This window comes from Cyprinodon tularosa, unplaced genomic scaffold (assembly GCF_016077235.1).
Source record: "Cyprinodon tularosa strain WSP-4 unplaced genomic scaffold, ASM1607723v1 ctg10, whole genome shotgun sequence".
NCBI lineage: Eukaryota > Metazoa > Chordata > Actinopteri > Cyprinodontiformes > Cyprinodontidae > Cyprinodon > Cyprinodon tularosa.
Window position 1 is genome coordinate 88126 of NW_024037782.1, and position 72089 is coordinate 160214.

The 72089-nt window shown below is 37.6% G+C and overlaps 1 protein-coding gene across 1 annotated transcript; it reads right to left on the minus strand.

The window, feature by feature from the left end:
• Nucleotides 1-17101: 17101 nt before the first annotated feature.
• slc6a11b (solute carrier family 6 member 11b) lies at nucleotides 17102-58774 on the minus strand. The gene is made up of 15 exons (XM_038289802.1): nucleotides 58455-58774; nucleotides 57784-58011; nucleotides 56754-56888; nucleotides 56520-56660; nucleotides 56275-56356; nucleotides 52541-52673; nucleotides 44256-44390; nucleotides 36441-36544; nucleotides 36177-36301; nucleotides 33893-34005; nucleotides 29863-30000; nucleotides 25826-25928; nucleotides 25112-25212; nucleotides 20923-21093; nucleotides 17102-19109 (listed from the first exon to the last, which is right to left on the minus strand). Exons 2-15 carry the CDS (start codon nucleotides 57992-57994, stop codon nucleotides 18966-18968), a joined length of 1836 nt encoding a protein of 611 aa, XP_038145730.1. The 5' UTR covers nucleotides 57995-58011; nucleotides 58455-58774; the 3' UTR covers nucleotides 17102-18965.
• Nucleotides 58775-72089: the final 13315 nt, after the last annotated feature.

The window sequence follows — 72089 nt, forward strand, 5'->3', positions numbered from 1 at the left end:
ACCTTTTCCTCCATTTGGCTCCTTCTTTTTGACTATTGAGCTGATGTGACAAGTGAATTTCTCCACTTTGAGGTGAATGAAGTCAATCAATCAATCTAAGGATACTTAGAGTATTAATTGTTATTCTTAAAGCAGCCATAGCAAAGGAAAATCCTTTGCTAAGGTCAAACTAACAATCCTACTGTACCAAAAAAGACTTGGAGGACCAAAAACAAAATGAATAAATAAATAAAAAAGAAAGACTTATACAAGCAAAATACTGCCTCAGATTGAAGTAAGGGGAATAAACATGTCAGGAATAAACATGTGGAACAACTGGACAGTTAGAAAGAAATAAAGGAAATGAGGCACAAAAGATGAAGGCAAGATGGCTCAGAGCAGGATGAGGGTTAGAAGGAGATGAGCCAGTTTAGAAATCATCAAGAGTCAGGCATTGCTGCTGGCTTATCTATTGCAGTCTTCATCAGAGAAAGGTTACCATGACCAGTACTGACAGATGTGCCTACCAGCCCCTCGCTAGCATGCACTACTCATCAGACAGGAAGAAGGAGGAGAGGCACCAGGAAAAGGAACATCTAACTAAATAAAACAACTCCCCCAATAAAGCATACATAGCAGAGCAGGAAAATTGAAGGTAGAGAATGAAGGAAAAAAAAGAGTTGGGGATTCATGCAGAGAGATGAGAGGAAGGGAAAAACGTGAAAGAGTAAGAAATGCCAGAAAGTCCATAAAAAAGCAAAGATGGATGAGTCATGCTGAATCATTGGTCCTGAAGTAAAATCTGTCTTCAAGGCAACTTTGGGGGAAATGATGGCAATATGCCCATCTTAAAAACAAAATATTCTTCTGGAAAATAAATATATAAATTTAGTAAATGCTTATCCCCTTAATGCACAAGCTTTACTGCTCTGTCACATCTCTCTCTACACTGATCTGTGTTGTATCATGGCTGCCATGCCTACACTCCCTCCATGAATGAATTGCACAGATTATCTTCTTGTAAATCACATCCTATTCATTATTTTGTTTTCATTTCTATCTATTATAAATTTGTACACAATCTTTACAATTATTAGAGGTATGTATAAGTTGTTTTAAAAAGAGCAGGGTAGAATTATTCACAGTGCAAAGTCTAGTCAGAGAAACATTTTGTTTTGGTGAGAGGCAATGAGAAAACATTAAACAGAAGGATAATTCATGACCTTTTGTTGTTAAAATCTGATGCTTTTTTAATAGCTTAAGAGTTATTGTGGGGTTTTTTTTTTTGTGTGAGTGTGTGTGGCAAGTATATTGTAGCAATTACCCAATTTTGCCTAAAATGTGTTTTGGTCACAATACTTGTGTCAGTGTTATGCCCTCTGTTTAAGTTTATTTTTAGTTTCTTTGTATCTGTAGTTGTTTTCTTGCAGTGTTTTGTTCTTGAGTTACTCTCTGTTCCCCCCTTGTGTTTGTTTCCTTTCCCTTTGGCTTCCTTCTAGATCAGGGATCCTGGAACTTTTAAAAGTGTCCTTGACTTAACATACCTGAATAGAGTAAATAGAATTAAAAGGACCCCGGAGAAATTGATTGCATACCCGGGAGGTAATTCAACCATTTGATTCAGGTGTGTTGGACAAAGGATGAATCAAAATGTTGCAGGAAACCAGCCCTCAAGCACTGGAGTTGCCCACTCCTGTTCTAGATGCTTCCACCCACACCTGTTCCTTGTCAGCACATTGGTCCAGTCTTTGTTCTTTCTCCTATATATAGCCTTCCTGTGCAGTTCCTAAGGGCTCATGGTTCCTCATCTTCTCCTGGCTCCTCACACGAGTTTTCCCCTCAAGTTTTCTGGTTTTTGGTTCCTTGTATTTTTGTACTTTGTTTTTTTTTTTTTGATTTCTTGCCTCAGTTGCCCATGAATACTTAATTAAATCAGCAAAACTCATCGTGACAACTGGAGCTTCAAGATATGTGATAACGGAGAAAAAAAAAAAAAAAAAGCTTTGTCGCTTTATCATTAATTTCTTTTTACATGTTTTTGTTGATTAAAATTGAATTGCCAATAATTGTTCTTAATACTGGGAGGGATTTACTTCTCTTTTCATTATGAATAAATCAGTGTATTCAGAATATAAAACTGAAAATTGATTTAATGCTTCAGGAATTAATTTCTGTTTTAATAGAATAAAACAACAAACTATGGAAAAACATAATTGATTCTATCGTTTTTTTTCTCCCCTGGGACTACATTTTGTGATGAGGTAAGAGAGCTAAAAACTGTTTATTCAGAATTAGATCACGTTTTTTTAAAAAATCCAGCCATTTTGTATGCTGTATGTTTCTAAAACACATATAAAGTAATAAAACTATTGACCCTCCTTACATGTCTCAAATGCAGTTCATAAAAGGTATTTAAACAGCAGCAATTATTCATAGACCTTTAAAATACAGTACTACCATGGCAATACTGTACTTGATACTACCCCTCCTGACGGTAGTACATTTCTCCACTGTGAGAAAGTCAATCAAAGATATTGAACTTGCTCACAAACCATAATGTTTCATGTTGTAAGGGTTTCATGGCATGTAATATAAACTGCTAAATTGAAAATATGTTACTGACTGAACACATACATATTTTAATGATAAATGAAGATTAAGGTGATAAAATGCAACCATGAGTGCCTCAAACTGAACAAACATATACTGCAGACACTCACTTTTTACTTATAGGAGTATAAAAAAGGGGCACATTCCATAATATAGATATAGGAACCACCTGCTAAAATTGTGCTTTTTAACAGCAACATTTTTTTTTACTAGGTGAGTGAATCTGATATAAAGTGATGCTCACACTTTGTCCATGTAATCTAACATAGCTTACCAGCATATGCACTTAATATAGATGAGATGCACTTCATAGATACGGTATGGAGAAAAAAAATAGGACTGCCTTGGGCACTGAAGAATTGGACCAAATCAACCTCCTCCTCTCTCACCTCATTTCTGTGCAGCCACTCATGGAATGGTAAACCAAATAATCCACTTGGTGTTGCACGACCCATCATTAAATGATAATAGCACACGCCATCAGGCATAAGGAGCTTGGTTAATGTGCTTTCAGATCATTTGTGGATTTATAGAGTGTCTTTTCATCTGCCTGTATGTTCTATTAAGTTTATAGTGAGATAATGAAGACTGATATGACTAAAAAAGTGTCATGCTTCTTTTCATTAAAAAAGTCATGGAGGCAATGTTGAAGTCACCATTGCTTAATCACGGATGAGACGTTATTATCATCGAGCCATATTTGGATCATTGAATTCACTGGTTAAGAGTGTGCTTCTAAAAAGAGGTTGGGGTGATTAAAAAAAGTTGCTATATGGTCGAGAGCGAGAAGTAAGACCGATGAAAGGCAAAAATGAAAAACTTGAAACCAACTCTGAGTCTTCCAAAAAGGAGGAAAAAGGGAGATGGATTAAAAGCAAAACCAACCGGTAGAGATATAATAAAAGGTTTAAGCTTTCATTTCTCCGAAGCAGACCATTCAAAGAAATTTCTGTACTCACTGCTGAGATTGGTTTTACATTCAGCCTAGGTTTCCTCAAGCTGCATTAATGCAGCAAAACACTATTTTTAGAAGGTTGAGAAAAATAATTTAAATTTAAATCCGAAGTTCAAAAGGTTCAAGAAAGTTATTGAAGATTGTGATAGGTTTAAATGCTATTGGCTCTATACTAATGTGACAAACAATGAATCCCTATTGAAAAAGAAAAGTGTTACAATGATATTTGTAACTGTTCTTATATTTGTTATTGGCTACCATTTAAGTAGAGTTCTAATCTGATGTAATGGTTACAACACCATTCGTGAGGTTTCATCAGCAGGTTTATAAATCATTGCTGTTCAATATAGAGGGGCATGCCTTCTGGGGTCATGTAGTTTATGGGGCACGAAGGTAGCCATTACGCTCATTCTTCAGACTGTTTATTGCTATAGTGATCCACTTTCCTCTTAAGATAAGATCCGCATCAAATGGACCTACAGGACTTAATGTGTGTAATGGACCTAGTGAATGATTTTTTTTTTAATGCACAGATCTTTGACAAAAATATGACTATATCAGGAAATAAAATACTGGATTTGCTCTAAGGAGAGCAGAGAAAAAGGACACTCTGATTTTACTGAACAAAACCTGCTCATGACCAGGTTAGCTCTGAGGAGAATGTTAATATGGTGACTGAAACAGAGGTTGAGTAAACTCAGAGTTTATATTTCAGGTTTAGAAGACTTGAGTTTTCAGTAAATCTGGTTTGTGAAGCTGACCCCAGCTACACTATCTAGCTACAGAACTGCAAGCGAAGCTTTCTGGAGACACAGCAGCTTTCCAAAATGGACATCAACCGAGGTTATGAGTCCTTAAAAGTCAGGGAGAGCCACTGAAAGTAAAAAGGAATGCACAGTGTTATATTTCATTAAATTTGGTTCTCAAGCATAAGATCAGTATTGAACTGTCATATCTGTGATCGGACTACAATGGTGTTGGATGCAGGAGTTTGCCCTGAAATTGAAGGGCTGAGGGTTCAAGCCCTGGTTACGGCTTTCAATATTGTTGTGTCCTTGAGCAAGACACTTCACCAGCATTGTCTACTTATGGTGGTATGAGGGTCTGGTGGTGCCAGTGTACGGAAACCTTCCTCCTGTCAGTAAAACCCAGAGCAGCTGTGGCTAAATTGTAGCTGCCATCATTAGTGTGTGAGTGTGTGTGAATGGGTGAATAACTGATTGATTGTACAGCTCTTAAGTCAATCTCCTGACTTGAAAAAAGCACTATATAAGCACAGGCCATTTATTGGTTATGACATTCAACCATTTTTATTTTGTTTCTTAATTATTTTAGCTGAGTTTTAAGTTTAGTCAAGAGTTTTTTAACTAATTATGTTTGACCTGGAGTTGAAGGATTTCTATTTATTCAAAATCTTTTACAACTTTCATTTTGAAAGTTGTAAAATTCCACATATGTGCATAGTGTAACTGACCTAATTTGGACTTGAATCAAACTTCCACTTGTTGTTTTAACACAGCCAGTCGGATGTGTGTTCAAAGAACAACACATAAGAATATAAAAGCTATTTATAAAAAATTAGCAGATTACAAATGCATTTAATTGCATAAAAGATAAGAGGAAGCATCAAAGTCAAAACTTAGAGATTTGTAACAAAAGAGTTTTGAGATGTAGTAACAAATATTTTTCTTTTGCAAAAACTCTTTCTTTACTTTATTAGAAAAAAAATGTAATTTCAATGAAAAGAAATCTGCTCAGAAACAACAGAAACAGAATACAATAGATAATTTTTTTATTACTGTATTAATTGTCCTGTAAAAATGCTCTTCAGTCTGCAGACCATCTATCTCAGCTACCACTACTGAGCGCAGAACTAGCTTGGAGGACATAGAGGTAGCATATACATTTACACTGGGTGCCATCACCGACAATGATCTAAAAGATGCGTATTTCATGTCCTGTACAGACTCAGGTTGCTCAGAACTGCAAAAACAATCTTTGTTGTGTTTTTCTCAAAGCAACACAGTTCAAATCATAGAAAACTTATGGTGTTGCATTTCTCAAAAAAGGAACTCACAATAAACCTTTGATTTCAGAGAGAGGGTATGGTTGAACTGTTATTTCATGCAAATATTGTTGAACCCTTTTATTACCCGATTTGGATCCATTGAGAAATTGTTTCTCAGATAGTGTACACAAAGACGTTTCTCAGATAGAGTACGCAAACATGTTTGCCGCATGATTTGAATAGCCATCCTGCTGGATTCTACTCTTTCTTCTGGGCACAGACTGAGCTCAAAAAGCAGATTATTGACTTACATGCTCGTAATAGTCCGTAAATGTCAGATTTACGTGGTCACTAACCTGAGTTTTCCCTGTACAGAGATTCCAGCTTTTGACCCCCTTGCTGCTGAGTCCAGATGCAGCATATATCAAGGTAGCTTCTGTAACGAGCTAAACTGTTTTCAGATGTGTGAACATGATTGCACAAGGGTTTTCTAATCATCAATTAGCTTTCTGAACCAATGAGCAAACACATTGTACCATTAGAACATTGAAGTGGTAGTTGCTGGAAATGGGCCTCTATACACCTATGTAGATATTGCACCAAAAACCAGACATTTGCAGCTAGAATAGTCATTTACCTCATTAGCAATGTATAGAGTGTATTTATTTAAAGTTAAGACTAGTTTAAAGTTATCTTCATTGAAAAGTACAGTGCTTTTCTTTCAAAAATAAGGACATTTCAATGTGACCCCAAACTTTTGAACGGTAGTGTAATGTGATAGAGAGATGATACTATATTGTTTATTATGTATGTATTAGTGAATAATTCTAAATAACTTAACAGACATGTTTTAAGCAATATGCTATGTGAAATTAGTCAGTCTATATCATCAAAGGATACTTCAACCTCCAGCTTTACTACTTTTTGGTCCTTCAATTTCAAACCTCCCAAGTTTTAACAAATAACAGCCAGTAGGACATTTTTTAAAGTAAAACATATACAGCTGTTTACTATAAATCAGATACTGACTACTTGCTACACAGACTCATCAAAAATTTATTTAAGAGACCAGCCATGCAATTGTCATCTGACTACTTCTGTGTTTTGTCTTTGTAAATACTTCAAAGCTGGTGTCCTAACTAACCAGTGACCCTTTACACCACATTACACAGCAGTGAAATTGGGAGCAATGCTTTTTTTTCTGGTCTCTGCATGGTGATGCGATCCAGCTCTTTGTAATTGTGCATGCATGTGTCTGTATGGATCAAGGATGGTGGGGTGTTGCTTTATAAATCTTCCGTGTAGCTTAAATGTTTATGGTTGCAAATGTGAAATAAATACTGGAGTTCTGTTCCTAGCTATTCTATTTTGTTTTTGTCTTGGTGTGTATTACAATGGCTCCTGTGTTGAAGATGAGGATTTTTTCCAAGGTCAGTAGGAAATAAGTAAAAATTACACAGCTGCCACAATCTATTAAAGGGAATCATAGAGTGCAGGGTCTGTCCAATGAAATACACAACCCACAAAATCTGCTAAGTAACTCTCACATGAAAGCTACACATAGACAGCAGCATGCACAAAATGCTCTCATATAAATACCCATGATCATATAATAACATACATAGAGAGGAAAGAAAAATTTTCTAACCCACAAGTTCTACATTGTATTTGTGTGAATTTCATTTTTTATGAATTTCATAAATTAACTGAAGTTTTTGATACTGCAGTTAATTACCTCTACCAAGGAGATTATGTTTGAGTCGAGTTTGTGTCTATGTTTGTTTGTCTGTCTATCCATCTTTGTACAGGATGACTTGAAAAGTTATGAACAGATTTTAAAAAAATTTTTTCTAAATGTGCACCTTAGTCCTAGGAACAATCAATTTTGGTAATGATCCACATCATAATCTGGGTACAGGGATTTTTCTTTTATAGGATTCTTTAACATTGATGGAACAAGCACTTCCCCTCCTGAACTAGAGAGTGACAGCAGTGCCTTTTGCCAGCTTCAGCATCTACATGTCTCTCAGAAAAGTCCAGAATTATTAAATTGAAAACAAAAACAGGAAAGGTTAACAATGCCTTGTTCATAGTCTAGATCTGCTAATTAAATAAGAAAGCAGAATGAATGAAGAAGGTGAGAAGGTGAAATCCTTCTCACAATAAAAGCCTTAAATGGCCAAGCTCCATCTTATATCAGAGATATGATTGTTCCTTATGTTCCTAACAGAGCACTTTGCTGTAAGATGGAGCTTGGCCATTTAAGGCTTTATATGTGAGAAGGACAATTTTAAATTCTATTCTTGATTTAACAGGAAGCCAATGAACATAAGCTAGGATAGGAGAGGTATGATCTCTCTTTTTCATTTTCATCAGAACTCTGGCTGCAGCATTTTGGATCAGCTAAAGCTTTTTAACTAGATTTTTTGGACTTCCTGATAGTAAAGAATTCCAATATTTCAGCCTTGAAGTAACAGATGCTGAGCCTCCTGTTCCTGCATTAAATAGTGCGGAGCCTCTTCCCAGAGGGCAGCAGAGAGAGCAGTCCATGGTGGGGGTGTGAGGGGTCGATGATGATGTTACAGGCTGAGGAAACGCAGTGCTGGGATGGTATTTTACTGAGAGGAGAGAAGCCCCTACGATCTTCTCTGCTGTTCTTACTACTCTTCTTATGTTTTTCCAGTCTGAGACGCTGCAACCACACCACATAGTGAGACAGCCGGTCAGATCGCTCTCTATGGTGCTTCTGTCGAAGGTTATGAGGATTGGTGGGGGCAGGTGGGCTCTCCTCATCGCCCCCACCAAGTACAAGCACTTTTGTGCCCTTTTGACCAGTGAGGTGGTGTTTACAGTCCAGGTGAGGTTGTCTGTGAGGTGCACCCCAAGGAATTTGGTGTTGGTGACCACCTCTACAGCTGAGCTGTTGATGAGCAGTGGAATGTGGTTAGGTCGGTTCTTTCTGAAGTCGACGATGATCTCCTTCGTTTTCTCCACATTCAGGATTAGACTGTTGTCTCTGCACCAGTCCACCAGCTGCTTCACCTCTTCTTTGTAATCATGCTTTTGAAAAGAGAAAACAATGTAATAGCATCACAGGGAAATAGATGCTTATCAGGGTAGAGGGATGAAAACTGGACACGATTTTTTAGGTTAGTATGGTATCTGTATGCTTTCCCATGTTGCTATCCTGAGGCTGAACTGTTGTGAAAACTCTTATTATTGACACTGACTCCACCTCACTCCGATAACACCATTCCAAAACTCTGCATATTTGCACCATACGGATCTAATTCTCTGAACTTCCATATCAGTGCATTTTTTTGCACAATGTTTTTTTTTTCTTCCACACTGCTAAAATTTGATCACTGCTGCACTTTAATGAATGGAAATAATATGGAAGCAGTACAAAACTAAATTTCTTTTTGCATACAAAATGAAAATAAATGGTGTCTAAGTCTAAGTCAGATCATCAATGTCACTAAGCTTAAAATAATTTGATCTGATGTAATATGCAAACTTGACTTTAACTCTTGCAGAAATAGAAAAACCACATTTAGCACAGCATGCTTAAAACATGTTTGTTTATTTATCATATGGCGTTGTATTGTATCTTTTATTTTTTTATCAATTATTTTTGTTAGGAAATGATTGTGCATTTAGGAGTTAAGCATACAATATCAAATTCCATTATCGCTCTTCGATCTTAAAATGTTTTTTTTTTGGTTTTTTTTGGTCAACAATGGAGCAGTTCTAATACAATGATAGGAATCTTTCACAGATTTTACAAAGTACAGAATGTACAATAATTTTTACCTGAGGCTGTAGCTTCTACAGACAGGTATTTTGGAATTTGCTTCCCCCTACTGAAAAATAAGGTCAGGTGTTAGCAACAACTTGGAAGCAAAAACTTGCATTTCCTGGTTTTTCCAGTTTTTTTTCTACACCAAGCAAGAAAACAATTCTACTGAGCCACGAAGGCATTTTTTAGAATATTCTCATGTTTTATTTTTTTTATTTTGCCCTCTTAGAAGTTTGATTAAATCAAAACATCTATTTAATGAGGTTACTAATCATGGTGTCTTTTTGTGAGCTGTGGATTTAACAATATTATGATTTAATGGTAATGTGAAACAGAAACAGTTTTTTTGGTGTGCACTTTTAATATTCTTTCTTATTCTTAATTTAAAGACCAGAATGAAAATATTGGCTTGCTAGGATCTTTGAGCAAGAGTGACTTTGGCCACTGCATGTTGGATTTTTCTGTGGCAGCTTTGTCTTGAAGCGCTGCCCCAGAACACTGTGTATGACTCAACTAATTTGTTCACTGCATAGGAATCATAAGAGCAAGAAATCCAGTCTCTGTCTGATTGTTATCATCTTTAGGCTTCATCTGGTCTATGAAATTGTATTTTTTATTACAATGTCAATGGTGTATTTACCTTATGGAATTATCTTGTCTTTCATTATATTTCCTTTCATTCTACCCGCCTGTTTTGCATCCAAAGGCTAATTAAAACACATCGTTCTTGTCATCCACATACAACAGTATCTGTGGTAGCCTATCTTTATGAGACCTTTTGTAAAAATCACAAGAAGAAACAACTTTTTTTCAATTCCCTTCAACCTATAGCTTTATGGATATGTTTAATTAGTTAACATTTTATTTAGATTTTGTTGAAGAGAGAAAGGCACTTAAAGGTTAGCATGTATATTCTAAAATGGTTCTTACTTCAGCTTTGATTTAAAGTTGAAAGCAAAAATTTATGAAAATGTATGTAATAGGCCTTTTTTATTATTCTTATCTCAACCGTCGTTAGGGATGGGAATTGAAAACCGGTTCCTGTTAAGAACCGGTTCCGGGTGTTCCAACTCCATGGCAGCTTTTTGCAGCTCGCTTAACAGTTCCAGGCAGCACCAGAGCCAAGCGCTGGGCAGCAGGACTTATATCACGTTTTACGCACACAGCATTCAGTAAGCAAGTACGACGTGACCAGGCATAAGCCTAGAAAAGCAAAAAAAAAAAAAAAAAAAAAATGCCATCCCATCAGTTAAACCGCACAAAAGTTTGGCTTAATTTTAAGAAAGAAAAATATGGGAACAAGGTGCTTTGCAATCATTGCAAAGTGGCAATTATTGTACATCCGCAGGAGGAAATACATCCAACATGCAGAAACACCTGCGCACACAACATGGCATACATTTTAACGAATGCCGTGTGTTTGATGCTTCCAGACAGAAGCTAAAGTTACAACCAGTATAGAAGGCAACTCTGGTGGCAAGTAGCTAGTTTTATATCACTGGCTGTGCTTAATGTGGTTCCTAGTAAATCATATACCATTTCTGGAAATAAGCCAGTTTTCTACCTCCCTTTGGGGTTATTAAACATGCTACAAAGTTGCCCTTTGGGCAAGTGGCTTTCACATTTCATTTGCCCAGAAACAATTTTTACTTGCCCAGTATAATGTTTGATAAATATAGTTCCTAATATTCATTTTTGTATATATATCAATGAAACATGTTTATTTTTTAAATGTTTTTTTTGTAATTCAGTAAGTTTACAGGTTCCTGGTGTGTATATGCATGCATCAGATAATGAACTCAAGCCTACATTACCGTGTTAACATGCTTTTCAATCTTTCCTGCACATTCTTTTCAAACTAAACTTTGCTTTAAACTTTTGTGTGCTTGGAAAAATATAATTTGGAATGTTAAAAATCTAAAAAAGACTTGACAGGTAAAAAAATGACACTACTACTACTCACCAATTTAACATGTTTAGCTCTATAACATTTAAATGCACCACTCCAATGTTTAAGAGAAAAAAATGTAATGACATTTTTTTAATGTATGGCCACTGTACAGAAGACTGCCATATGATAGAAATATTTACACTGTGCGCATACAATTATTATTATTATTTTCCGAATCCCTGACTGATCATTTTTAATCTAGCGCGTATTATAGTATAGATTAAATTCACCATCCAGCTGCTGCTCTGCAGAATTCTCTCCCCAAGAGCTGAATCACGCCATCTAGCAAAATATCACGTGGCTTTTTCAAATCACGCAAGAATGTGTACAAAACAACAAAGATGGCGCCGGCAACGCTTGTGGGTCGTTTTCAGCGAATGTCTGTGATTTTAAAGTAATTTTAAGTGATAAATATATATTTTTTTGCGATCATTGCCCTTGCCCCGCGGGCAAATGCAATTAAATTTGAACTCTCCCGACAATAAAAACTACTTGCCCCGGGCAATCGGGCAATGGTTAACATCGAGCTTTTTCATTAAACGGATGCCTTCTCCTTTAGATGTGATGAGACGTGTGGCCTGGCTGGCTCAGAGGCTGGCAGCTCCCGTTCACAGCCTTTTGTTTTCGCTGAGGCAGGAATAAATAGAATGTCCGAGGCGAGGGTAGACAAATGTCCCCATGCAATTAAGTTCTTTGTTTCACAGAATCGATAAGGGAATTGGAATCGTGAAAATCTTATCAATTCCAATCCCTTTTTATTGTCCCTTGTAGTTTTATTTTTTTCTAGTTTTGCTTTGTGTGCTTGCAAGAAAGTTACATTTTGAACTAGACATTCTTTTTCTGCATGCTTTTTATCAAATGTTTCGGGAAAAATGATACAGCTTCTAGTGGTTTCTTACACTTCAATCTTGCTGTTTTTCTAAAAAGACTTTATTCTTAGAGGCCATGACAAAGTTTTTTCTGAGAAGAATAAATAAGGCTTCTTGGCAGATAAATTCTCTCCTTACCGCAGAGGGTGGATGAATTATTCTTTGATTGTTTAAATTTGTGCCATATGCCTTACAAACAAAGACAGCCTCAGTCTAAATAGATAATGGTTAGTTTCTATCTATTAGAACAACGTTTTTATACTTCATCTTCACCTTTCTATCAGGTGGTCTTTACCTAAATCAATACAATGATCCACTGCCATTCAAGAAATACACTCGTAGCCTAATGTTATGGTCATGGTCACAAGCTTAGTGGGGCAGTGGGTAGCACTGGTAGCATGCGTAGGTTCTCTCCAGGTACTCCAGCCAACGGTCCAAAAACATGACTGTTAGGTTAATAGGCTTCTCTAAGGTGTGAGTGGTTGTTTGTCACTGTGTTGCCCTGCGATGGACTGGCGACCTATCCAGAGTGTAGCCTGCCTCTTGCCCATAGACAGCTGGAGATAGGCACCAGCACCCCTTGCAACCCCTCTTGAGATTAAGAGTGTCAGAAAATGGATGGATGTATATCGTCATTTAAAACAAAACGACACTCTTCACATCTAGAATAAATATTCTGGATGTCTAGAAATTAACTTCAGATCTTCATAGTTAGTTATGGGTTATCATTTTTTATTATTTTGATAATAAAGAAATATATTTCAGATATCATAAATACATATTCAGTCAAGTTGATAAATTTCATATTGGCCACTTAAAATGTATAAACATGTCTAGGTATATAAGGATTAATTCTTACTATGTTTATTTTTGTTTTGCTTTAGTTTCTGAAATTCATTTTCTGCTGCAAAAATGTAATTTAGAAAATATATTATTACAGTTTAGTATGGGAATGTGATTTTGATCAAGAAGAATCTTATTTTATTGATCTAAAAATAGAACAACAGAGTGCTTTTAATAAATGTAAAAACAACCTGCCATAGGGACTTCATATAAACATGTGTATTAATTCGAGCAACAATATTCTCCTTCACCATCTTTCTCTACACACTCTGTGTATACAAAATGACAATAAAAGTTGTTTAAGTCTAAGTCTCGCCTCGTTAGGCTGGAGTGAACTGTTAAGTGACTCTCATGGATAATCATCTTCCGTCAGATTATAGTGGTCACTTAGCTGTGTTTCTCTCTAATCTGCGGAGACTTCCAGACTAAACTTTCCCCAGACACTTACTCTAGCTCTGTTGAGTGAAGCCCAAGGTGCTCCCAGGCCATTCGACAGACATAGTACTTCCATTGTATCCTGCTGGGAAATGACTGGAACAACTGCTGAGGGATCCATCCTGGGGACATCTTAGAAAGATTTCTAAGCCACCTCAGCTGACTTCGCTCATTGTGCATGAAAGTGTCTCTACTCGGGGCTGTTATGGTTGGTAGAGCTCATTCTCTACTCCTAGATGACCAAGCTCCTCACCCTGTCTCTTAGGGAATGCGCAGCCACAAAGATAATTTCAGACCCTTCTTTTCTGGATCTCGTTTTTGATCTATACTTCACGACCGTAGTTGAGGGTAGTAATTCCATCCAATCATTTTCTTTTGGTTTATCTGGGGCTGGGTCGCAGAGGCAGCAGTCTAAGCACAGATGCCCAGACTTCCCGATCCACACACACCTCCTCCAGCTGCTTTGGGGGGACCCCAAGGTGACACCGGGCCAGCTCAGAGACATAGTCCCTTAGGCGTGTCCTGGGCCTTCTACGACGCCTCCTCCCAATAGGACATGCCTAGAACACCTCCCGAGGGAGGCGACCAGGAGGCATACGGAACAGATACTCCAGCAACCTCAGCTGGCTCCTTTAAACAGGAAGGACCTCTCTTTTTTATCAACCTCCCGGGTAACTTAGTCCCTCACCAGACCTCAAAGGGTGCACCCAGCCACCCTGTGAAGGAAACTAATTTCAGCTGCCTGTATTTGCAATCTTTTAGAGATGTAGAGATGATATCCTGAGGTTCCCAAACAGGACACCCACCTGTCCCTGGCTGAGCCTAGAAATTCCTGCCGGCAATGCGAACCAAGCTCCTGCTGCGGTCATACAGAGAACGGACATCCCCTAACAGAGGGCTCCACACCCCTTACTCCCGGAGTACCCCCCACAGGGCAACACAAGGGACACGGTCGAATACCATCTCCAGATCCACAAAACACATGTGCACTGGTTGGGCTAACTCCCACAAACCCTCGAGCACCCGATGAAGGGTATAGAGCTGGTCCAATGTGCCACGAGGTTTGACTATTAGCCGGATCGTCCTCTCCAGCACCCTGGAGTAGACCGGGGAGGCTTAGGAGTGTGATCCCTCAGTAACTGGAGCAAATCCTCTGATCCCCCTCTTTAAAGAGAGGGACCACCATCCCGGTCTGCCAATCCAGGTCTACTGTCCCAGACAGTCACATTTTGCTGCAGAGACTTGTCAGCCAAGACAGTCCTACAACATCCAGAGACTGGGGCCTTGCCACAGAGAGGCTTTCTAACTACCTCTTTGACTTTGGCCTGGCTAATGGGATGAAGAAGTGGAAGACGTGACAAGGGGATTGAGGAGATCCTCAAAGTACTCCTTCCACCACTCAACAACATCCCAGTCAAGGTCAGCGGCTCCCCACCTGCACTATAAACAGTGTTGGTGAAACACTGCTTCTATATCCTAAAGCAGCAGACAGTTTGCCAGAGAGACCAGTTGCTAGAAATGTATAAAAAAAAAAAAAAATTAAAAGATAATTGATCCCAAACAAGGTGGACTTGTAGACCAAACATTTCACTCAGTTATAATATCAGTTGGGTACAGCACATTATAGCGGCAGCTACATCAAGTCTGTTGATATCTTGCTCCATACTCCAAGACACTTCCACCAGTGGCACGGGAAGGGGGGTGCTGCGGGGGCTGCAGCCTCCCTCGTCATAGCATCAGCCCCCCATGGTGGGGGGCTGTGGAGTAACATAATATTGTACTTAAAAACATGAAATTATTTATGTATTTATTTTAAGACTGTGTTTGATATGGGATTAAAAGGATGGGCTGTGTATAAGATATAAACTAATGATACATTATTATAATATTTCATAAAAAACTAGGCTACTCCCCCGGAAGTGCTTGCACCACCTCACATTCATTTAGGCATGGCAAGCAATAGGCAGCAGAAACGTATTTCTGACTATTGCGAGGTAAGAAATGGTTTTAATTCCCCTATACTGCCGCCGAGCATTTATTTAGCGTTATTTATTTCTTAATTATTTCTATATGCTGTGCCTATTCGTCGTAGTCCTGTGGCTGAAGAAGTCTACGCTAGAATAAGGCTGCATATCACTAAATATTATGTCTGTATTAAGCTAATTAGTGATAAAATATGAAATTAGTTATTTTTTTGTGTGTTTTTTGTTTCAGATACGAAATCATTCCCCATATCCATAGTCGAAAGGACTTTCAAGACATTCAATGCTCAGTTTAGGCTATATTTAGGCCATGTTTCATTCAAGTATTCCTGATCCTGTTGATTGGGAGCTGTTGTTTGTTTTGAATGATTAAAAGAGAAGAAATCAAGTTTAAAATGTTCATGCTTTGTTCCGATGCATTTTAAATGGCAATTTTGGCGACAAATGTAGGCCTACAATATTATGTTAAAAACATCAGCCACAGCCCTCAACATAATGACGCCATGTGTTTTCCAACCCAGCCATCAGCCCCCCTCGCTTGAAACAGCTTCCAGCGCACCTGACTTCCACTCCTCCACTTGAGGTCCACTCCAACAAAAAGTGGACAAGCCATCTTTTTTCAGTCGAGAACCAGCATCTTAGACTTGGAGGAACTGTTTCTCATGTTGGAGACTTAGCACCTGGCTGCCAACTCCCATTGTGTATGCTATAGACATTGGCAGAAAGGAGCCAGCAGAATCACATCATATGTAAAAGCAGAAATACGGTCCCCAAATCAGACTGCCCCGGCCCTATGGCTGCGCCTACAAATCCTGTCCATAAAGGTTATAAACAGGACCAGTGGCAGAGAGCAGCTATGCCTGGTTTCAACATATACCAGGAACAGCTCTGACCTAATGCTAGAAATATGCACTACACTTCTGCCCAACCTTTACAGGGACTGGATGGTCCCTGGTAAGGGGTGCCGGATTCTGTACGCCGATTTCTGTAGTCCTTGAACAGCCCCCACTAACACCCGCACACACCCACCCCCACATTTGAACGGGTAGGGAAAACTCCATTGAACCACTGAACATCCTGAAAAATGTTCAGGAAAAATGTGCTTGAAATATATGAGATAGAAGAAGGGCAGTAAATATCAATGGGTGTCCTAGTCACTATACAGTGGTTAATACATATTTAACTGCATATGGGTACATTTACATTCTTAGTGAATAACTGTAAAACTAAATATTTTTTTAGGCACATGTGGAGCGATATATTAATGTTCACATGTACAGAATTTAATTAATTTGCTCACTTAATTGACTTTAGAGTACCATGTACTCAAAAGTAAAATAGCAATCAGGAAGATTGTTGGGGTTAACAACTATAGGAAGGAGAGGGGCTTGATTAAATAGGTTTTACTTCTTCACACCCTGTTTAAGATATAAGCGCTATATTATGCATATATATATATTCTTTGGATATATATAATCTTTATATGAGTAAATTTGGTAATTTTACTGGATTATCACAAATTAAGTTATTCATTCAATATTGGCAAACATGGGGTCACAAAAACACGTGAAGCCATTATGCAAAAATTTCTCTGAAAAAAAAAATTGTTTTAGATAATCTGGAGGAATGAAATTAGCAAAAGGGTATCAAAAAATGAATTATAGGCCACATACTTATTCATATTTATTTTGAAAAATTATTATGCAGACAGGTTGTGTTCAGTGAATACCAGATTGTGTGCAGAGCAGCACTGAACAGTATTTAACACTTCTCATTTCATCTCCAGCACAGATTGTTTCAGTCATATTAAAACTTGAAATATTGTCTTTTATTACAGTGGTTGTTTTTAAACACATTTCATCATTCACAAAGTAAACCAATAATTAAAGCGGTGTGATCAGTGTTAAACAGCACAGTAGATTTTTTTTATGGAAACAACTACCTTGCAGAAACATCATATATGTGCCAATAACATTAAAATGTACTAAGATGTAAGGGACAGATTCCTTGCTAAAGAGCATGTCACAGCTAAAAGGAGGCTATTCAAACACTAAACACTTCCTCAATTTCTTTCCTTTCCTACTTTATCTTAAACTTTATTCTCTCACAAATTCCTTAATTCTTTAGTTTCTTTTTTGCCTCCTGAAAACTGTTAGAATGTGAATTTTATTGTGAATTTCCTCAGATGCTGTCATATAGCATTTTCATCAGAAAAACCATGAAACAGAAAGTGAACTAAATCTGAGAACCTGTGGGATATTTGATGGTTATGAACAAGAGACCAGCTCTTTCCTCCCTCAAAAGATGAAGCTCAGATAAAAAATATCTGAGGCCCATGGTTTCCAACAAAAAAAGGTCAATGGGGAAGTATGTAAGAAAATGCTTAATTTATTCTTATTAGACTGGTGTACTTATTAAAGGTGTGGTGAAATGCAGCTAAAAAGAGGCAGAATAGATCAAATAACATGAGACAAAGAAGCAGAGAAGAGCAGACTGAGGTTAAAGGGAGAACAATCATGAAAAAATAGCATAAAGGTAAGAAGAAAGGCTGAAAATGAAGGGACAGATGAGGTTTGAAATGCTCATGTGATGCGTGTCCGTCTTCTTCTCTGCAGGCGGAGCAGGAAATAAAAATGAAGGGTTGGAGGCACATCCATCTGTCAGTCTCTGTTAGGCTCAGCATAATTACTGTGAAATGACAGATATCCATAAATTTAAGGAGGGCAGCTAGAGGAGAAAGGTGTGTTTTTGACTCAACCTGCAAGTCAGTAACATCTACTTGTAGCCATGATAACAACTATAATGTTGCTGTGAAAATAAAAGATTTCTCTTTTTGACGATGAAAAAAGCTCTTACTGTGTTGTCAAGTCAGTGGTTTTAATTTGCTTTCTGTGATAGTGTTTATGGGTCCAAAATCTGGATATTTTTCAAAAGGTTTAGTTGCTTAGATGTTTTCATGCTGGCTTAAGAGAAGTCCCCACAGTCTTTGATCTCACAATATAATGGTAAATTAAAAGTTTAACTTTCAGGTGTGGAGACAGCTTATGTAGATTGAGCATGAATTTATATTGAGAATTACTCAAGCTGCTACATGTTATGTCTCATTTGGGTACCTTAAGTCTAACAGAGGAGTGCAGCAACTTGCCCACAGTTTTGCCATATACATCACACTGTTATTATCCTACAAGTCCACACATAAGTGAAACCATAACTAACACGTTACCAGGGCAGTTCTTTACCATTTGACACACAAAATCAAACACATCTTTAAGTTGTTAATGGCTAAAAACAAGTAAAAAGCTGCTTTAGCTGGAATATTAAGTAAACAACTTTGTTATTTAAAGGCTGTGCAAAACAGAATCAGACTACATATAAGCATCATCATCAAATTTAGACTCTTTACAAAACAAAAATACTCTGAGTTGTTTGTTCCATTTTCTGTTCTGTGTAGTTGTCTCTAATGCTGTGATGGTATTCATTTTTGTGGGACTGGTCCTTTAAGACAGCTGGCAGCTTGGTCAGTCACCGCGCCAATTAGAAATGTGTCTCTTTCTCTGAAATGGTGGATACTTTTCCATCTGCTTTAAGTTTGGCATCATTGACAGCGTAAGGACTGAGGGCAGCAAGTTTGCCTCTCATTTTTAGGTCGGGGCTGGGAGTGGTCAGCTTCTTCATTCTCTGCAAACAGACAAAAACAAACAATAAATAAGTCCCTTCATACACCAAAAAAGTTCTCAATATATTGTTAATTCCCTAGTATTCGTTAAGTAATGGGTCCCAGTACCCAAATAATGTTTTAGCTGCTGTTCATTTCCCACAGTTTTACAAATCCATCAACACTGCAAAAAATGTAAATCTAAATGTCATTTTTCTTCAAATAATTGCATTTTTTTCTTAAGTGAGGAGGTAATTGAGACGCTTTACCAATGGAACAAGACAATTTACAATTAAGATAAGCCACAACAATTACAATTTCATGGTCTTATTTCAAGTGCAATTCAATTCAATTCAGTTTATTTATATAGTGCCAATTCACAACACATGTCATCTCAAGGCACTTTATAGTCCACCAGATCAAGCAGTCAAATTGATTCAAAGTTTTCTATCTAAGGAAAACAAGTGATTGCATAGACTCATTGTCATGTCAAAAAAGACTCGACTGGAATGCAATCCCTCACACTAAGCATGCTTGTAGTGACAGTGGAGAGGAAAAACTCTTAACAGGAAGAAACCTCCAGGCTCAGTGTGAGCGGCAATCTGCCGAGGCCGACTGGGGTTTAAGGAGACAGAAGCAGAGATACAAAAAGCAACTTTAAAAGGCGGCCCCATCTAGGCAACACATAGCCAGGCAGATGAGTTTTGAGACAACTCCATCAGAGGATGAAGAGAGCACATCCAGCCAGTCAAAGTCAGAGAAACAGGACTACACTGGAAAAACAGGCCAATTTCCAACATCTATAAACAAAGATGTTGATGGCAGCAGCACAGCTGATATTTCCCTCCAGGATGGTTTCACAGCCAAACAGGAACAGACAAGGCGAAGCTACAATAAAGTGCATATTATCTACTTATCTCATTTTAAGAGTAAATATACTCATTCCATTGCCAAATCATCTAATTTACCAACTCAAATGAAAGACATATTTACTTATATCTAGATTGTTTTTGCAGTGAAGAAGAGCATGATGTAAATACTGTACGTCTCCAGATTTCTATGACAGTAAATATATTGAAATCCCTGAAAGGGACTTATAAATTGTCCTAAAATAAATTAATCTTTAATCATAGATTAAAACTTTTGGACACAAACAATTGAGAAAAATAACCTTCGATTTGAGTGTTTGGAATAAACCTCCAAAAAGCTTTTCCTGTCCAATCAATAAACATAAGTATCTTGAGTTTTGGTAACACTGGGACTTAAAATAGAGGCGTAGGCCCCATTCAGATTGTCAGAAACCAATACCCCAAGTTGATTTAATTCCAGAGTTGTTAATCAAATGGTGAATATGTGGATAAACATTGCATGCCCACTGTTAGTTGGATAAATTTAAAGGCCTCTTGCAGAACACTAAAAATGTGTCATCATTAAAAAAAAAATTATGACGTAAACATATTCATGACCAAATCAGCACATAAATGGTGGGCCATAAAAAATATCAAACTAAAAACCGATGGAAAACCAACTGCAGTTTCCATTACTGGAAAGAGAACACTGGACAACTCTGGAGTGCTTTGTCAAAGATCCTTCACTCTTCTCCGCCTTGTGAAACATTAAATAAGACAAAGTGTTGCCTGTTGGCACACTGAGATTATACAAAATACTGATAAAGCAATGGTCAATTGTATTATAAACTAGCATCATAATAGAGGATTTTCTTGTTTTAGGACATTTAAACATCTACATCTATGGTGATTGTAAATGTTGCCAACATGATCAAATGTGGCTAATGTTAAGTTCTAGTGAAGGTTATCTAATGTGTGTTTTTGTTACCTCAGAAAAGGTTCCAGGAGTCTTCCAGATCATCCAGATAATACCCACTGGGATACACACCATGGAGGACATGGCCATAAACCAGCCGATGCCATAGCCCCAATCGGGATAGATGTACACGTTGTTGTACTTGAGAGGTTTGTATTTAATCAGGAAGAAGAGGAAAATTCCCTGTATAAAGAAAAATACATTAATACATTGTTTGTAAATCCTATTGTGTAAACTGTAAAGAAGAAAAAGATTTATATATATATATATATATATATATATATATATATATATATATATATATATATATATATATATATATATATATATATATATACACTATATTGCCAAAAGTATTTGCTCACCCATCCAAATTATTGGAATCAGGTGTTCCAATCACTTCCATGGCCACAGGTGTATAAATTCAAGCACCTAGGCATGCAGACTGTTTTTACAAACATTTGTGAAAGAATGGGTCGCTCTCAGGAGCTCAGTGAATTCCAGCGTGGAACTGTGATAGGATGCCACCTGTGCAACAAATCCAGTCGTGAAATTTCCTCGCTCCTAAATATTCCACAGTCAACTGTCAGCTGTATTATAAGAAAATGGAAGTGTTTGGGAACGACAGCAACTCAGCCACGAAGTGGTAGGCCACGTAAACTGACGGAGCGGGGTCAGCGGATGCTGACGCGCATAGTGCGAAGAGGTCGCCAACTTTCTGCAGAGTCAATCACTACAGACCTCCAAACTTCATGTGGCCTTCAGATTAGCTCAAGAACAGTGCGCAGAGAGCTTCATGGAATGGGTTTCCATGGTCGAGCAGCTGCATCCAAGCCATACATCACCAAGTGCAATGCAAAGCGTCGGATGCGGTGGTGTAAAGCACGCCGCCACTGGACTCTAGAGCAGTGGAGACGCGTTCTCTGGAGTGACGAATCGCGCTTCTCCATCTGGCAATCTGATGGACGGGTCTGGGTTTGGCGGTTGCCAGGAGAACGGTACTTGTCTGACTGCATTGTGCCAAGTGTAAAGTTTGGTGGAGGGGGGATTATGGTGTGAGGTTGTTTTTCAGGAGCTGGGCTTGGCCCCTTAGTTCCAGTGAAAGGAACTCTGAATGCTTCAGCATACCAAGACATTTTGGACAATTCCATGCTCCCAACTTTGTGGGAACAGTTTGGAGCTGGCCCCTTCCTCTTCCAACATGACTGTGCACCAGTGCACAAAGCAAGGTCCATAAAGACATGGATGACAGAGTCTGGTGTGGATGAACTTGACTGGCCTGCACAGAGTCCTGACCTCAACCCGATAGAACACCTTTGGGATGAATTAGAGCGGAGACTGAGAGCCAGGCCTTCTCGTCCAACATCAGTGTGCGACCTCACAAATGCGCTTCTGGAAGAATGGTCAAAAATTCCCATAAACACACTCCTAAACCTTGTGGACAGCCTTCCCAGAAGAGTTGAAGCTGTTCTAGCTGCAAAGGGTGGACCGACGTCATATTGAACCCTATGGATTAGGAACGGGATGTCACTTAAGCTCATATGTGAGTCAAGGCAGGTGAGCAAATACTTTTGGCAATATAGTGTATATATATATATATATATAAAACTAAATGAAACTATGTCAAGCATTAAATAGCAAATTTACATATTAGTTTTATGCTGAAATACTAGACAATTTATACTGAAATGTAGGTAAGAAACACCCAAGTCCATTTTCTAATAAGTGCACATACACAGGTCCACCCTACCTGCACTTCCAACAAATCGTGAAAGTATCTCCCCAATATAAAGTACTCTAGTCTTATTCTTTTTATCCTGAGGCCTTCCTATTCTTCTTAGAAACTTGTAAAGCACTTGCTTCTTGCAACTCTCAGCTATTATTAAAGTATACAGTAAGAGCAGTAGAGCTACAATGAATGGGTGAAACAGATGTTAAATGGATACATAAACAGTGCAAGTGTAAATGCCCAGAAAGAGGAAATAAACATGATCACACTACCAATGCCCCTCCCACAAACTTAAAGTCCAAAAAAGACTGTTCACTATGCGTTTATATAGACAGCATTGATGTATACATATCTAAATATGGTTATTAGAAATGGCTTTAGGAAATCTAGGCTTTGTTTAGCAATTTATTATTTATTTTCTATGGGGCCTATTCTTTTTTTGGCCACCTCTTAAAGTACACTACTCCATGCCTGGCCATCCCCTTCAACATTGGCTTGCTCCGTTGCTTTTCACAGCAGCTGCAATTCGTAGAATATTATATAATATAATATATAAATAATATATATGTATAATATTATCGCCTGGTGGGTGATAAAAAAATTTCTCATTTATTTCTACTATTCTTTGATAGTAAACATTAGGATGTGTGAGGTATCCACTAGTATATTTAACTAGTGCTTGCATACTACTTATTCCTTGTAATCCCAATGCAGCATGCTCTGGGACTGGTACAGAGTGACTGATTTATTCTAAAACACTAATTAGAAGTTATTCTGGAGGACACAACCCCTTTCATCAGGACCATGAGGTAGACTTAATTTGACTTTATAGCTAAAATTATTAATTTCCAAAGTTAGATTTGTTTTTTATCCTTCTAATGTGACACAAAGAACTGTAATAACAATGTGCTCGAGGATTAACAAAAAGTCATATTAACATTGGATGGCAATAGGTTCTCATCTCTGATCTACAGATAGTTTCCATTAACAGAGGTTAGGTTGGGTACTGTAAGCTTTACCCAACTCGGCTCCCTATTAATCCTGAATCCATTAACGGTAACTCTGACTTAGTTCTTAGCTAGTCAAGTCAATAGTGACACAATATATATATTTATTTCAGGTAGTGAAGAACAAACCATGTTTTAATGATTATAAACTGGCTCAAGCATCATTTGTCTTCTAGGGATGGAATTAATCTGACCCCCGGATGTCTCAAATCCAGGGACTTCCTCTCCTAATGCTTTCACAGTACGACATACTGAACCCTGTCAATTCTGAGTAATGCTGTCTAAAAGCTTATCATTACCCACTGTTAATGCTGACTGTCAAATTATTTGGAAAGTCCATTCCAACCTAATCCCCCACCTTTAGGTGATCACCAGTATGCGTCCCATTACATTTCTCTGTATCTTACATCTTTTGTAAAAATGTGTCTATTCCAACTTCTCTTTTCCCAAACCTAAAGCCTTTTTTAGTAGTGAGTAGGTTATTTTTGCAATTTGAACTCATTTTAAGAAAACATGTGTGTCCTAATTTTTACTCCTGTGTAAATAAGCTCTGAATTGGATTTGTCTTTGCAAACATAAAAACACACCCATAACATGTTTTTTTTTTTTTTCTGGTAGGAACATATTGTAGAAGTAGAAATGTACAGTAATTAAAAATGTTGTTTTAATTTAATTTATAATCTTAAAATTTCTTCACTTTTTTAAAGATGTACTACTTGAATAATACAATGAAAAAATAAATAAATAAATACAACAAAGGTTGGTCTAACAGTGGTCTGATATTACAAAAAAAAACTTTTTTTAAATGTACACCTGTATACCTTAGGGATTACTTAAAATAGCAGTTAGATTTATATCTACACATATCATAAAGCAACACTAACCAATACTAATATAAATAAATTATAAATAAATTATTCCTCGATATGAAAAATTTTCTGCACTTGCTTTAATACAAGCTACAAGGTACTGAAACTGAAAATGAGTTGGACAATAGGAGGGTTCTAGTTAAAGATTCATAGTTTTATAGCTATACTATTTCTGCTCTTGGTTTATAACAACTAGGGTTATGTTCCTCTACCAACCATTACCTTTCTATATGTCTTCACTTAACGTGAAATGATTGCAGCACTTACTTTTCAGGCATGTACCAGACAGAAAAACATTTTAGATTTTATGTGAAATCAAGCTTTAAAATTGATTCAGTCCACAGCAATGGCTCTGACATAGTTCAGCTATAGAACTAAACGATGAGAATAATTAATTTCAAAATAAAATAGTTGGAATGTTTTCACAGATACTATCACCTGAATTTAACCACACCGTTTTCAATCCCATATTTCTGGCAAGCCAAGCTAAGATAAAGTGAATCTAAATAACTGCATGAGTGTGTAGCTCACCACTTGCATGCTCATCTATGTGTCATCTACTCCTATTCATATGTCTGTGTCAGAGTCGGACTCACAGCACAGATGCCCGGGGTCAGGATCATCCAGCACCATTTGATTAAGAAGAAAGGTTTGTATCCAATCATATCCTCGATATTTAGGTAGAATCTGTCGCCTCCTGTAAGAAAACAAGTTTCACTCAGGAGTTTCTGCATGCATCATTAATATAACGACATGACTGATGTCTTTTGACAGTTCATGGTTGTGTAACACGTTGTTTTTGACTTAAAGTGGACAAATGTCTTTTGAAAGTTAGCATCAAGAGAGCCAGAGGCATCCTGAATTTTTTTCTGTAACAGCAGAATCTTTAGTCATATTTTGTTACAAATAGTCTGGGGAAATAACAATACTCATTTACCACGATTTAAAAAATATATCTGCATGCATTTTTGGTAGTCATCAATGTTATGTCCATTAAATTATGTTAGAGAACCTTATGTAAGATAAAAATAAAGAACACATAAAGGTAAAATTATGCTATTTTTCTTATGATATGGCTTTTAAATTGTTAAATGAATGGTGTATGTGTTTCTAAGCATTCTCCAGCAGATGGCAGAAAAAGTATATATTTCCACTGAGGAGCATCAAAACATGTTGCAATAAAAAAAAAATGTTGCTCAAGTCTATGAAAGTTGCATAAAGCCTAAACTGCTTTAAACTTGCAAGATGAGCAAGTTAAAAATACCACTAATAATGTTTTCTTGTGTTTTAGCTTTAAATACTCTTCTTACCATACACCCATCCGATGCATATGGACTCAAATATAGCCACAAAAAGCAAGCACATCCCACTGGCAGCATATGCGTCAAACAGCTGGAAAACATACATTCCTCCCTAATGGAAGGAGACAAGTGTCAGTTTTTCACACAAATATCAGCTGGTTGATACACATGAAGTGATAAACTGATTGTTTTATGCTTTGTAATATATTTAAGTCAACTTAGTGATATGGAGTTTTACATTACAGCAGGTCACAGCTTACACTTGTTAAAAATTATTCTTTAAAAAGAAAGAATTTGCTCCAGTTTACTCCAAACTAAAACAAGTTCAGAATACTCACAGGATTTCTCCAAATCTCTCGAATTACTTACTTAAAAATACAGTATATACTGTTTCACATTTCTTTAACTAAAACAAGCATACAAACATCCCCAGTCAGATTCCATTACAAAAGGTAGTGGTAGATCCAGAACCATAGTTTAGTAGTTTAAGTGTCTGAGAAGGTTTGCATATCTTAAAACAGGCCTTTAAAGAAGATTTGCATTTGCAATTCTGCACAAAGCATATAGCATTTTTTGTGTGTCTTACTGAATAAATATACAGAAAATATACTTATAACCAAATAAAGTGCAAAACAATTTTTCAAATCAGGAACTCAACAATGGCCTCAGTTTTTGCCTTTTTTCTACTTTTACATTTATTTTTACATTACATTCATCCTGTATTTTATATTGGGGACATTCCCAAAAAGCCAAAATTATCTTTCTTCTTAATACAAAGTCAATGTGGTTGACTTCTGTTAGCTTCTCCAGCAGTCAAGAACAACAGCAGGATAAACTGTAAAACCTTATATAACATATATACATTAGCAATAGTATGATAAAAATCTTGATTTGGCATTGAAATGGCAATATTTTAAAACACTGTTTTATCACAGTTACTGATTCATGGCCTATATCCACCAGCTTGTCATGGGCTACAATCCAGAACAAACTTCTGACTTAACATAAATTTCCCTCCTGGCTCCTTGTGACTCTTTACTCATTATAGCATCATGGAAACTGCAGAGAATTAATCATCTACAGAGTGGAGAAAATGATAGTAGTTCAAACAGAAGTCAGGCCTCTTAAAAATGCATCACCATAACACCACACACTGAAAATACACCATTTAATATTGTATTGAATTCTGGAGATATATATAAATAACAGTAAAGCATGATTAAATTTGGGTGGATGGAAGTGCATTGAACTGAAAAGCTTTTAAAGAAATAAAGATTTTAAAATGTGTGAGAGGATAACCCTGTCCTACTGCAAGAAAAATATGAGAGAAAGGTTTCAGAAGCACAGAGTGGATGTTGCTGCAAATGACAGAAGATCTAGGTCACACCTAGCAGCATCTTTAGGCAATTATACCGAATATACAGTTGGACTAAAAAATAATCCTGAAAAACGAAAATTTAAAATACCATTTAAATCATACCAACATATTTCCTGTTTCTGTTTTTAGGGAACCAGACCTTATTTGTACACAACCTCTTCCTGCAACTCTATCATGTACTTCTTTATTGAAAAAAATCAAAAACATCCACCAGCACCTTGGATCAATCCCTCACCTCAGTGTCTCAGCTGACTCCCAACCATCTACACACCCACTGTCCTTCTTCCAGCTCCCCACTCCATCAGAAATCAGCAAACTCAACCAAAAATCCAAGTCATTCACTTGTCAACTGGATCCCCTACCCACACAATTTGTTAAAGTCTTCCTCGCTTCTCTCGTCCCCCTCATGTCTGCCTAAATCCACTTGTCTCTCACGACTGAAACTCGTCTCTGACCACTGGAACTGTCCCTTCAGTCCAGTTCATGCCTACTGTATTCCAAAGCACTGAAACAGCAGTAAACAAAATCCCCAATGATCTCCTCATGGCAGCTGATTTTGACTCCTAACCACACTGCAAAAAATATAAATCTCAATAAGTTATTTTTTCTTAAAATAAGTGTGTTTTTCCTTGATTTGAGGAGGTAAGTAAGACACTTTGCCAATGGAACAAGACAATTTCCTTTTAAAATAAGAAAAAACTATTTTATCGTCTTATTTCAAGTAAATATTATCTAACTATCTTATTTTAAGAGTGAAAATACTCATTCCATTGGCAAATCATCTTATTTACCTGCTCAAATTAAGGCTAAATATACTTAATTTAAGCCATTTTTTACTTATTTCTGGATTGTTTTTTCAGTGCATCCTCATCCTTCTTGACATGCACGCAGCCTTTGATACCATCTGTCACTCCACCCTCCTCAAAATCTTCAATTGGCATCGCCCCATTTCATTAGCCTGGTTTACATATTACCTCTTTGGCCCCACTCAGTTAATTCAACTCAAGTCCTTCAAATCCATTGCCTCCCCCGCCACGTCAGGGGTGCCCCAGGGTCAGTCCTGGGGCCCCTCCTCTTCATCATCTACCTCCTTCCCCTTGGCAGTATCATCGTGACACCCAGCTCTACCTCACCACTAAACCCTCATCCACTCTTCCACCCACCTCCCTCACTGATTTCATCTTTGAAGTTAAAACCTGGTTGACGCAAAACTTCCTTAAGTTAAACAGCAGTAAAACCGAGGTTTTGCTCATTGGCACCAAATCCCCCTCATCCAATCCTGTCTGCATTACTGTAATTCTCTATTTTTTGGTCTCCCTCACAAATCCCTCCATAAACTTCAGCTGGGGCAGAATTCAGCTGTCTGCATCATCACTCGAACCCCCTCGATCTACCCCATCACTCCTATCGTCTGAGAGCTCCACTGGCTCCCTGTTCAGTTCTGTATTCAATTCAAAATCCTCCTGCTAATATTCAAGTCCATCCACAACCTTGCTCCCCCAAATCTTTCTGACCTTATCCTTGTTCCCAATCCATCCCGCTCCCTCAGATCATCTTCCTCCACACAACTTTCTGTCCCCTCTGCCAGTCTCGGTACCATGGGGAGCAGAGCATTCAGAAGATCTGCTCCACGTCTCTGGAATTCTTTACCATCCCTACTCAGAAACATTGACTCACTTACCCATTTCAAATCTCAACTCAAAAAAACATCTACATGTAAGACTGCCTTTTCTATCTGGCATCTATTGGTATTTCCATTGCCACTGTCAATTTTATTGATTTTATTTTTATTTCTTTTAATTCATTTTGTGTATCTTCGTATGGTGTCCTTGAGGGTCGACAAAGGTGTCTTCAAATAAGATCTATTACTATTTTTATTATTATGACAAAAAACAAGTCATGAACGGTTTCCCACAAATCAGTATAACGAAGGAACAGGGTATGAATTACTGCAAGGAAAGCTCAGTTCAATTGAACTTATCTTTAAAGAACAAAATAGCTTTCTAAAAAATCTGGCCCTCTAACCTGGCTGAAATGAATAAGAGCAGAACATTTTGGTTTAAGACAACTCAAAACAAGTGTGACCTGCATGTAGGGAGACCAGATGCAACTTTTGCATCAAAGGGACTTTAACAAAATATCCATGGCGGTAGAATTTGTATTTAACAACTATTATTATTGTTTATATGCTTTATGTCCAAAACATTTGAAAGAATTGTATGTTACAACTTTCAACTGGGAATCTTTTTATCTCTAACCTAAAGCTTAAAGAGTTACATTTTGGATCAAACTGTTTAAACAGTAAGCAGAATCTTACAACAATTTCCTCAAAGAAAGAAAATATTATTGCAAATATTTTACAACAACAGCTCGAAAAAGTTTTAATTACCAGTAGGTAGTTAAAGCAGTTTGTATTGTATTTTTTGTTCTTGTTGTTATCTCTCCATTCGACCCATTTAAGCGTCCAATTCTTCCTCCATCATGCTGAAGCTAGAAAGTAATCTACAGTCTCCTTCATGGGCCAATATTGTCCAGGACCCTTGAGACAAGAGCCCAGGGTTTTTGCCCTCATCCTGTTTTCCTAAATAAATATAATTATGCTGTTGAGGCTCTTTTTTATCTCTGTACATGCTGCCTAAAAGCAATATAAGTTATCACAGTCCCTTACCTCCATACACATGATGAGTCCTATTAGGAAGGATACTATGGACATGCAAAGAATAAGCAGCTCTCTGCGGTAACCCTTTCGGAAAGTCTCCGGGTACATGTCCACAACAGCTGTCACTAAACTTTCCACACACACAAACTGAAAAAAAAAAATAAATCAATTAATTACATTTAAAGCAAATGCAGTGCTCTTTTTTTTAAACTGAGTTAGCACATTACACTGAATGGTACATTACATAGTTTTTCAAGTATATATATATATATATATATATATATATATATATATATATATATATATATATATATATATATATATATATATATATATATATATATATATAGAGAGAGAGAGAGAGAGATGTAATGGTAATAAAAATTCTAATAAAAATATGACATGCAGTCACAATGTACAAGCAAAATACATAACAGAAAGACAATATTAATGGACAGTTTTCAACATATTCACTTATTCATACTTTGATTAAAAAAAAATAAGGCACATGTGACTTCTTGGAGGTACTTTTTAAAAATTTTAAGTGATACCATTGGTGAAATAATAGTTGGAAAGATACAAAAAACATTTAATTCAATTCAAAAATACTCTCATGAGTTCAAACTATAAAAATTAATACCTACTACTCATTAATACACATTTTAATTAGATTTTTTGTTTTATCATAGCATCAAAATCTATATAGTACATGTTATTTCATTATTCGTGATTAATACTTGAAACTGACATAAACTATTCACTTTGAGATAAAGGGAGAGAGAGATTCTACTTTACAGCTCGACTTTTACCCCCTTTAATTTCTAAGCATTATGCCGTAGAATTACACCCAATTTCTTTTTTTTCGTGATTACCTATTTCACTGTATTTTGCCGTATGTGTAGAACGAAGATAGAAATATTTTTCATTTCTGTTGAAGTAGAGTGGCTTGGTATATTTTCAGCAATGGGCAGGAGTAAGTAATTCTTGGTTTGGAATATTGAAACGTTGCCATAAAAGACTCATTAGCAAATTTCAATCTAAGCAATAATCTATAATATATAAAGTATATATTTTTTCAACCAATTAGTTATTCTGCCATTTAATTTGTCACCGGTCAGTGATTATTACTGGTGCCAGCCTACTGATTTACTGCATGCATCTCAATGATGCAGGCCAGATTTGTGGTTAGTTAAACATCTGCTTCGTGTATCCTGTCCAAGCTTCTGACTTGTTACATTTAATAGAACCTTACCAGTGGCTATCAACTTCATAAATGCAATCATTAAAGTGAATTAAATGTGCACTAGAATGCACTTGATTTCATGCGTATGTTGCACATTAATCAGCTGTTGAGCCCGCTGTTGGATATAATCTCCCCTCTGCTCTGAAGCAGCAGGACAGACTGCCTGTCAGCCTCTCTGAGAAATACCTGCTGAGATTTGGGCCTTCTTGCAATGAAGCAACCAGGGAGAAAATAGTCCCCTGATAAGATAACATGCAAAAATGTGTCACTTTCAGTAAGGCTCAACCACCTATGGGGTCTATGGAGCAGGGCAGGCCTGGGGCTGGTTTTAAAGCTGGCTGCTCCATGCTGATCGACAGTGGCAAGACAAAGATTTTCCTCACGAGACTCAGGCAAGAGAGGAGAAAGATATCATTCAGTTTGAGGCGTCGTATTGTGCCGAACTTTTACCACGGCTTCTGGATTTTACAATTTCAGAGAGATTCACAACAGCTTTTTTCATTCATTGTATCAATCGGTTTTAACATTTGTTAATCCAGTAAATTACTTTTGGATTTATTTAACACCACTGAGCCTCCCCTATTCCAGAGAGCACCCCTGAACCAGACCACATTGTCACCACATGGCATTGAGGAAGCGCATCAAAAAATTAAACTGTTTTTTTTTTTTCTTTTAGTGGTGATGCCTATATTGAAGGAATCAAGCTGGCATGATATAATGTAGCTAGAATCAAGATCAGACATACCGAAGTCGATAGGGTTCTAGGCAATGATGCATTTCATGGCATAACTGTTAGGTTTGCATTGAGAATGTATTGCAGTTAGTAAAACCACCAGATTCCACACGTTAGCACTGTTCCTGTGACAGATTCTCTGCTGGTACCATGTGTCCTGTTTCATGATTTTTCTAAGAGGCCCTGGAATGGAAGGTGCCTAAGATCAGGCGACATGGTCTATCTGTACCACACACAAGGGCTCTGCTTTCAAACAAGGAGATGTGTCAGTATGCTGGACATAGCAGAAGTCAAGTCAGAAAGCATGGCGATGCACACGCGTTAGCTGGTCCATGCTTAATGTAGATTTGCAATTGACAGGATGCCTGGCGGAGGTGAGCGTTAACTGGTGCTGCAGATCCTGAACATATGCCAGAGTGGCAAGGCCAAAGCCTAAATCCTCTAGACTTAAATTTAAGAATGGATACTAAGTCTTTTGAGAATAACAATGACAGTTCTCAATTTTGTTCACCTCCGACCGATGGAGCAACTATGTTGTTCTATCATATGAATGGTTCCACATTCTTAGTAACTATTCTGTTTATCACAGGTGACAGACCGCTCTTTGGCATTTACCATCAAATAACAAAAAAACTCAAATTTTCTGTTCTGTTTTAGACTGTCTGGCTCCGGACTTTATGCACATACTGTCTTTTGGCTTCAAAGAGCTTTGAGTTGAACTTAAACATGAATCAGATTAATCGTGATTAATTGATTATTGAAATAATCAACTAATTTAGTAATAATTTAATCATTAACTGTGGTATAGAGACTGTAAAACAGGCCGCAGCAATTACCTCAAAATTATGAAAAAATATGTAAACATTTTGCATTTAAAATAAAAAAAATGTCTCTGTCAATATGCTCTATTCAGAACCCTGCAATTTGAAAAGTTTTAGTTTTACCAGGTTTTAGTTTGTAAAATGTAATCTTTAAGGAACCTTTGTAGCCTGGGTGCCATTCCGAACTTAGTCCCGCCCACAAGGTTTGAGGTCGGGAAGTTTGGTCTGGCTCTGCTCCATAGTAGCGCGAGTATTATCGCCCACTGTCAGGCGATCCAATCAAATTGTCAGGGCGGGCTTTATACTATGATGGACAGATGATACAGATGATTACAGTAACGTAATCAACCACGTGACCAAAGCGCGCTTGGGTGACAACAACAATGGCTGCCGCCGGAGAGTTGAGGTGAGTAGATTCTGCTATTAGGTCTGTTCTAGAAGATATCGACAGCAATTTATTTTAAAAGAGGAACAGAGAAACGCGATCAAGGCTCATCTTCTTATTCTAGGCGTGAAACTGCACGCTTTGATTTTTGTTGACAACAACTATGCGTTGCTTAACATACGTCACGCACTCCGTTGCTCTTATTGGTTGTACGTCTGTCCAATTGAGTGCAGAGGCATTTTTTTTCCTGGTTCGTTCAAAACACGCCCCATAATCACAGCTCTATGGAGCAGTATCAGACTCATATTCTGACTAGAATTGAGTAGGACTACGTCAGGCTAGAACCTTTGGCTATCTGATTATGAATCGATTAATCAAAAAAAAAAAATCAACAGATTGATTTGCAAAATAATTGTTAATTGCAGCCTTAAACTTGATGAAGATCTACATATGTAAGATGCTGCTTTTTACTGTCTAACTGACGCGCTCTGGGATGGAACGGACACATACGTTCAGTAGTGGAGGATGTGGAATTACTGTGCAAGAAAATACTTGAAATAGCAGCGAAAAAAAACATTTGCATAGGGCAGCAATAATATTTCTACCCCAAGCCTAAATGTGTTTATACCAATTGTAGTGTATGGGTCATTATTTACCAAACAAGATCCTGATTTCTAATAAATACTCAACTCAGCCTTTAAAAGAAATCATCAAAAATGTATGTATAATTTACAACAATACGTCATAAGTCTTATCTTATGACTATAGTGTATTTGATGTTTTGTAGTGTATTTGATGTTTTGTAGTTGTTAGATTCTGCACTATAATCATCCTCCAATCAGAAGATTTATTCTCACCTGACTGTCCAAGCCAAGGAAGATCAGCATCATAAAGAAGAGACAAGCCCAAAGTGGAGACAGAGGCATCATAGTTACAGCTTTGGGGTATGCAATGAATGCAAGACCAGGACCTAAATAAAACAAAGAATAATTTATGGTCACTGGCTTTCTGACAGAATGAAGAAAAAGTTCTACATTTGCTTTCTTTTGTAAAAGCGAAAACAATTGATTAAAGGTATACTGACTCTGTAACATTATTTTTGGCTCAAAATAATGTTTTAACTGTTGATTAAGATAACAGAGTGGGTTACTCTTTATCTTATTTCTATTTACTCAAAAAGAATCCTCATATCAGCTTTAAAAAATTGAGTTCTATGGTGCGTTCGAAGGACCTACAGTATGTCACTGTTATTGCACTGCTGGTTGAAATTATGTGTGTGTTTTTGTGTTGGGATCCCGTCACATTCTCTAAATTATTTATGATGAGCTGAATAAACCATAATGCAACATTTTAAAAGCTTAAGCGAGGAGTGCTGTGTTACATAATATGGAAGATTCCTCAGTTTAATATCACTTATGAGCTTAAATACTCACTTTCATACAGGTGCTGGTCATAAAATTAGAATATCATGAAAAAGTAGATTGATTTCAGTAATTCCATTTAAAAAGTGAAACTTGTATATTATATTCATACATTACATACAAACTCATATATTTCAGATGTTTATTTTGTTTAATTTTGATGATTACAAATGACAAAAAATGAAAATCTCAAATTCATCATATCAGAAAATTAGAATATTGTGAAAAGGTTCAAAATTGATGGCCCCTGGTGCCACACTCTAATCAGCTAATTAACTCAAACCACCTGCAAAAGCCTTTAAATGGTCTTTCAGTCTAGTTCTATAGGCTACACAATCATGGGGAAGACTGCTGACTTGACAGTTGTCCAAAAGACGACCATCGACACCTTGCACAAGGAGGGCAAGACACAAAAGGTCATCGCTAAAGAGGCTGGCTGTTCACAGAGCTCAGTGTCCAAGCACATTAATAGAGAGGCGAAGGGAAGGAAAAGATGTGGTCGAAAAAAGTGTACAAGCAAGAGAGATAACCGCACCCTGGAGAGGATTGTGAAACAAAACCCATTCAAAAATGTGGGGGAGATTCACAAAGAGTGGACTGCAGCTGGAGTGAGTGCTTCAAGAACCACCACACACAGACGTATGAAAGACATGGGTTTCTGCTGTCGCATTCCTTGTGTCAAGCCACTCTTGAACCACAGACAGCGTCAGAAGCGTCTTGCCTGGGCTAAAGAGAAACAGGACTGGACTGCTGGTGAGTGGTCCAAAGTCATGTTCTCTGATGAAAGTAAATTTTGCATTTCCTTTGGAAATCAAGGTCCCAGAGTCTGGAGGAAAAGAAGAGAGGCACTTCATCCACGTTGCTTGAAGTCCAGTGTAAAGTTTCCACAGTCAGTGATGGTTTGGGGTGCCATGTCATCTGCTGGTGTTGGTCCATTGTGTTTTCTGAGGTCCAGGGTCAACGCAGCCACATACCAGGAAGTTTTAGAGCACTTCATGCTTCCTGCAGCTGACCAACTTTTTGGAGATGCAGATTTCATTTTCCAACAGGACTTGGCACCTGCACACAGTGCCAAAGCTACCAGTACCTGGTTGAAGGACCATGGTATCCCTGTTCTTAATTGGCCAGCAAACTCTCCTGACCTTAACCCCATAGAAAATCTATGGGGTATTGTGAAGAAGAAGATGCAATACACCAGACCCAACAATTCAGAAGAGCTAAAAGCCACTATTAGAGCAACCTGGGCTATCATAACACCTGAGCAGTGCCACAGACTGATCGACTCCATGCCACGCCGCATTGCTGCAGTAATACAGGCCAAAGGAGGCCCAACTAAATACTGAGTGCTGTACATGCTCATACTTTTCATGTTCATACTTTTCAGTTGGCCAACATTTCTATAAATCCTTTGTTTTTATTGGTCTTCAGTAATATTCTAATTTTCTGATATGATGAATTTGAGATTTTCATTTGTTGTCATTTGTAATCATCAAAATTAAACAAAATAAACATCTGAAATATATGAGTTTGTATGTAATGTATGAATATAATATACAAGTTTCACTTTTTAAATGGAATTACTGAAATCAATCTACTTTTTCATGATATTCTAATTTTATGACCAGCACCTGTACATTGACAGTATTTACAGAATCAAATCACTCCTCTAAAATTTTCATTCATTGTCATTTAAGTTTTATTTTAATTGATGATCTCTCACCAGATTCAGCTACAGCCTCTATAGGAACATTTTGTTCATAGGCCATAAAACCCAGGACGGAGAAAATAGCAAAACCTGCAACAAAGCTGGTTCCGCTGTTCAGACAACATAGCATGAGGCAATCCCTGATTGGAAGGACAAAGACAAAAATTATTTACCATTTTAACCAAACAATCACATATTTGTTTAGTGGTTTATTTCTTCCCTTGTGTTGCTATTTTTGTCTTTTAATTGTACCTTTATATAGTCAAAAAACCTCCTTACTTGTAGCAGTTGTTGTTGTAAGAATTGTAACTTCCAAGAGCAGTGAGACAGCCCAGACAGATAGCATAGGAAAAGAAAATTTGGGTTCCTGCATCCACCCATACCTGTTGCAAAAACAAATACATTGTAAAGAAATCGACCATGGTGATAATATTGTCTTCTGATATAGTTTGGCCTAAAACTGTCTGATTTTTGGTTAAAGGTTTCAAATTGCATATATATTTATATACATATATATATATATACACACATATATATGTGTGTCTTTTTACTGTCTTTAATGGAAAGACATTAAAACTTTCAAGCATATAATGGCATAAATCATACTTATAATTGCCCTTTTGAAAAAATCTATTATTTGAATCCAACCTGTTCTTTTTAAAATGGTACATTAATTTACCCAAATGAAACAAAGCTGAAGGCAGCGAGGATAAACATTAGCTAAAGACAGATATAGACTCCGCAATAACAGAGAAATGTGCTTTCTAAACAAGAGCTCCAAGATAAGTTGTTTCCAAAAAGGAAACTATTAAGACCTCAAGTCCTCCCACTTTTTAAAGAAAATCTTTTGGACAACACACAAGAAAAAGGTAATGCCAACTTCATTTGTCAAAAAAGAGTTGCAAGAACACCTAAACCAGGGCTGTCAGAAGAGTAAAGCATAATTTTTGTTGTTGTTGCCTGGGAAAGAAAGATAACAAAATTCTTTGTTCTTGTGGAACACGTATTGTAAGGGCCTTTAATTAAGCGCAAGAAAATTTTTCCCTAAAGGCCATGTTTGTCATGTTGGTTTGTAGTATTTTTTAGACCCACATGTAGAATCAGAAGGCGAACCAGCGAGTTTTAACCTTTCATTTACAACCCCCCCCCCCCCCCCCCAAAAAAAAATCAAGAATTTGGAAGCAGAACAAGCTAGTCATTTTGATTTTAAAGTGTCCTCAGGTGTGCAAAAATATGGGTTGCTGCCATCAGCAAAGATCCTCTCTGTGACAGGAAGCTTACTTATACCAGAAAGGACTGACGAGGGATCCATTTCTCTGGTCTGTATCCCTCCCAATCAGCCAAATACTGAAAACCCCTACTTCGGCAATGAACGTCCAAAATCCTTCACACAGTAAAGGCTGGGTGTCTGCCAATGTCTAGGAAAGGTGGTGCGGGACTGGAGAACGGGCAAAGAGGACTAGGTAGGACAGGGTTGATCAGAGAGAAGTTGGGAAAAAAAGGAAGCAGGTGTCAACCGGATAAAGCCATCTGAATGCATTCCTCTAGATTATTTTGTTGTTATGCCAAAGTTCTCTCATGAAATCTGTTGCCAGTGTGAATAGCCAATAATATTATCTACAGTTGTAGACTTCTCTCCGCAAGCTAGTTCATCCTTAATTCTTTCATCCATGGCCTGAAGAAAAGCTACCTTCAAAGCATCAGGGTTACAGGCTTAAGAGACTGTTAAAGTTCAAAACTCAAAGGCAAAGTATGATACTGACTGGCCTGTTTTAAAATGGACACCTTACAGGAAATGCCAGAAACTGACTCAGTACATCCGAATGTTTGTTTGAACTCGTAGATAAACTGATCAAAGGAATTGAAACTGACCCTCAAATCTTGCTTTAGCGCATTGCAGGGCTCGACCTCTCAATAATTCACTCACAAATTTGATCCTTTTTAAAACAAGAAAGACTTGGTGGATTGACTGAAAAACTAGTGAACATTGTAACAGGAATCAGCAATACCTTCCAATTTGACATGCATAAGGCAAAATGAAAATGAGAAGTTGCAGGAGTAGTTTGTTCAGTAACGGCAGTGCGCTGGTGTAGAGGGCAGAGATGGCAAAAGTACTCACTTTCCGTACTTGAGTAAAAGTACAGATACTTGTGTTAAAAAATACTCTGGTAAAAGTGGAAGTACTGATTAAACGTCTTTACTCAAGTAAAAGTAACACAGTACAGGCTTGTAAATTTACTTAAAAGTATAAAAGTAAAAGTAGAAACCAATTTTTTCATGCCGTTGCCTACATTTTAAATGGATGTCTGCCAATAGGACTAGATCTCCGTTGTGTTCATTTTCAATCATCTCGTCGTCCATACTACTATGCTAACGCCACCGCCACCAAGCTGCAATGATTTGCCGCGAATGAATACCGAAATCTGTCAATTCATCTTGTAGTGGGTGCGTCAAATGCAACGTAGATTCCCATCCAACTATACTGAATTTGGTATTGATGACGTGAAAAATAATAACGGTAACTCCATTGAAATGATTCAAAACTAAAGTAACGAGCCAATTTTTTTAAAATGTAAGGAGTAGAAAGTACAGATATTTGTGTAAAAATGTAAGGAGTAGAAGTAAAAAGTCGCCATAAAAATAAGTAGTAAAGTAAAGTAAAAATATTCGAAAAATCTACTTGAGTACAGTAACGAAGTATTTGTACTTCGTTACTTCCCATCTCTGGTAGAGGGGGTAGACTCCACGGAAGTGTTTATGTAAAGGATAGGTAGGGTTGGGAGGTTCTTTATTGAACCGAGTAGAAGACTCAAGGTATTCAGTGATCCTTATTGTAATGGAGATGTGCAACAAAAACAAACAACAAAGGTAAAACATACCTGAGAAGCCTATCATGCTGGCCATGTGATTTAGTAGGGTTTATTACTTGGATGATTTTATTTTTGCTTATTTATTTATTTTTTAAACTGAAATGGACAGATGCCAGTTTTTATAATGGGAGTTAAAGAAATAATATATAGTCTTTGAGCAAAGGTGAGTCTAGCTGCTCAGTTTGTAAAATAACTTTCAATACATTAATAGATATAGAGCCTAATCGCCCCTTTATGATCTCTTGGTTTATTTAATGCAAAAAGCCTAATGCAGATGTCTTTAATAGAAAGAGAATAATGTTAGTAGCTTACTACAAATAATTTATAATATTATTAAGAGGGTATTTAAATGTTTAGATAAAAAAAAGTTTTATTTTTTGTAAACTAAATGTTAACTTTCGATCAGGAATAAAATATTTATTACAAAAAATTAAATTGTCTAGAGCTGTTTTAAACGAAAAATAAATCTGTCTAAGTCTAAAATATTTGACCAGATAAAGATTTCAGGTCAAAGAATCAACACCTTTTGGTCTTGAGGGTGGTCTTAAAAGTTGATTTATGCTTAATCGACTGTTCTGAACTGTACTTTTTGTGCATTATGATCTTTTCATAATATTGATATACCACACAGATAAAGAATTTTACATAATTATTTCATGATCCTAAAAACATTACATCCCTAAAGATAGCCATTTACTATATCTTCAATGCTTTAAGATAACACTTTGTAAATAAACTTTTTCAGCCTTTTTCCATTTTTTTTTCTTAATACCTGTGTGGACAACATATTTGGTTTATTAACCCACTCAGGAATGTTTGCATGCAAAATGGCTCAGTGAACTTACAAATCTGTATTGTGAAGCTCAGTTTTGGAGCAGCACAGGACCCAGGACCCACAGGATAGCATGGGGTGCTAGCAAATTCAAACTTAATGCAGCATGACTCTGAAAACTCTCTCACATCTCCATTCAGCAACTAATCTCATTTCCCCACAGGAAAACAATTAACAAACGCAAGGTCTTTGCTCCCTCCTGGGAGTAACCAGGGTAACTTCTGTGACCTCACAAACACAGGACTGTTCCTCTGGAAGAACAGGCTTTTCTCTCCTAATGTTCATTAATGTTCCCTTTAGTTCAACCTCGGCTGATGGCCGCACAGCACAGGAAAACCGTAAAAGCCCAGGTTTAGACAACCGTTTGTTTATGTTGTGCGTAATTTGGCCTTATTGTGTTTAGTTATGTTGAGATTCTATTGCTAGAATATTGCATAGTAAAGAATTAAGCATAACAGGGATGATAGACAAATAAATGTTCTTAGGAAACATATATTTGCATAAGGAAGGTGTGTTTCCTTAGAAAAAGAATTAGTCGAGTGTAAAACATCTGGACTAGTAAAAGAGGTCCAGCTTCATTTGTTCAAGAACTTTTCACTTAATGCTTTTCTAAAACCATTGTTTATTAGTAGCATTCCAACAAAGTTATTCTTGTCGAATATATATAAAACAATAAAAATAAATGAAAACTTAATTAATGGATGAATTAATTTTTTTACTGTCATTGAAGCAGAATTGACTAACACCGAAAGATTATCCGTTATTTAACAGAGTTTAGGAGATTTTTTTTTTATCTCTAGCCTCAGTGTGTGGGAGCAAACCATTGTTAAACTTTTAATTATTACTTAATCTGGAAATATGGGTGGGTTCAGGAGAGTAGATATGTTACTTAAGCAATTTAATGAGTTATAAAGGTTAGCAATCTTGCCATACTTGAATTCAATGTTCTATAATTTTTTTACATTCTTGACAGCAGGTGGTAAAAATAGCGTTGTTTTTCACATCATGTTACTCCACAAGAAAAAAGGGAAGTAATGGTTTTATCATTCTATTCAATATAAAAGGGAAATTATAAAACCCAAAAGTAATTTAGTTTATACAATTCTAATCATATTTATTCAGTCGACAGGAAAATATTACAACTAGGGCTGCACTAGGGCTGCAGCTAACTATGTTTTATAATTATTTTGCAAATCGATTAATCTGTTGATTATCTTTTTGATAATTGGATAGCAAAAGGTTCCACTTGAGTAGTCCTGGATAGAGCATGTTTTTTTTTATATTAAATGTAAAATGTTTATTTTCTTTTACAATTTTTGTATAAATAATGCTCTAAGTGGTTTTCTCTGTCAGCCAAAGGCATGTGTAAAAGTCTCTATACTCCAGTTATGGTTTAATCGGTTACTAAATTAGTTGAAAATTATTTCAATAATCAATAAATCAGAATTAATCCGATTAATTGTTTCAGCCCTAATTACCACCCGCTGGTAGATACAGATGCACCAATGGAAAATATATCAGGTCAGATCTCTAACAAACATTTCTTCTCTTACCAAAGATAGGAGAGCTTGTTTCTTAAAATAACATAATATTACTCTTATTATTACAATTAATACATATTAGACTAGAGTCTTAGTATGGCCCCTATGCTCTTTTTTATTGACTTCCAACCATGTAGTTTGTGTAAGTAAATTGAAACTATTGCAAACTGTAAAAATCCTTTTGTTTTTTCAGTATATTTTTTCCATCTTGTCACTTTAGAAGTTATAGTGAAGTATAGACTCTCTTTTCTTGTGTTTTATAAATTTTACAAATTATGGTTTTACTTAAAGGGTGTAAATTTCAATTAAAATACATGGGTAGCTAATCTTGGTGTACATTAAAACAAACAAGATTGTCTTATCATTTTTTGTGGTTCAACAAAGTTAACAAAGTATTTGTTTAGATAGCAATCCAGTGAGAGTGACCTATCTGTATTAAACAGATTTCTAAGAATAGGTCATGGCGGGCCGATCAGATGAGGTTTATCACAACAAACCTCTGTAAGGGGATGCATGCAGTACCAATACTCAGACCCAGGTCTTCATAATCAATTTTTTATATTACGTTTTATTTCTTTTTTCTATGGCCGAAGTATTGTTTTCAGTTTCAAAATTGAAGGCTGCACGGTGGTACGGTTTGTAGCACTGTTGTCTTTTGGGTTCAAATGCCAGCCCAGAGTATTTCTGCATGGAGTTTGAATGTTCTCCCCGTGCATGCATGGGTTCTCTCCGGGTACTCCAGCTTCCTCCCACAGTCCAAAAACATGACTATTATGTTAATTGGTATCTTTAATTAGAGTGTGTGCATGGTTGTATGTCTCTTTGTTACCCTGTGGCAGACTGGTGACCTGTCTAGGGTATATCATGCCCCTTGCCCATAGACTGGCGGTGATAGGCACTGGCCCCACCGCAACCCTGACAGAATAAGCAGGGCAAGCTGGATAGATGAAGGTTTACAATAGTATCAATGTGTGTTCACACCACCTCCTCCAGACCTCCTTGTGACACAGTTCTGGACCATGCCATCCCGTGTTGGGGGACGATTCACCCGCACAATAGAGAGAAAGTGAAACCATGTTCTAGAGCTCAGACAGGAGCAATGAAAAATCACTGCAAGAGCACTAGCAGAGATTGTACCAGGACCTGGAGATCATTTGCTAAATCCTGATTGGTGCATCTCTACTGGTAAAAGGCCAGTAGAGATAAAGGCCTTTTAATGTTAGTATGTTATTAATTAACATAATAACGTATGTTATGATTTGAAACTTTTTACATCCTAAAACATGAGATCCTTCCATTACAATTTAGTAAAAAAATAAATAAATAAAAAAGTTCCAAAAATATTTAGTTCCTAAAGGGACACAGCAAAGGTACATACACTCACTATTGCAATATGTATTAATTTTATTTTCTAAACATCTCTTCAGTGATTCTTTAAACAAGTTTAACTCTCAAACTAATACCTATTTAAATGCCAGCAAGTCAGGAGACTTGACCAAAGTGCTTTACATTACATTCACCCACACACTGATGGTGGCAAGCTACATTGTAGCCACAGCTGCCCTGGGGCTCACTGACAGAAGCGAAGCTGCCATACAATGGCACCACTGGGCCCCCTGACCACCATCAGTAGACCATGCAGGACACATTGTTGTTGCCCAAGAACATAATGACACTGAACCTGAGCCAGGGCTTGGACCATGAAACCTTTGATTTCAGGGCAAACTCCTACACCCGGCACACCTTTTGTATTACATTTCAGGATTTTTAGAACCTTCTAAGCATGCAGGGTCCTAACTTGTCAACGTTTAGCTAATCTGCCTTATTTTGTTTTATTTCTTAGATTGTCAGGACATTCTTATTAAGAGCCATCTTCAGGTAATTCCATAGATTCTTTTGTCAAGTCTTATTTCTGAATCCAGGGGAACCAATCGCCCTTTATGATTAGTTTTCTACCTGACACCTGATGGTTAAGGGAGTTAATGACAATCTGCCACTCAGTTTTAGGAGCTTTTGATCAGCCATAGATATTTGCTTTATGGAAGAAAATAATGAAAAATAAACTCATGCTGTTATGATGATCAACTCTTATTATAAGGTGCACCAGATTAAATGTTTAACAATACTGTAGTCATAATATTATGAAAACAGAGTTGTATAATATTACCACAATAAAGTCATAATATTATGAGAATCATATTAAGAGAATACACATCAGAGAAAAAAATGTCAGGTCAGATCTCTAACAAATATTCCTTCTCCTACCAAAGATAGGAGAGCTTGTTTCTTAAAACAACATAATATTACTCATATTATTACAATTATTACATATTTGACTAGAGTCTTAGTATGGCCCCTATGCTCTCTTGTATTGACTTCCAACAATGAAGTTTGTGTAACAACATTGAAACTATTGCAAACTGTAAAAATCACAATACAACAGAATGTAATGACATAAATTACTGAGTATTAATTTTGGTCTTAGGAAGCCTAAACAAAAGGTTCAGCTTGTAAATAAAATATCCAAAATCTTTACATTATCTGAAGAATTCACTTTAAAGTCCACATTAAAAATACTTTATTGGGGGGTTTCTTCAACAAGTCATTGCACATCTTGGTTGCTGTAAGCAGTAATAAATCCAAGCATATAAAGTCATAATTAAACTTTTAGAATATTAACAAAAATGAATTTGTCTCAATAACTTATTCATTAAGCTGTGATGGTTTTGAAGTCTCTGTTTTTTAAATCATGTCTTTCCATGTCTGATTAACATACTATAGTGTAAGTGTTTTTTTATCCAAAAAGAAAAAGCAGCTTAAGATACACTAAGTGGAGAGTATAAAACTCTACCTGAGGGTCAGAGAGACGTGAAATGTCTGGGTAGAGGTAGAATTTGATGCCATCAAAAGCTCCAGGCAGTGTGATTCCCCTGATCAGGAGGACCAGCAGCATGACATATGGAAAGGTAGCTGTTACATAAACAACCTGCAGAGGCACACGTACAAATCTGTTAGATGAAGAGAAAGATTACAGTAGAGAACAGTGAACATCAACACAGTAATAATTGAAACAGTCTTTTCTTTTTTTTTTCAAAAACTTGACATGAATGGAAAGTTGCTGGAATCAAATTTATTTAGTGTCTGTATCTCATGCAATTCAGCAATATTTACAATGACAGTACAGTGATGATCAAGGGAAAATGTTCCATGGCTGAAAGCAGCTGTCTGCATCAAATTCACATGAAGTTCAGGTTCTCTTGAAGATCCTAAACATATCACTTAACCCCTCCCCCCACACCCATGAAATATAGCTGGGTTCATGCAGTTTATTCATTACTCAAGGTGCTATTTGAAATAAAACATACCATCAAGAGAAACTGAGTTTTGATGTTCTTGATGCTAGATTAAGGGTATTGTGGAGGATTTTCATGAATTATTGAAAATACCTGCCGACTTAAAAAAAAAAAAAAAGCACAACCCTATACTTGCTCCCGAGAGGGAACGCCTATTTCCAAAAGAAAATTAGCAATTTTTCCACTATGTCAGACTCACTACTGGAAGGTGAAAACAGGGACGAGCACATGGGACAGACATACGTAAACATATCACCAGCATGATTGACAATTAGGAAGATCACGATTTTGATTATCATCCCAAAAAAAGGACATGCTCCACTATACCTTTAATACTGCACAAAAATACATTTTATTATCTTTTTTTTTAAAATAAAATGTTCTTGAAAGCAAAGCAGTGAGGTCTGCATTATTGGATCATAGGTCAAAGAAGGTTTTATTTGGCTTATAGAATGAGTCATGGGTTGTTTTTACAGGCCTAATCTCCTTTATTCATAAAACACTCAGCAAAACTGCAACTTTTTTTTGGAAATTAACTAGTCAAATATCATGTCAACTGCAACAAACTTGAGTTATGTGAAGAAAAACAAAAAAAAAGAAAATAAACAGCTTTAAAATGTGTGTTTTTGTTCAAGGCAAGACAATTCAAATTTATAAATAATTAGATAAATGAAAAATTATTAATCTAAAGATAAGATGAAAAAAAGATACCATAGTCAAAAGCAAGTCTAAACAAATAAGCTTTTAATCCGAATCCAAAACAGCTGTTGATTCATTTGCTTTTACAGTTTTCTCAGAGTTTCTACAGATTGGTGGAGAATAAAAACTAAGCTGTGTTCGAACGTCCGCCCTAATCACTATATAGGGCACTGTATGGTGGTTGCACCATTTTAGATAAGTGTTAGAACTTATAGTGGATGAAAAAGCAGATGTTTTGAGAAAGCTCCCCTTGCAAAGCATCATGGGATTTGTTGTGGCGGTAAGAAAAGAAGAAAGATGGCACAGATTGCGTGCGGGAACATGGAGTAACATGATCAAAAGGAAGTAAAAAGTAGTGGTCATCTGTCCAAACGGTCAGTTTAAGTGAGTTAACTATAAAATCATCAATATAGTCCCTTGTCTATATAGTGAGTGAGATCTGTAAGGCATCTGTATGGCATTTTGGTGTTAAGTCATTCAGAGATTACTAACTCAAATTAAGTATTTTGGAGTATGGGGAGCCAGTGTGATGACATCAGAACTGGTGTGATGTACTCCATTTTCTTCTCTGGTGAGGATGCAGGCAGCAGCATTCTGGATCAACTTCAGCTGTCTGATCCATTTTGGCAACAAACCTGAGAATACACCACTGCATCAATTCTACCAAAGATGATCACACTAATTGATTTTTTCAAGATCCTGCCAAGACTCTAGCCCTTAAATCCTGGAGATGTTCTTACGGGGATTGATGGCTGACTTTTTGTACTGTCTTTGTGTGCCTTTGAAGGTTCAGGTTTAAGTCAATCACTACACGTGGATTTAGAGCATGATCAATGGTTTCTAGCTGTATTAATCAAAGTTGTGTGCTAAACTATATAGCTCCTTCTTTGGTCCAAAAATCATTGCTTCATTTTTGCTTCAGTTCACTGAAGGAAATTTTGAAACTTCCATGTGTGGATTTTTTCTATGCAGTTAACCTGCACTTCAAAGAGTCCATAGTCAGCTGGTGGATTTGGTCATTATTAGGCAGATTTTAACTTCTGACACTATTTGAAAAATCTTAATGAGGAAGGCAAGATTCAAAATAGGCCTGTAGTTCTGCAGTAGAAGAGAGCAGCTCAGGATCTTCAGACCCTAAGAACAGTCAGGGAAAATAGGCAACATGCTTATAGATGCACCGGCTCTGAAATACTGAGAAGTCATAATACCATGTTTTAGTCTTAAAGGCTCAACTAAAAGGGCTATTTCAAAGATATTTTTTTTCTGTAAAAACTTACAAGATGTCTCTTTAAGGAAAGCTGTGGGTAATATATTAATACAACAGGAACAAGATTTTAGCTGGTATCTGATTCCTATATAAATTTTAATTTAATGCAAACATATGATGGATTTATCAGTTATTTACAGTTTTTTAAGGATTGATCCAAAAATACTAATGTAGTTGTCAGGGAATGCCATTGTCTGATGCAAAAAACAGAGGTAATACAGGACTCATTGTGATGCAGACACTGAAAGAAAGCACCTTAATAAAAAGAAAATTGGAGATGGGACAGAGAGACAGGCTACAAAAGAGAGCTGGGTACAAGGGGGAAAGGAGTGCAAAAAAACAAAATGTCAGGAAAGAAGTGAAAAACAAGAGAGCTCCAAAGCAAGGAGAATCCATCTAACAATGATCACTCATCTGACAAGTCCAAACTTTCCTAGAGGCAGGGTGCACCCCCCCCCCCCCCCCCCCCCCCCCCCCACCCATACAGCAGATAAACTCAATTACTGTGGACATCAGTCAACAGAAGCTACAATAAGTAGCACTGCCACCCCACTCCGCCCAAAACACGCATACAGGTGTCAGAAATCCTGGCGTAGCATATCGCTATTGCATGCGATCAGTCTGCACATCCTATCTTGTGGCAAAGTGCATGCCCAGTCCGATTGCATGTCACTGGTTGCAGATAGGTGACACAATATAAAAAAGTCAGACATTGTTTTTCAATCATGTTTCAATTTTTTAAAATATATACTCATTAAACCAGCCTAGACAAAAATGATACTAACTTTAACTTGATGTTTCTTTCCAGAAGCTTTAAGGAAACCTACAATGTCTAAAATTTATAATCTCATTAAGACTACTATACCACTCAGCAGGTGGCATGTTTCTGTTCATTACAAGATTCTCAATAGGATTAAGTTTATGACTCATACTGTAAGGAGCAACTTCAGAATAGACCAATATTTTCTTCTTAGCGTTTCTTGTGTGTTTTTAGCTGTGTGTTTTAGGTTTTGCAAGACCTATGACATGCAACTGAGACTAATCTTTCTGACAATATGCAGCACATTTCTGTGTAGAATCCCATAAGATTCAATTGTACCCTGCAGAAGTTTAAGACTCCCTGGGCCAAAAAAATAAAAGAGCCTCGGAACATTACAGTTCCTCCTCCATGTTTTATAGTAAGGACAGTGTTTTGATGTACCTGGCAAAACATACAATTTTTACAACTGAGGGAGGTGTCCAGAGGGGGACAGAAAAAGCCACTTAGATGCTTTGTATTCACTTCCAGTACGACAGGGGGAAATCCCCAACAAACTGGCTAGCTGCAGAGAGCTTTCACTGGAACCTCCCAGCACTGTTGCTGGCTAGAATGCGGGGGGTCTGCAAAGTGCAAACTGCAAAGTTTAGTAGGATCATAATCCCGATTAACTGACTGCACAGGTGATGTTTTGAGGTAACTCATCATAGTAAATAAAGCCAAACTACTTCCAGCCACTACAGAGCAGATAAATAGCAAGTGCGCAATCCGGAGCGCGCATCCAGAGCGTTGAAGCATTTGAATTTTTTTTTAACTGAGTGTGCAGGTTTCGGCATTAATGCATTTCTAATGTTAATGCAACTTAAGGCATTTCCCTGCCACCCTGTGGCAAGATCAATTTTAGCTGCTATTCAGGATTTTATTCTTTCAGTTATGATCTCATGATCCAGATTTCATGACCATAAGCGGGGGTAGGAACATACAACGACCCTTAAATTCAGAGCTTTGCCGTTTCTCTTAGTTCTTTCTTCCCCACAACAGACCAATGCAGATTCCGCATTAAAGTAGCAGTCGCACAGATCTGTCTATCGATCTACCGCTCCATCTCCATCCCACCGGTGAACAGATTAGTGGAACTCCTTCATTTGGGATAGAAACTCTCCTACAACCTATAAGCACAAGCAAACTTTTTCCAGTCAAGATCTATTGCCTAAGACTTGGAGGAGCCGATTCTTACCCACCTGCTGCCCGAACCCCTTCCAGCCTTAGTTTCACAAAGAAATCCTGTCCATAAAGGTTATGAACGGGACCAATGACAGAGGGAAACTCTGGGAGTCCAACTTGTACCAGAAAGATGTCTGATATCCTGCCGACAATGCGGATCAAACTCTTCATCCATTGTACAGAGACCAGATGGCCCCTAGTAAAGGGTTGCTGACTCTGTACTCCTTGGTTGCCACATGGTTCTCCCACAGGGTTGCCATTTTATGGTCTATAAAACACGTTTGGACTGCTTGGACCAACTCCCAAACACCCTCTAGGACCCTGCAGAGGATGTAGAGCTGCTCTGGTGTTCCACAATCTGGATGAAAATCCACATCGCTCCTCCTAAAACCAAGGTTTGACAAACAAATTGGCCTCTTCTTTTCTTGGACTTCTCTTGGGGAACCTTGCATAGGCCTTCCTGGGGAGGCTGAGCAGTGTGTATTTAAACCTACTGTCGAAAAACACCCTCTGGTCCCCCTTCTTATTCAGGGTAACCACCACCCCAGTCTGCCAATTGAAGAACCAAAAAACATCCAGGGTCCTAAGGTACTCAGGGCAAATGTCCTCTACCAATCAAGCCTTGCCAGTCTCTAGGTACCCTGTCTCTTCTTCCAACACAGATGGCCTGTCAGCCATGTTGAGGAGAATCTCATGTTTTCCTTACACCATCTGATGTTGTCTTCCCACCTGGGGAAGCACTACTTCCCCCTCTTCCCCCTTCCACCTCGGTTTGCCAAAATTACTTTGAGGCTGAACAATAGACTTGGCCTCTCAACAATAAAGGCCACAACAAAACTACACATAGAAATTTCCCCACTGCTGACCCAGGTTTGGTCTTACAGTCTTACAGTACAGTTCTCATTCTTGCAGTAGGAGGGAAAGTTTTACGGCAGATCAATGTAAGGCAGTTTAAGATGGCATCAATAGCTGCTCGATGCACAGGTAATTATAGAACAGTTGTTTGTGTTGGAGGTCAATGACATGGTAGAGCTAGCAAAAATAAAAAGAAAAAAGAAAATAAAACAGTTTTCCGATGACGAAAGGAAGAGATGTCACACTTTAAGTATCTGGAAGATGCTTAAAGTGTGACAGCTCAAGAAAGGTGTTAGTGTTTACAGGATTACTATTTTGAAAAGGACCAGTAGGTGGAGCATGACTCAAAAACACATTAAACTCACTGCACTCTCTGCTTTCTGCCTTGGTTGAAAGAACAATGACACAGATCCAGTAACACCACTCATACAGTAACCAGTCCATGTAACCCTAAGCCAAGCACTGTTTTTAATGAAACCATTCAGGTTCTACGGAACTGTGCTTAACATCTCAAGACTCTCCTGAACAAAGACTGTGAGTCTGCTCTCTTGGAAGGCAGAGGCGGGCAACATACATCCCTTGGCTTCCTGGCACTCAGTCAAAGTCCAATTGAAGACAGAACAGGACAGACAGAGCTAGGCCAGGAGCCTTGAAAGAAAAGAGTGCTCCTCTGGCCCCCATCTCTTTAACAGGAGGAGCCCAGAGGAGTGATCCTGGCAGTGTGGGAAAATGTGCAGCTCTTTGAAGCTTGCGCATAAGTGCATGAGTGCCCTCACACAAATGGATATTCATTCATTTAAAAAGAGAGAGTTAGACAAGTGCACATACTACAAACATGCATTTGGTTACTGGACACTGTGGACACATCACTGCTCTACTGTAGACACCCTTTTCATGAATGACTACTCCTTTTTACACTTCTGGAAGGAGGAAATTGACTTCATTCATGGAGGAAAGTTCTGAAGCAACTCCACAGAAGTTTAGTCCACTTTACCAGCATGAGGCTGTAATTTACTTACTTATTCAGAAAGAGGAGACAAAAGCTTTCTACTTCACTGAATATCCTGGACATCCTTAACCTTACAAAAATGATTTAGAGCTTGAAACAAATCAAACAGTTCCATTTGCGCATTGAGCATCCATGAGGATTAATCCAAGAGAGGCCAGCAGGGAGAGTGTGGGAAAATTTGTCTCCGTTCCTGGCAGCAACTTTCTTTAATTTGTCACTTAAAATGATTACACATCCTAAACCTCCCCCCAGTTGCCTTTTTTTCTCTAGCAATAAAAAGGACAATATTTTGCCATTCCATGAACTTTTGATACACCACGTGGTGTCTCCCGCTCACTGCGGGTAAGCATCTAAGCTACCATAAATTTGCTGGTCAATCGTACCGCTGCCCTGGTCTAAATCTAACAGCAGGGCTTAAATGTGAGAATGCCTGGCAAATGCAGCCCACAAAAGTAAACAGCTTAGCAGAGTGCGGAGTGAATGAGCTGTAGGGTTTGTAGGATAGAAAGCTTTTTCTCTCTTGTTCTCACTCTCTCTCTCTCACTTTCTCTCTCCCGCAACAAGGAAGATGTGGTAAATTTCTCATAGCAGTAGAGAGAGTCAGAAAGAGGCTGAAGATGTACTCTTCATGCTACTCATGAACACTTGCTTTCCCTCTAGTAAATACAGGAATCAATCTTGAACCAGCTTCAAAAGACTCGCAGTGAAGTAGTATTCTCCCCTCTAACTTCACAGCCAAACAAGAGATATTTTATGGAGATTTGGGCGTCACCATCTGATTGTCTTTTTTACCCTGCTCCCCATCATGTATTATGCAAACCCATCAATTTTTTCTCATAAACCTCACCCTTTTCTACTGACTCTATCTCTCTAATCATTCTGGCTCATTGAATCTGTGAAGATCTATCAAGGACCGCTGAGCCCTCAAAAGAAGGCATAGAGTCCTTACTGTCCTTCCAAGATGCTACCACAAGAGAGTCTGGGAAATTAAAATTGAAATAGCAATGGGAAGAAAATCCATGTGACTTTCTGTGGAAGACAAGTTTCTGAAAAACCAAGATAAACACTTTTTTTTCTCTCTGATCTCCTGACTGTTGTGCATGATGCACTATTGATAATGCATTACAAACTTTTTGTTATTGATATTTTATGTAACAGACCATATAAAGTAATATTGATAACTTTTTACATTCAAAATTGTTACTTTAGTCCCAATTACTTTTATAGCAGTCTTAATCCTGTTGTTGTTGTACTGTTAGTAGTACGTATAAGTGGACAAACAGCGTCATGAAGACCAAGGAACGTTGCAGATATGGCATGGTTAAAACTGTGGCAAGGTTCAAGGCATCGTCAAAAAATATTCTAAGCTTTTAAAGTATAAAGAAGAATGGTGAGGAGAAAACCTTTAGAAGGCCAATTTGCAGTCCCACAATCCAACATGAATTTTTAGCAGGACCATGACCCCAAATCTACAAGAAGAGCTAAAACATGAATGTCTGTGTTAAAGTGGCTTAGTCAAAGTCTAGACCGCAATCCATTTGAAAATACTGTATTTGGATTTACTTCAAAGTAAATGCTCAAAAATACTCTCAATCCAATCTGTAGAAACAGATGCAATTTCACAAGGACAGATTTGCAAAAATGTCACATCTCTAAACATGAAAGTTGGTAGACATCACCCTAAAAATAATTAAAACACCTGTAGTTAGACCTTGATTAAATTAGACACAGCCAGAATATATTTAATATTTACTTATGAGGTAATTTCTGGATAAAAGGAAAATTGTTAATCACATTTTTTTTTATCACACACTCCTTCCTGCTGTTGTTTTTTTCTCTGATATTTGCAGTTGTTAAAAATGTGACCAAATTCAAGTGGAATTAATGCTTTAGTTATGCACTTTATGAAGGTACAACTAAATCATCAACTCCCACAGAGGACAACAGTAAATATGCATTTTCCTAATCCTACCTTGCCAGTTGACTTGGGTCCTTTCCAGATGCAGAAGTAGCAGATGAACCAGGCAAGAGCCAGACACATTGCCAGCTCCCAGCGCATCCCTCCCATGTGCTCAATACCATCTGATATCTTCAAGACTCTGCGTCTGATTTGGCCCAAACACACAAAATATGACTGTTTATAACATTTATTGTATGTAACTTGCAGTTATAGAATGATCCCTATGCCCTAAAATGTAAATACATATTATATAATTTCCACCAAAATAATGCAAATTTAGATGTAGATGACTGTGAATTGAACACAGTTAGAAAAGCCAACAACAGCATTTATTTCAGATTAGTCTTGAAGTGTTTAGCTGTATTAAATATGTAAGAACTCTGAAAAAAAAGATGATAAAAAATAAATACATGCGTGCAGCAGCAGACTAAAAATAGTAAAATCATTCCTTCTGCTGGTTAGCAACATTCCCAGAGCACATCTCTGTGTGAATCTGTAATGTTCGTAGCTACACATATACTGTGTTTTACTGGTTCTCAATCAACAAAGGTGTCTACAGATGCATCTAATTCATAACATGTTTGATATTTTAAATTGGAGAAAGTGTGAGTGATTTGCATCATAAAAAAACAACTTTTAGTGTTCTTTTACTTTACAGCTGACACAAAAAAAACAATTAATATCAGTCTGAACCCAACGGTGGGCAATCAGGGATTTCAAGGCCTTCACTGCTGGACAAAAATCAATCAGAAACTCCAACCTACATTCATGACATAAATTTTAATTTTCCTCTATCCAACTGAATAATTTATTCCAAACAATCCCTTCTCTTAATTTTGCAGCATTTCTATTGGCTGTACTGCTTCCATTACATTTATGTGGTTAAAGATAAGAACACAATGGCAGAAACAAAGTCAAAACATAGAAATAAAAACCACTTAAAAAATACAAAAGCGGGGACAGGGAAATTGATATCAAACAGAATAGGCAATCTTAAACCTTAATAACATTAGTGAGGAACGTTTTCTTCAACCAATCAGATTTGCCCCACAGAACCAGCTAGACGGTCCACCCCAAGGTCAGCATTTTCTGTCCTCTGATTGGTCAGTTAGAGCAAAATGTTTACAGCCAAGTTAAGCTAGTCACAATCTGTATTTTAGAATAGCTATTTAAAAGGCTGCAATGGCTAATACTAAATAGACATAATAAGACTTCCTGCAAAAAAGAGAAAGATGGATTTTGTTTATACATAACCAGCAGCTCTGTTGACTTATTTATCTATTTTATTTTCATGCTCTATGCTTGAAAGGTTTTGGTTTTCATTTGTGTCCTCATCATCTACCCGTAATTTATTTTGTCCCTAAAATGTTGCCCTATACTGTTCAATTTGTTAAACTTATTATATCTCTAAGGTTTTACCACATTAATTATTCATCCTCAGCATCTATTTCTTTACCTTCTGAACTAGCTGCCACATATTGTCTTCTGATTAACACACAAGCAGAGATGGGAAGTAACGAAGTACAAATACTTTGTTACTGTACTCAAGTAGATTTTTCTGATATTTTTACTTTACTTTACTACTTATTTTTATGGCGACTTTTTACTTCTACTCCTTACATTTTTACACAAATATCTGTACTTTCTACTCCTTACATTTTTAAAAATTGGCTCGTTACTTTAGTTTTGAATCATTTCAATGGAGTTACTGTTATTATTTTTCACGTCATCAATACCAAATTCAATCTAATTGGATGGGAATCTACGTTGCATTTGACGCACCACTACAAGATAAATCGACAGATTCGGCGGTATTCATTGGCGGCAAATCCTTGCAGCTTGGTGGCGGTGGCGTTAGCATAGTAGCATGGACGACGAGATGATTGAAAATGAACACAATGGAGATCTAGTCCTATTGGCAGACATCCATTTAAAATGTAGGCAACGGCATGAAAAAAGCTGTTTCTACTTTTACTTTTATACTTTAAGTAAATTTACAAGCCTATACTTTGTTACTTTTACTTGAGTAAAGAAGTTTAATCAGTACTTCCACTTTTACCAGAGTATTTTTTAACACAAGTATCTGTACTTTTACTCAAGTACGGAAAGTGAGTACTTTTGCCATCTCTGCACACAAGCACGCTTTGAAACTTTCCTTACCTCCCTCAGCCTGTAAACAATCTGTTGGCAGTTATTACTTGCTGTCTCCTGCCTTTTCCATGCCCCTGCTCTCTTTTTGTCTGATTGTAAGTTTTGTCCTCTGTTATCATTAAATTCTTCATGCGTCTCCTGTTTTCCTGTTTTGCCCTTTGGCCCAGCTTCTACTCCATAAATCATAAGATGTTTTTTTCTTATCATAAGGAATCAAAATTTAGTGATCACTTCTTTGCTACGAATAAGACCAATAGTCTTTGTGTGGTAGTTTTTCAGTCATTGTGTGGCATTAGTTAATGTTTAAATCAGTCAGGGGTCACCATTCAATATTTGTTCTGCTAACATCAGGCCTGTCACAGATAAATTTAAGCCAAATGTACATTATACAGACAACTTTACAAATATCTGTTGAAATATGCCAAGTGGAGGTGTAGAAAAATAAATGTTATGTACACCAACATGCTGTTTGCAGTAGTGAGTCGAGAGTGTGCTTCCTGTTTGCTGAAGCTCAACCCATTAAGAACAACGATGAGAAGCAGAGGTCTGAACCACAAAGCCACACAGCGCTGCCAAAATCCTTGCCACCAAGTTCACCCTCAGTGCTCCTGACCAGCCATTGATCATCCTGACATGTTCTTGGTGGAAGGCCATAAGCCTGGTCCAACATCCCCCCACTCTTACTTATGGATAGCCAGCACAGGCCGATTTGAATATATTTTTTAAAGTTTTGTTCTTGGATATAGATTATCTTTTTTTATATCAATAATGATAGCTAGCTTTTTTGGAAGTTTAATAAAACAGAAAGCTAAACTAAGTTGATATATGCAAACTGAATCATTTAATTTCAATTCAATTTATTAATATAGTGCCAATTCCCAACAAGTCATCTCATGGGACTTTACAATTCAACCAGATCATATAGGCAATTAATAACCAAAAAAAGTAAGTACAGTAAAATCAGCTTTGTATTTCAGAGCACAGATACTTTATGGATACTTACAAAACATGTTTGCACAAACTAAATAAAGATCCACATTTATTGACAGTGTATTGTTTAGTCTCCCCTGTCTCAATAAAAGCTGTCAAAATTCTGGTTTTGCCAGCAACATGGCAGTGAGCTCTGCTGAGTCTATTACTACTATTAACGTAAAGCTACTAGATCTAATTTAATGTTTTCATCGTTGTTATGCAGCTCCGTTTTCATTTGGTTGCAATAGTTTAAGTTTTCTTTTATTGTTTTTTAAAGGTTTTTGCAAATTGGCTGCAGGTTAAATATGAGCTAGTTGTTTGTATGAGGCTACTGGCAGTGGTACAGGACATGTGGTCAAATCTATGCACTAACAAGCCGTGATCTGCTGCCACACAGAAATATGAAAAGACCTGACTAATTATTGGGGGTGAGGTTAGGGGGAGTGAAAAAGACAAATGACACAGTCTGTCAATATCTCAGCTTTTTAACAAAATGGTAGAGAAGAATCTGACCTCATTAGGTTTTCTTGACCAGACAGGAGCATTTCACACAGTAAATGGTTAAAATATCTCTGTATAATGCATAATATGATGTAATAGAGAAATGTGTGGTGTCTACTCACTCCCAGAACTCAATGACTGGAGATGTTGCATTGGGGTTGGTGATGTTGGTGGAATTTTCTCCATAATAATCAATGCAGTTTTCTGCAAACACAATGAGATGTTTTCATTAGCATACCTAATTTACTTCTGAATGCATTGTTTATACATAGAAAATTGGACAAGAAGGTCTCAATACATTTAAAGTCTCTGAGTTTACAAAGCTTTCTTTTTTCTTAAAAGAAATTATTATCCCCTAACTTCCTACCTGTATTCCAGTAATGTCCACAGCCAGCCCATGGCAGCTCAGTGGTAAAACAGTTGAAGAGGTAGAAGATGGCCCAGGCTAAGATCACTATGTAGTACACGTTAAGATGTGCTTCAATCACCTGTGTTGCATAGCCAATACCTAAAAAGGCAAACATAAATTTGTCTTCCGTTATCTTTAACAATTCACTCACAGAGTACATCATATTGAAAAGTAAATCAAGTGCTTTCTCACCCTCGAACAATGGGCAAACTTTCCTCCAGCATGTGATACCTCCTTCACTTGTGAACTGACCCAATGCCGTCTCCAGGAAAAACACAGGGATACCGCAGCACACAAAGAAGATGACATATGGAACGAAGAAGGCACCTTCATGCACATAAATACATACACCTTGTGGTTATAAGAGAATTAAAAAATCAGACACAACGATAGTTTAAAGCTTAATTCTCAAATATGTGGCCAGTTTAATGCAGGAAACAGTTTCAGTTCAAACAAATTCAGATAAAATATACTCATTACAATCACAGGCTTGGAATGCATGCTGACCTTTTCAGATATAAGGTTGCACCTCACTGTTCAGCCTAATGAGGCAACTTGCCTTATTAATTGACATTTGTCTGCATGACAACTCTGCAGTGTTACACAAGTAATCACACAGCTTGAAAAATGTATACCAGCATGAAAAAAGGTCAGTGTTATGTTTTTGAAACTGCTATACTTGAATATATTTTAGTGAAATTTTGTGAAGTGCAGTGAGAAGTGGCTCATCATTTTTTTCATATTTTTATATTTAATATTTTATATTTTTCACATTTCATATTTTTTCCAAATAAAAAAATTGAAAAACGCGGGATTCATGATTACCATTCTACCCTTATTCTAATACGCCTAAATAAAATCAAGAGGACTCAGTTCAATTTATCATCCATCAATGCAAGGAGTGTGGGAAACAGGAAACCAAACAAGCAATGGCCGACCACCTAAAACTGACAGTCTGAGTTAGAAGAGCATTATTCTGAGATATGCTTTTGACAGGAACAACCCCCCACCCCTCCATACACACACTCACATCTTTGACATTTATGGAAACGTGTTAAAAGGAAAACCAGCGGATGTCAATTTGCTGTAAAAAAAGGGTCTCAGCCAACATGTATTGTAAAAGAGCTGTTACAAGTAGTGCAAAGCACAGCATCTTCTTTTTTCACTCTTAGGACTATCAGGTATGTTTGTCATATGGCTACAGAGGTTAAATAAAGCTTGCCTCCTCCATTTTTGTAGCAGAGATATGGGAATCTCCAGACGTTTCCCAGGCCAATGATCTCTCCAGCCACAGACAGGATGAACTCAATCTTGTTGTTCCACATCCCTCTTTCATTGTATTCATCATTGTCAAGGCTGGAACTGGACCCGTCCGAGTCTCTGCCATCTTCTGGTTTACCGTTTATAACAGGCCCACTCTTCTCAGCTGTCATGATGCTCTGGCAGCCCACTGAGAAGGAAAACCAACCATAACTGAACAAAGTTTACATCAGAGCGTTTACTAGATTTTGATCATTAAATCACCCTAATGGTTAGATTGCTTTTGTTAATAAGCCAAAACTACTAAAAAAGTAATGCAAAGTTACCCTGTTCTAGGTTTGAAACAAGTGACAGTTATTTTTTTTTTTTTTAATTCACAAACCTAATGTTGTAAAAAGATCATAGGAGGATTAAACTAAATGCCCATAAACACATCCAGAAAAGATATATAGCATTTAAAGTAAAAAAAAAAAAGTAAGTATATCTCTCCTCTTGCTTTTATAACTCTTAATAAAACTAAATAAAGTGTATAATCATTAACTTTAGTAGAAATTAACCAAAAGCATTCGAGTGTCTTTAAGTCAGCAGGATGGAAGTGTTGAAATATTAAAACATGCAGACAGGAACACTCACCAGTCTCCTATGGAACAGTGGCAAACCTTCTCTTGGCTACCTCGATGATGCACACAAACAATCGCCTTTACAAACACGCAGAATGAATAAAGCCCAATCAGGGGGGTGAAGAGTGGAGAGAGGGCACAAAAGAATAAAAAGGAAAACAATCTGCGCCCACAGCTGAATGAGATTGGTTTGTTAAGTCTCACGTCTATATAAAGGAAGATCCCAGAGACGGCAGAGTGACAGTACACAACTTGCACAAGGCAGTGGATAACCTGCGACTGCGCTCCCACTCAGCAGGCTGTGCGCTCTCAGGCGCCTCTACTTGGATAAAAGCCATTTAGTAACGAGTCCAGCTCTCATAGCAGAGTCACCATGGCGCAGGGAGAGCAGGATGCAGGGACTCAGACAAAACATGGAGAAAAAAAAGTTTGGGGGCAACTTCTTTCTGATAGTTACAACGCAGAGAGTGCCATTCAATAATTAATGCCAGCATCTATTTTACAAAAAAAAAAAAAAAAACATTGCTGACAGAGAGGATAATCAGACCTCAGCCAATCAGATGTGTGATGGAGTATGTGTGGGATATCCAGTTATGAAATATAATAAACCTCAAGAATTTTTACCTTGTAAAAGAAGAATCTACTTATCTAATAAAACCTTATTTTTTTATCTGAGTGTTGCTTTTAATCAGTATACAAACTGCAACAAATTGTCTTTGAACTACAGTAAAGTGAAATAAAGCAACTGACTTTTAAAAGAGTTTTAAGTGTGGAAGAATAACTTGGGCTACAGTGTTCTGCACAGTGTGACAAATTGTGGCTTTTCAGTTGTAATAAGAATGAAATAAAAAAAACACAAGAATTAGCTCTTTCTCTGGATGGTATATATGGTTGCTGTCAGACATGCAGCCATTTATTTCCAACTTTAGATGAGTCAAATTATTTGTTGAACATACTGCCAACCAATCATATTTGGTTACTGTGTAAGTTCAAGTATGATTATTTTTTTACAGTGGGTGGCCAGGACGTTTCAGGTTGAGGTTCCATATCCATAAATAAAAAAATATATATCTTTACATTATTTAATTTTAACGTATGCTTTGATAAATGAATAGAAAGACATATTTTACAGGAAGAAAAAAAACAAATGTATGTTACCCTATTTTAGCATGTGCCCTTACGAAAGCTTACGAAAGCTCACCTTCCAGTAAACCAGTGTGATTAACCTTAATGAAATAGCAGTTTTATGTAATAAAAGGTAGTACATATGTATGTGTATATATATATATATATTCTTTTTTTATTTTCCCTTGACCATTGTTTCCCTTAGCACAGAGAGGGCTTTATCAAACACTGAAATAAAGACAACAAAACATTGAATACATTTTTATAAATATTTGTGTCTTTTTTAACTTGAGGTGGATGTTGGTTCAAAACCAGAGGGAAGTCAACCTTAATCTTCAAAGAGGAACTCCCCCCATTTGATTTATGGATTGTTGTCAACAGTCTGGTTTTCTTTGTCAGAGTGGTTGCTCCTCAGACCCTGCTACCAGCATACAAACTCAGGACTCTTTGTCCTTCCCTGAAGTCACTCTGCACATGAACATTCAACCCAAATGGATTTCTGCAAACACATTGTTGTCAGTGGCTAATGATGAATGAACCACCTGTCATAAAGTCCTGATAACCCACGCTGCTGGGAAAATAATCATTTCCCTTGAGGCTTAAATGTGAAGGTTGGGGAGTTTGTTCATTGACAAGTCGATTGCTTGGTATCCAGGCGTGATAGACGGTTGCACTAGGAACTCCCCTGGAACTAAAAGCCTGACCTAGTCTCTAAGAATTTGTTCACGCAAGGGTCACTTGTCATGAGAAGCTTTAAGGAAGTGCCCTGCATGAAAAGTATGGCCACCCATAGTGGCTGGCAAGTACTTGCTGTGCTTTTCAAGCAAACTCATGTCACCCGTTACAACATTAACACAAGGTGAGTTCTTATGAATAAAAGCTAGATGTGTGCAGGTACACTTCTTCAGAAACCTATATTCTAATTTTTGAAAAAGAAAATTCAATCAAGATCTTCATGTAAGAGAAAATGGTTACACTATAGCTTACAAAATAATTTCTGGCAGTTTAGTGCAGACAAACTTTCAATAGTTTTTTAAAGCAACACTTTAAACACAGTTTTCCCGTTTGACATCATGGAAAAATCTAAAGAAATTAACCAAGACATCAAGAACTTTGGACTTCCACACACTGGCTTAATCTTTGGGTCCAATTTCCAGATTCCAAAAGGTGCTTTGGGTATTTATTAAAATTTTTTTTATCAGTTATAAACAAACACTATACAATATGAATGTCCATCCATGAACACATTCAGGAAAGATACAGGTGCTTGCCCAGATGGGTTTTTTCAGAGTTTGAAAATTAGGTACCAACCCCCTAAATAAAGGCAAACCATCTCTTGAAGATGCTGGCTGTAGCTGGTAGTTGGTGTCTACTCATAATCTTCTCATCACCTTCTGACCTTAGCTGACTCTTTTCGATGTGGAGTGGAACCGCCTCTACTCTAAGCCTCTCCTGAAAGACTGAGCTCTACACCCTATCTATAAAGGAGTGCCCAGCAACCCTGCGGAGAAAATCTAATTTCAGCCGCATGATTTGCCATATTCCAGATTTCAAGACCATGGGTGAGGGTAGGGACTATACCAACTCATAAATCGAGAGCTTTGCCTTTTTGCTCAACTCTCTCTTCACAACATAATTCCTGTGCAGGTGAAGCTGGAGATTAGGTCAAAACGATTCTGGCAACCAGTCCAGTGCCTCCTTAGGGGAAAGCAATGCTTTGCTAATACTGTTTTTAGTGGTGTTTGAGAGCTGCTGAACCTGAAAGAGGGAGCTGGATTCATTCATCACCCAGGCTGAAGTCCCAGAGGTATTTAAAAAACTCAACTGTGGCAATGCTTTGGGGGTTGCACGAGATCCACCCTGAGTTAGTTACCCTAGTAAACTAGCCCCAGCGCGAGCGGCAAATATCCGTTTTTCCTGCATATGGGTCTAGCCTCAATCAATGCCCCAGCCCTAAATCTTGTGGGCCAATCAAAACACAGAGATGTGTTTTGAATGTCTTGATGCAAAGCAGGCGGGGTTTTGAGGGCGTGAAGACAAAGCTGAAACAGTAGCATGCACTTGCAGCTTTTAATGAAGCGCTACATTGGCTCTACGCTCATTCATTTTTGAGGAGGAAGTATTTTCAGTTTTACCAACGGCTGATTTTTACACTCCCCCACCTGCTTTTTGTCGCACTTACTACGTCACAGTCACTTGTGCTCATTGATCAGAGCGTTGGCCAATAGGCAAAGATAGAGGTTTGAAAAAAAACGGGTTGTTCTCCTCAACAATCTTCCGATGTCTCATTCATCGGGACCAGACTAAATAACACCTTTCATCTCCCATTTAGTCTGGTTTACCAGGCTAACCCTGAGTACCTTAGAGCTCTGGATGTTTTCAGGTTGTCATGGCTGACACCCCTCTTCCAGATTGTGTGGAGGTCAGGAACAGGATTGGTGGTTCCCCTGAATAGGAATGGGTGTGTTCCAGCTATAGACCACACTTCTAAACTTCCCTGGGGAGGCCTATGCTAGGGTAGTGGAGAAGAGAGTCCATTTGATTGTCAAATCTTGGCTTCAGGTGGAGCAGTGTGGTTTTTGTCCGGGCTATGGAACACTGGACCAGCTCTACACTCTCTGAAGGGCGCTAGAGATTGCTTGGTCAATCAATCAATCAAGTCCCAGTGCATGCTGGACTCTGACAGGGCTACCTTCTGTCACCAGTCCTGTTTATAACCTTTATGGAGAGCACAAGTAGGCGCAGCCAAGGCCTGGAGGGGGTCTGGTTCAGGTATCAATGGATCTGATCTCTGATTTTTGCAGATTATATTGTTCCGCTGGTTCCCTCCTGCCAAGATCTACAGCATGCACTGCTGCAGTACACAGCCAAGTGTTAAACAGCCAGGATAAGAATAATATCCTCCAAGTCTCAGGCCATGGTTCTTGAGCAGAAAAGGGTGGCTTTTCCCCTTCAGGTTGGAGAAGAATTCCAGCCTCAGTTGAAAGTCTTAATCGTGTCTTTTAATGGTTGCACTTTACAGTATATACAACTGAAGGGCATTTCACTTTATAGTTATTTTCAATTTATATATATATATATAATGGTAAAAAGAGGGAAATTCCAACAGACTGTACTGTCCCTGAACACAATATTGTGTTCCTCAGCTGTCACTGGGAGAGGGAAGGGAGTGGTGGGGGTTCAAGAAACGGGGCTGCTGGTGGATCACCTGTTTACATGATGAAGGAGGGACAAAGAATATTATTTAATGTACATATCCCGCTAAACATCTACTAGCTGTACTGTACAGTAGAGACTGACACAGGAGTGGATTTTCACTCCTGTCCCATCCCACTCCCACAGAAAAAAATTGTGTCCCGTCCCGATCCTGGGCCAGAGTAGAAATCTAAATCCTGTCCCGTCCCACTCCTGGTGAAATTATTCCCACTCCCATCCCGCTCCCATTCAGAATGACTCCCACTCCTGCACCACTCCCATTTTTGAAGTCGAGTTCGCCACTAACTGTTGGTCCCTCCATTGTTGTCTTTGAGCGCGGGTGAAAAACTCAGAGCGGAAGCAATGTTGGTTTTTGGGTAGTGTAGTTTTTTTTACTTGCATTATAGTGTAGGCTTCAAGGAAAAAAACTACAAAATGGAGGCGCCAGTACTGGATTTTTTTTCTTTCTATTTTATTTTATTTTTTGGCATCGATCCTAGTTTTTTTTGTTACTATTGGTTTGCTCCCGCTTCCGTCTGCTCCCGTTAATGTTTAATCCTGTACCGTCCCAATCACGTGATCGTCACTAATACTGACTCCCATCCCACGGGAATCCCATGACCTGTGTGATTCCCGAAAAAATTTCAGTCTGTACTGTACTGTACAGTGTTTTTACAAATATAGATACTGTATATTCACCTGTAGAATAAATAATCAATATACAGCTGTGGACATTTTTACAGTAGTGGAAAATAGCAGGAATACCAGAAATTTGCTAAAGGACAAGAGCATGTTATTTAAGTCACTAAGACAGAAACTGTGCAAACATCAGCATAAATGTAACAACTTATTGAAATTGTTGGGAACAGTGATCAATATAATATCTTACAGTTGATCTATAATAAGGCTCCCAAGCTAAATAATTGATCACAAGTTAAATAATTACTTCTCGGTCTAATTTAATAATCTCCCTTTGAAAATTAGGACTAATTAAACCAACACAAATATCCAAATTCTTAAAGCTTTCAGGTATGCCTTCCAAACCCTAAGAAGGTCCACAAAAAAGAAAAAGAACCATTGTATTTCATTTTTCAAAAGATCAACCACCCAAGAAAAGACCTACCACATAAGACACAGAGAGGATTTGCAGAACAACCCAGTTATCCAGGATTGGTAGAGGAGGAACCACGGGGATGTGCTCATTTTATTATTATTTATCTTATTTTTTTATCCTTATTTTGGTCCACTGAATATGTTTAAAAAACATAATTTATGTCACCTTCTCCAAAATTAACAATCCAGAAAAGTGCTGTTGTGTGTGATGGTGAGTTTTTATTGAAGCTATAGCCTTTTTCAAGGTCTGAATTGTTTTGCTCTTTAGTCAATTGTAAAAAATCTAAAAGGATAATGAGTTAAGATTTTTAATCCTTAGCCTATCACCAAATATTCATACAGTGTAGTTTGCAAACGATTCAATTGCACTGGTTCCTGTATTAGTTGTTGGGAGCTGGAGAAGTACCACCTTTCTCCAGCAGAGTCCGCCGTGGATCCTCCTGAGCTGAGCCTCCTGCACAGCTGCAGCCCATTCCATCATCAGACGATCCACAGTACTTAAGCTGTCTTCAGACCTTGCCTCAACGCCGCAGTGTTGATCCAGTTGGTTAGCACCTAAGCCTAGCATCTCTGAGAACCTTTGTCGACTTCTGAATCCAGACTGGATTCTAACTTTTGTCTCTGTCTTCCAGGAAACCAGTTTTTCTCCAGTGAAGCTCTAGAAGAGCTTAACCTGCCGAGCCTGCCCTCTGAGCTAAACCTGAAGCCTCTCTCTGAACCTCCATGCAGCTCTGGACCAAGAGCTGGAAACTCAAAGTCAAGGTCTGCTCAGTCCTAAGAAGTAAGACGCTGAAGCAGCTTGCGGACTCTGCTGATCAAACCCTCTCCAGATCCAACAGTTTCCCTCTCAAGACTTTAATCAAGAACCCTCAAGGTACAAATCTGAAACTGTCAAAAATCAAACTACTATGCGCAACGCTAACTGAACTGTTTCCCACGCAGACTCCGGTGAACCAGTTTCCCAGGCCTGAACCAGAACCAGTCATTATCTCAGTGCTTGTGTCAATAAACTCTGTTAAACCTTTTACTCCAGTTTCCGTCTCAGTGGTGTTCTGCATAATTGGGTCACACCAGTGAACCCATCATGACATTAGTGCCAGTAATCTAGTAATAACATATTATTGATTTATTGATCGATTGATTGATTGACTTTATTGATCTCACGGTGGAAAAATTTACTTGTTAGATCAGCTCAAATAGTCAAAGAAGAAGAATGTGCCAAAGGAAGAGATGGTTGAACAGGATATATACAGGATATATACAGTATATACAGTCGGATTCATAAAATGTAGGTTTTTGCAAAAGAAGAACTGAAATACACAATTATGGATAAAATTTCTACAGAAAGGAGAGACAGTTGAATTCCAGACTCAAACACACTGTCTCCCACTGGACCTCCTCCGCAGAGCGTTTATTAACAAAACATGACACATGGTGACAAACAGAGTATTGTTCTGACAGAACAATTGATCAGTTCATAAAGACAGAATGCTCCATCGGAATGACAAGGCAGGATGTTCTCCTGACTGAATCATGAGACAGGAGTGGAGCATCTCCTCACACAAATGTTTCATAAACACACATTAATTTTATAATCATCATTGAATAAACCTAACATTCCCTCCTCTTGTGCATATAAACATTAACACGTAGCACTTCTAAAAAGATTTTTACTACACACATCATAAATGCATTGCAGATAGGGAATTCAGTAATCAAAGATTTTTATGCAAAAAACAAAAATATGAAAAGGATTAAAATGTAACACAAAAATGTAAGATTTATCAAGAATGTAAAAAGCTTCAAAAATCTGTCCCTTGAGTAGGCAAGGGAGTAGGCAACTCATCCAGAGCGGTCTGTATAAGTACAAACATAACAGTCAGTTTTATTCAAACCCTCAGCAATGCGCTTGGAATGCTGCCACCACATATTGGCACCATAGGGATGACTTGCTGTGGATCCATCAAAAACCATTCTGGTTTTTCCTTTGTTTGTGGTTGTCAGTTTGAGTCCCTAAGAGCACCAGTCCAATGGTCACCATCAGGCAGCAGAGCCACTTTAGTTTTCCCATCTTCACCAGTCCCTCCAAGGAAGCACCCACTAACCAGGACGCTAAGGGATTGGGTTAGGTTGGTTTCTTCACCAGCATTGAGACAAAAAGCTCTAAATTGCTTAACCCCTTTGTAGCTGGGCTTCACCACAGATCCCTACCTTAGCCGTGGGGTCCCTGTGAAGGTAACTGGGCTTCTTGCTGAGGAAAATCTTTAATCAGCTTACAATGACTCTGGTGGATCCAAGTGTCTCTCTCCTGGATCTTCACAGCGGTTGGTGTTGCTAGTTGCACAATGTAGGGTCCTTCGCACCTAGGAGCTGCCCAATTTTCCCCTTGATGATTTTAATCAGCACTCAGTCTCCAGGCTTCAGGCTTTCCTGTAGGGAAAACAAAAAGAGCTCTGGGCAGATTACATGTTCTTCGCAACATGTGAGACATGCTCTTTAAAAATTTTTAAAGTAGTTATTTAATCCTGTAGTTGGATTAAATACTTGTTGTACTATACTAATTATCCCTCTTGTTGAGACATGATAAACTCATGGCTCAAAATAGCTGCTGCTTTCAGTCAGAATCAGAATCAGAAATACTTTAATAATTCCAGAGGGAAATTACTTTTGTTACACGCTCAAGTTACAGTTTTCTATTTATATACACACATCCAACTACACAATATAATAAATATAAAAAATAAGAATATGGGGAGCTACTGTTTCCACGAGTCCCCTTTAACCCTAAAGAGTATGACACTACAGGTATGAGCCAATCACCATGAGACTGTAACAACACAGAGGTCATATAATTTGCTGAGAAAAGTTCTATTTTTAACTTTGTGAATTGCTGTCGGCTTCTCTAACATAGCTACTAGTGTGTCATAAAAAAAAAACTTAAGAAAAGCTGAGTTTTGTTTTTCATAATGTGGAATCTAAGCCCTGCAGTAATTGCACAATTCTAAAAAGACATTCTTGTAGCTTTTTACTAGGGTGACCAAACGTCCGTATTTCCCGGGACATATCCGTATTTCACGTCCTGTCCCGGGCGTCCCGGGTTTTTTTAGAAAGTGAGGAAATGTCCTGATTTCACTGCGCACGACGCTCCGTGTGACGTAATCCCTGAGCCGCGTCAGTGCGGGCAGCCCTGCTCTTAATCAGAGGCTCTGTTCAAAAACCTGGGCTGCATCCTCCAAGGACGCGGTCTACATTTCTCTAAGGTCCTCATTTGTGTGACCATTTTCAATAATCTTTTTGCTGCTGTAAATTTGCCCATTGTGGGAAAATAAAGGGATTTTCTATTCTATTCTATAAAAGGGTTAGAAATATATAAGTAAATCTAAACAATGTATCTACAAAATATATCTGCAAAATCTCTAATATTCAACAACAAAAAATACTTAGTTAAGCATATTGTGCAAAACAACAATAAAAAAATTAAAATCCTATCAGATTTATAGTCCCCACTCTGCAGATCTATTAGAATCTGTCCTTAAATTACAGCCAAACTCATTTACACAGTAACAGATTAAAACCTTTAAATAAACCAAACATTACCGCCACATATCTGACTCAATAACCATTAAAACAACTATTTTCATTAATTTCAGACGGAACTATTCACAGAGTTGTATTATTATATTAAACTGAACTTCAAATTTTCACAACTGTTCTGCGCCAAGTAACATTTCCTCTGATCACATAGCAAATCCCGATGATGAGACATTTGTTCTTTCAATATCACCCCCCCCCCCCCACCCACTCCAAGGTGTCCTGGTTTTCCCAAATGAAAATATGGTCACCCTATTTTTACCTTCTTCTGAAATAACATGGCCCAAACCACAGACTTATTTCTCCACCCGCTAAATTTTCTATAACTAGTTTTATACTGTCCTTTGCTTCACATTTTAGCAGATATTGTTTTATCCTTGACCTGTATTGTGATTTAGGAACTATTTTAACTGAATCTATAGTTGTCAACAGTCGTACATCAATTCTTCTTGTAGACCACAAAGCCTTTGGAATATCTTTGAAATCATTTTCATTAAATTGTGATAGCAAAGAATGCTGAGTTATATTAACACATGCTAAATCTTGAACCTGGGGTTTTACATTGAACAGAATTTTATAAGGCTGTTTCCATAGTTGGAAAAATAGACATGGAGCAGAAATGCTAAGCATGTTGCATAAAACACAGAAGAATTTAATTGCAACACCATTACATGTATTATTCATACAGCCTTCATTCCCCCCAGCATGGGGAAAATTGCAATGCCTAATTTTCCATCAAGTCTCACTTTAACAGATTAATGGGGTGAGTTGATGATATTACTTCAAAAACATGCAACCTTGCAACCTTTTTCCTGTTTGAAGGTCTTCTATTTCTATTGCCCTTGACATACATTCATAGGATGTTAGCCTTTTAGATGGTTTTAGCATTTAAATTATCTTTAACACAAGTATTACAGGCTCCTGATTTGCATATAAGTCTGCCTGTCCTTTAATTGCTAGAACTATTAATGTTTTTTGGAATGAGCCTGAATGTATCACATGTGTGTCAGCTGCTTCTCTGGAGTAACTTCCCCCTGCAGCATGTACATCTTTTCACCACTACCCCTTTGTCTGTAGGCACCAACATTAATTGCAATTTCCTTAACAAATCTCTGCCTAATAAATTAACTGGACAGTCTTGGCTTAACACAAAATCAGCTTCCACCGTGAATCCCTCTTCATCAGTGACCAATTGTTTTTCAGAAATGCGCTGAACCACCATTCTCCCATCAGCAGAGAATACAGTGATCCATTTTTATCCTGGTTTAATCTGAGGTATTGTATTTCTCAGGACAGATTTATCGGCCCCAGTGTCACACAAGAATTTTAATTTTACTCCTTGAATGTTTAAATGCCAGTATGGTTTTTCTGATGTGTTTAAAAAAGAAAGGAAAATTTACTGTAGGTCCAGGACCTCCACTGGGTCCACAATTAACTGCATTTTTACTGGTGCACATGACTCCTGGTCATAACACTGGAGACGGGGAGGGTCACTCTGCAGGGGTCTGGACATTCTCGAGCAAAGTGGCCCTCCTTATCACAATTATAGCACCTATTGTGCTTTCAACGTGACCCCTTGTTTTTCCCCTGTGACCACCGGCCCCTCCCTTGAGCCCAATTATGGTCCAAACTACACTTCATAGCTTTTACTATGTTTTAGCTTGCACAATCCACTTATTGAATCCCTCTAATTTGTTTATTCCTTGTATGTAGCTTGCATGACTAAAATAATTTTCTGGTGGGTTATTTATTTTTCATTTTTTGGTTCCGAACCTAATAGTTTTGGAGACCCTGCAGGCACATTAGGAAGGCTGTCAACGGGATCAATGCTGCAGTCATTGATCCACAGACATACTCCCCCGCTACTGAAGATTCAAGCTGGCTCCCTCTAAACTGTGTTTCGTTATCTTTTGGACGCACAAACAACTTAAAAAACCCACAACATAACTTTAAAGACAGAAACACATAACATTAAAAGACGAACAAACACAACATTAGATCTATTTATTAAATTTTTAATAATAACATATTTACTTTGCGCATGTATTATATATTAACAACTCGCCATTTGGAGCTCATTCAATTATTTATATATATATATATATATATATATATATATATATATATATATATATATATATATATATATATATATATATATATATATATATATATATATATATATATATATATATATATATATATATATATATATTTATCTTGGTATTTATTTATAATTTTTTTTATTTATCTATTTTTGCACTAGCGCTTGTTTTTAGCCTGGCACATAACATTTCTCCATTGATCTACTTCCACACACCATCTATTTCATACTCTAACTTCCACTTCTACAAGTATTTTGAATTACTTGGATCAATCTGACACAAACTTTCCATACCCCTTATGATCTTCTCTATACTCTTCCCTAAATCAATCCTTTTTAATTATTTTAGCTCCCTGGCTCATGTTAGTTATTTCATTATTTAGTTCTTATTATTTTATCTTGGAATAGAGGCGTCCCTCACTGCATGAAAAGTGGGATTTTCGTCAATATGCGGCACTGTAGATTGTCGTGGAACTTCAGGTTAGCGGCAGTTTACGGCAATTTGCAGGCTTCGCTGAAAACTCCCGTTAATTGTCAGAAATTGACGTGGACTTTCTTAGGCAGTGTTCCCCCCATGCCTCCCCCCCATGGAATTCTAGGGGAGGCTTTAACATGTAAATGAAAATGCTGTGAGCTATACAAATGCAAATCAGGGTTGCAGGGGGGGGTTTACTCCAAGTGACATTTTTCTAAAAGGTAAGAAAATCAGGCAAAGAGAAAATCAAAGAGATCAGGCTCAGTATAGCCTCTTACATTTTAGCTTGAATTGATTTATTTAATTAAAGTATAGAGACCAAAACAGATCTTTAGCTGACAGAGCAATACATTTAGAGCAGTAATTATTTAAAAAAAAAATTGCATTTAAGATAAAAAATAAAATGTCTGTCAATATGCTCAATTCACAATTACTTAAGTGGAAAAGTTTCAAGAAATGAGTCTGAGATGATTCACTTTATAACATGGTGCATTATGCTGCTGGAAGTAGCCATCAGAAGATTGGTACACTGTGGTCATAAGGTCCGGCCAGGTCAAGATCCACAATTGTAATCGCACCAAACAGGAAAAAGAACATCGGCAAATTCCGGTTCGTCAAATTAAAATGTAGCAGCAACAGATCGGTGACTAGAAATTATAGCACAATTCTTATATATATATAAAAAAAAAACTAACACCGTTTATTTAAATGATTGGATCCAAACTATTGGTTATTCACCAACGAGGAAGCAGATTTCTCATCTCATCTCCATCAAAATATTTATTTCATACCGAGGTACTTAAACTTTAATCAAATCCATTCAAAAGAAACTTCTTATTACAGGAATGAAAAGAGATGCTGAGTTTGGGAGTAGAGAACAAGTTCATTCAAAAAAAGCAGTTTTGAATTATCCTTATCCCCGTTACAAAAATCTACAAAAATATATATATTTATTTGGACAGAAACTGAACATATGCTGGATGATGGTGGGATTTTTTTAATATGTCATATTAAATTAAGCGCTCACAGGGTTCATACAGGAATGAGTGACTCTAATTTAATGCTATTTTAATGCTATTAGAAATGATTTTAATGCCATCAACAAGAACCATGTACACAAGTTATTAGTGTACATGAAATATGAAGGAGCTGTAAGCACAGTTCCATGACTCCTGTATGTATGTAAACACACACACACACACACACACACACACACACACATATATACGTATATATATATATCCTCTAGCTTTTTCTCCGCCTGGAGCGATATAATATATCTGACAAAATTGTTTTTATAAGCATTTTTTATTAAAGAATTATAAATACTTCGATAAACATATTTAAATAATTTTAGTGCCAATTAAGGCCTTGATTTAAAAAAAATGAATGAATTTTTAATTATTTTTATTGATCCGCGGAAACCCTGGTTCATCTCGCGCATGCTCTCTACGATCTCCAAGAAACTCAGAGCGGAGTCTGGAGCCACAGCCGAGGATGTATGCTTGGCTTTGTGCAGGCGGTCTGGAGCGGAGTATGTGGGATTTCAGGGTTAAACTCCTCTTGGACGCGATGGCGACTCTGCATCGAACAAGACGAACTCAAAGAAGAGATGCTAGCGGTAAGCAGCCTAGCCTAAGCTACGGCTAATAGCAGCCTAGCCTAAAGCTACGGCTAATAGCAGCCTAGCCTAAAGCTACGGCTAATAACAGCCTAACCTAAAGCTACGGCTAATAGTAACCTTGCAAGAACAAGCTTTATTAAAGTGTATTTTATGTGATTCACAGGAAGCAGTACGCCGTCTTCACAACTCGGAGACTAATTGCAGGCGCTATGAACTGGAGCAAGGGTAAGATTTAAAGAATATGCTCTGTGGGGCCGGGGCGTTTCGGTCGGTGCCGTGGGGGGACCGGTGTTCGGTGTTCGGTGATCGGCCCTACTTCAGGGTGGCCGGCTGCCGGTGGGGCCTGTGAACTCGTCCCCGTGGCTCTCCGGGGCGCCGGCATGGCAGTGGCTGGGGGGCTTCTTCGGGGTTTTCTCTCCTC

Bases quoted from the DNA above. Each gene is read 5' to 3' on its own strand.
- slc6a11b (XM_038289802.1), bottom strand. From the start codon at position 57,994: ATGACAGCTGAGAAGAGTGGGCCTGTTATAAACGGTAAACCAGAAGAT. The intron at 56,357-56,519 runs GTAGGAAGTTAG...TTGTGTTTGCAG, and splicing joins TGGACATTACTGGAATACAG to AAAACTGCATTGATTATTAT. The intron at 36,545-44,255 runs GTAGAGTTTTAT...TTTTTGCAACAG, and splicing joins CACGTCTCTCTGACCCTCAG to GTATGGGTGGATGCAGGAAC.